Here is a 71,619-nt window from a genome sequence, read left to right as displayed (position 1 = left end):
CCATGACATAAGCAGCAGCCCCGTGCGCGATTGGGCTAGGTCTCCAGCACAATAGTTCCCTCAAAGTCTACACTGTGGTCACGTGCCTCGCAGTGCTTGGCCACTGCACTTCGCTCACTTTGGCGTCAGCTTTGTGCTGCTTCATCTTTTCCGTAAAATAAATTGTTCCCCAAAGACACTCAGAGCAGGAAAGTTTTTACACAACTCCTTCAACATTTAATTTAGAATGACGATCTTTCGGACGGATCAGGAGGCGTCCGATGGTGGTAATCGGCTTGAGTATTGTTCGCACCCCTTCATTTCCTAGCATGCAAGCCGAAGTTTTGCTGACGCCTTTTACACATGGCATGCATATGTACCTTTCCCGCTGGCACATGCTTGGGCTACGTTTAGAATTGTTTTAGTTCCGTATTTTTTTTTCTCGGTTTCAGGTGATACGTCGAATGCCTCTATAATTGTCTCCATAATCGCTTTTATAACACAGCAGAAAGCTGCGATCTGATCTCAGCTCAGTGCCGAATCCACGTCGCCAGCTTCTCCTGTCCTCGATGTGTCGTCACGACCTCTTGACCAATCACAGGCGCCGGCGCGACCGACGGTATGTTCCGCGGCGCCGGCAGCATATTTCTGCTAAGAAAGACAATTCGCGCTTGTTTTTACGTAATTTGCATTCGATATTTGAGAACGCAGCATGAAAAACTGTAGGACACTGTTGCAAGCCCGATATTCACAAAAAGTGCTTCAGCGTCCCCGTAAGGGTATGACGCGATGGCGTTAATGGGTAACTAGCAATGCGAAACTAGTCATTCTCGACTTTCACAGACCCCTGAGAGTCCCCATACCATACCATTCCTGGCGCGTGGTTAACCCTGCATGCTGTTGTAGCCCCGCACACCACTGCTACGAGTTGGCGCAACCAGCGTTGGTCGACGGGCTTGGGACAGGATTCGCGGGAAAGACACGGCCGGAAGCGTAGTAGCGAGAGCCGGAGGATGCTGAAGAGGGAAGCTGTACAAATTTAATTCACATTATTTGCCTCAGTACGTGAGATACAAGAAGGTAGCAGAACGTACATGAGATAAACAGGCCTCTTGAGCTTAAGCACGCGGCGGAATTTTTCAACATCCTCTAGAGAATTTGTCTCGCCACTGGATGAATGTCTTGAACGAAAACATCTTCGACGGAAGTCCGTCTCGTTGGATTCTTGAGATAGTGGAGAGAAAACTGACGCGAACCATTATTTTAATTTTGCCCGACGTTTCGAGAACAGCTCGGTCCCTTCTTCAGCGATGTCTAAAGTGTGCCAGCAGCAGCGGGGTGCTGCCTTCGCTCTTCCTTTGTTAGCACGTGGCGCAGTCCACTAACGTACGTGGAGAGGAGCGTTCCTGGAGTCCTATTCATCGCCGCCTTTGTGAGCGGGATGTGCCATGACTCCACATATGTCGCCTCTTCATCAAGTTTGGCTCCACGGCCAAGACGCTCACCTCTTCGAAGGCTATTCGGTGGTCGGTACGCTCGCAGTGTTCGGCAAGGGAGTTCGATTCTGAATTCATTAGTCGGATGTCATTTTTGTGTTGCCTTATTCTTTGGTGGAGGTTTTTTGTTTCGCCGCCGTATGGAGCCGGGCACCTGGAGCATGGGATTTTGTAAACGACACCCGTTTGTTTTTCTCTGTGGACGCGGTCTTTCGGTCGTGGTAAGAAGCGGCTTATTGTGGAAACCGGTTTGTGAGCAACCTAGATTCCATATTTTCCCAGAATGCGTGCAAGTGCCTCACTGGTTCCCCTAACGTATGGAAACACCACGCGCGCGTGTTTTGTTATTTCATTGTTGGCTGTTCCCCCTGTCCTCCGAGCCTGACGGCGACCTACGCGTTGATTGAAGCCACGTGTGTAGCCAGTCTTCTGTAGGTCGGCGAAAACAGTGGTCTCTTCTGCTTTTTTCTCTGCTTCGGAGGAGCAGTTTGACTTTGATCTTCTCAGATTTGAGGAGACGATCGGATTTCTTGTGGCTAGTAGGGTGGTTGGAATTAAAATTTAGGTAGCGGCCGGTGTGGGTTGGCTTCCTATAGATACCGAACTTAAGATCTCCCCCTTTTCTTCTAATGAAGATGTCCAGGAATGGCAATGTGTTGTTCACTTCTCGTCAAATTGTGAACTGAATAGACGGTTCGACTCAGTTGAGGTGTGCCAGGAAATTTTCGACCTGCGATGTCTTCAGAATGCAGAAGCAGTCGTCAATGTAACTAATGAAAACTTCTGGCTTTTCTTAAAACGACATCAGTGCCTCCTTTTCGATGGCCTCCATCGTCAGGTTGGCAGCAGTCACCGAGATCGCGGCGCCCATGGTAGTGGCGCTGGTCTGCTTGTAAAATTCTGCTTTGAAAGAAAACACTGTGCTACTTAGGTAAAACTCTAAAAGCCGGCAGAGTTCTTCTGGGTCGAGGCTCGTCCTGGTGCCTAGGTCAGCGTCCGCTTAGAAGTCTTGCTTCGCTGCAGAAGCGGCAAAGGGTGCAGGAACGCTCGTAAAGAACGAGACCACGTCGAATGAAACCATGCACTCGCCTGCTTCCTCCCCCCCTCCCCAGCCGATCCGCTGGTGAGGGCCCGTACTGCGATGGTGAAGTCGACGATGACACCGTGACGTTGCACCTCTTACAGCGGCGCTGAATCAACACAGGTTAAAGCCGGCCTAGCCAGAACCGCGCGCTGACTAGTTTCAACATGAAGCCTCCTTTCAACAATGGTCACCCCTTCTGACGAGATCGTCGGCTTCCATCTGCAGCGATCGTCGGAAAAGACGGTTTCCTGCCTTTGCTGCGCTCTTTACAGCACCGGGGAGGACAGGGGCCTTTCTTTCCTCCACCACAGTACGGATGTTCAGCAGAGTCTAGCTGTATTGTGACCGCCGCGCCGAAGTTGCTTGCAGGCGGGGTGAAGCCACATCCTTCTTTTTAGAGGCAGATGGAATACCCAGCTTCCAGCACCTGGCCATCGCGAGGAGGACGGCTTTGTTGCCAGTTCACGGGTCCCGCGTGACACAGCCGCTGAGTGATGACGCACTACGCGTGCTCTGGCTCGCGTTGCAAACGCTAGCCGCGCTTGGGCCGCCATGCTTCAGGTGCAAATAGCAGACGAACTCCTGCTGCACAGCATATTTTCTAGCGTGAATCGGAAAGTCGGTAGATAGTCGTCGGGCACGATAGCATGCAACTACATCGGATTTGAACGTAACTTTGACGGGGCATTTGCACTTGTTAGCGATGCTCCGGCCGGTTGAGAAAACAAGCGCAGCGACGAAAGTTGGTCGCTGGTTTAATTGCCCTGGATTCTAGATCGAAGGTCCGATAGTGGGCTATGACTGCAGCGTTTCCGTAAAACCGGAGAACCGCGTAGCAGATTCAGGCACTTTCACGGTAAAGAGATCGGGGATCCGACCACTTGATAGCTGCGGCGCGTCTACGGTGCTCCTTGCCTATCTGGGCAGAACTCTTGATTTCCGAGCTGTACTATGGATATGACCTTGATGTCAGCCTCAGATTTTAATCTTAGGGTCACCTGCGAACGTTTTGACGAAGTGATCACAACCAAGCCACCAAATCAGGGGCCACCAAAGTTTGTTTAAAAGTTCAAGAAAAGGATGAGATCTCGTGGTGTTTTGGACCTTTTATTCTTGGGGCATGCGTTTCATTCTGCGGTGGAGTCGTGGCCACCCAGGGGGCGTCTTTGTACATCGGGCGATGTGAAGTTGCGTTTGCGTCAGGGTTACACTGCAAGCTCGCGAGCTGGCGCGGCAACCTCGATCCCTGCTAAAAAAGCACACTGATTTTTGTGCCGTCTTGTCAGAAGCCGACACGATAAAGAGACACGATATTGGCGAAACGCGGAATCAAGTGTCAGCTACGAGGTACTCTCGTGTCGAATGTTATTAACACGGCGCAAAATGCCAAAGTGAACTAGTTAGCCAGTTTGCTGTCTGATGAGGGGCCGTTGTGACAATCTACGATCAATCATGGCGGCTGGCGGCGTTCCACCGCAGCGGATATGCGCCAGTGCATACCACATATATAAGTTGTTGAAACAGTGCGTTGGAAGGTTCTCGAAGGCGAGAAAGAACTAAAATACACGTGCGCGGCCTGTGCTTTAGTCAGCACTAGCAAATTTCATGTGCTTCGAATCGAATGACATTAAACCGAAGTTATTATTCAGCTGCTACATGAGAACATTTATTGTCATTGAATGACATTAAATTGAAGTCATTATTCAGCTCCTACACGGGAACATTTATTGTCATTAGGTGCGAATAACATTCGCCATCGAATGAGTTTGGAGAACTGAGTTACATTCGATCTCGATCCGAATGCATACTCTGACACCAGGTACGCAGTAGATACGAGCAACCCGAAAAAATAGCATGCCCAACGCTACAGTCCGAAATTTTATTTATAGAGCTTAGCTAAAAAATGTTAATTTTGGTTGAAACTATTCGCATTTTAGGTTGTCTGGTGTAGGCCTCACCAGCAGCCAACAGAAATGGCCGAGCGTGTCGGTTTGGCGTTCCGTGTGCCTTTAGCATACAAATACTTCAAGCTGTATCATTTCACGCTCCGCTCGTCTCCATAGATCACTTCATCTCCGTGCTCCACCGTTTTCGCCATTTTGCTTAAATACATTTATCAAATTCGTGGTTGACTTGGCTCGGCTAGCTAAAAAACTACAGGATGGCAAGAATCAATATTTAAAGCCCACAATTTTCCACAGAAATCTTGCCGCCCACTTTTAAATAAACACGAATTTTAAACACCTTTTATGTGCACTTACACCCCTAAGTTGTACTAAATTGTTTTTCACTCATCATCGTTGCTATAATTTTCGAATGATATTAGTTTACACTGTGTAACACCGCAAAAGCCAAATGACATTCGATGCACCGAATGACATTCAATATGCTACTGTGGCAGCGTTATTACTGAGACTACCAAAAAAATTAGGAGACTGGAGACAACGATGTGCGCCCCGCCGGATGTGAAACTAATAAGTCGATTTTCTCCATGGAGGAAGGAAAGAACTGATTTTCCGTCTGTAACACTCACTTCATAGCGCTTTCTCCTTTCTGCATTTTTCATCCCTCTATCATTCAATTCCACAGCTTAAACCTTTTTGCAGTGTCGCTGAACATTGATCAGTCAACTAACTTGCTGACTTCGCAAAACAGAAAAAAAACAAGGACTACACTGGCATCTGTGAAAGGAATTCATATATCTTCCGCCATGTTTAGGAACCTCCTTGTTCCCGTATTATGCACGCTGCGTCTTTTCACCATGGTTGTGAGCTCGATATTTCGTGGCTCAAAGCGCAGCATTAGCCACGGAGGAAAACTTTCGACGAATACAAACTTTTTCTCACCGCGGAATATCCCAGAAAATCAGTGCCAGCGAAGGAAGACGCGGTGAACACCCAACAATGAAGCTTGCATGTGGTGCACCCCCTGAATACATGGAGCGTTTTTGAGGCGATTTTCGCCCGACGGAGCAGATTTTACGCCCGGCGTCGAGAAAAACGCCCGTCGCCGCCGATCAGGACCGGCTAGATTTTGACGCGCGGCGTCCGGTAAGACCGGAAGCTGCGGCTGAGGCGAGCCAATAGCAACGCAGAAAACCCGCTCTTCCGGTCCTCTGCCTGCCGCCATGGCCGACGAGCTACGCTGTGTTTTTGGCATGGAAATGTTATTGTCGTGAAAATAAACGCTTCCTCAGACTTGAAATGCCACTTTTTTTTTTGGAGAACACGGCCGAATCTTGAACCGGAGTGCCTGCGCTCCCTCCCTGAAGCGAATGTGTCAAAGACAACCGCAGCCGCTGGCGTCCGCGGCTGAGCGGGCGCCGAAAGGAACGCGACGGCGTGCATTCGAGCACGCAAATCTTCATAGATACTTAAGCGCGCGTGCTAAAATTTGTACAATGGTGTCGAAGTGAACCTTTCCTGATTTTCACACCATCAACTATTTTGAGATGTCATATATAGATTGTTTTTCGAATAAACGGCAGTTGAAGACTAGCGTCTGTCCTGTGTATCTGTGTCCTTGTCCCGTTTGTTTACTAAGCGCTAGCAAATATGATTTCAAACGCTTTCCAACTAGCCCAAGTTTCCGCCTTATTAACTTCTTTCCTTGCCGCTTCCCCCTCCACCCCACTGGCCCCCGCGCTGACTCAGTAGTTGTGGTATGGTAGGTAAAGGATGGGCGATGTGGAAGCATGCAGCGACTTTTGTGCAAGCCGGCTGGTCTCAGCTGGTGCTGTGCACGTGGTTCCCTTAGTGTGGTGACATCCTTTGAGGTACACTTTGGCTACGCCGCTTAAGTTCAGCATTGTAAGATCCGGGGTTTTCGTGGAAACTTCTCCGTTTTGACTCACTCCCTGGAACAGTAGCCCAGTGCCTCCTTTGTGTAGGGACTCTACATTTGTTTCTACTTTTGTGTGTGTGTGTGGGGGGGGGGGGGGGTGAGGCTGGAGGAAATAGGGGCTGAACACGGCTGCCGCCAGCTTTTGACATCGCGTGCGGCTAGGAAGGGAAAAGTACCTATTTTTCGAAGAACCCTAAAGTGGCGGTCAGTGGCACTGTAGCCAAGGGAATGAAGTATGAAAGCTGTTACCCCACTCAAGTCATAGGGAGGTCAACATTGGGTACACAAAAGAAATCGGCAGTTACTCAATGCAGAAACACGTGTACAAAGTTGGGGGAAACCATTGGGTACACAAAAGAAAACGGCAATTACTCAATGCAGAAACACGTGTACAAAATTGGGGGAAACCATTGGGTACACAAAAGAAAACGGCAGTTACTCAATGCAGAAACATGTGTACCAAGTTGGGGGAAACCAATGGGGAGACAAAAGAAATCGGCAGTTACTCAATGCAGAAACACGAGTACCAAGACCATCTCCCTCCCTTCCCCCTGCTTAACTTCCACTACGCAATTACGACTTCTTGCTAATCCACGAAGGAAATTTTTGGGGTAGAAAAAGTGCTACGTTTAAAGCAGCTGGTTTCGAGTGCGTGTATGTAAAATGCGCTCTTAGTCATCAGCATGACCCATTTCATACATAGGCCTACTTCTACTAGCTACAATGTGGATGACAACAGGGAATTTCAGAATACGGTGATCCTATCCGTTAGGGGAATAGCAGGGGAGGGGGCGTGCGCAGGTGCACGACAGTAAGCAGAGGGGGGGGGGGGGGGGTATTATATTCACCGTGCACACTGGCCCCCCGTTATTTAAATGGCCCTCACCGATAGGGCCACCCTGTTAAAAAGGCCTCTGGTGTCCACGTGGCTGACCTATTTACCCCAACTTCCAGGAAGAGGTACAATATGTCATCAGGAAACAGAAGTGCTGGAAAAATTGTTTGAGGAAGGGATCCCTGAAGTGTTCGTTCCGAGGTCAGTCTTAAAATCTGCCAACAACTACAGCAACTGCCCAAGATCATTAGTTGGGAATTACAAAGGCCAATGCGGCCACCTTCAACCCCTCAAGAAGTATGTCAAAGAAGGCAACAGTTTGATCCTCCCGAGCAAACTCGTAATGAATGTGCCTTAAGAATACGAAGAATTTAAAGCTTTTACAGATGCAAATACACTCCTCAAACTCAAAACGCTATTTATCAGTACACTTAGTGCCTTGAAAAACTCACTGAACAGGTGGCGGGTATGCTGCCCAAATCATGGAGAAGACATGTACGAGCTTCTCCTTGAATAACATGTAAGAGTATGGCTCAGGATATACCTGCGTAAACAACATGTGGACTGTCAATTAAAACATGTGCTGCACTTAAGTTGATTAGTCGCCAAGTTCATTTTGTCATGTGTGGCGAAATAAAATTATTACATACAAAACTGAAAATTATCGCGTGTTTTTCATTAAAGTATCCCTCTAACACATGCTGCAGCTGATTATAAACACAACTCTCCCTCTGATGCGTTGATAATTCGCAGCCCGGCAAGGTTACGCTTGGTTGCTGAGAAGTGCCCAGCCCCAGTCAGGGGATGTTGATACTCAGGGTCGTCGGTTTGGATACCGCCGGTAGGATAGTTGTTTTGTCTTCTACTTTGTTTTAGCTACTTCCCACTTTGTAAACATGTTGCTTCATTTATTTCTCCTCATTAAAATCCTTGAGCTTTTTTTTTTACCCAATAAGCCGGAGTACGCAGCGCACATTGCATTGCGAAGGCTATGAAAGTGCAACTAGGACTTCGGTAGCTTGGCTGTTAACACAGTGGCATCAGCGACAGTAAGTTGAAGCGCTTGATGTTAAAGTTCGCACAAAGCAAATCTCTTGTCGTTGCTATACTAACAATGCACACAGCATAAAGTTGAACTTAAGAGGTCAAAAATAGTCATGTCGACCTTTTTCCAGTAATGACCTGCGCCCCGCGAATGTACAAAGCCTAAACTCCGCTGCACGTGTTCATGCACGAACAACGTATCCTCACTAAACAACGCCACGAACTGCGAGAAAGTAATTTGGTTCAGTACTAGCCTCTTTACTCACGGATTAAACAGATTGCGTACAGTGCAGAAGGCGTGCACCAGTGACTCGATCACGCCTGCTGCTCTTGCCAGGCTAGGCGAAGCCAGCGCCCACCGCATCATTGCAAGGGAATAATTTTGTGAGATATAATGTGAGGGACCTTTGGCGGCCCGACCATGTGAAAGTTCCCGGCGATAGTATTGCAGATGGGGTTTGAGGGCACATTCACAATGGCGAATCACTGACGTCGGGCGACAGATTTCGATCGATTATTTAGGGTTCCAGGGCAACAGGAAAGCGGGGACGGATCGTAACAAATCGGCTTAACATTCAAAAGGTGCATATGGAGCATTCCTTCGAACTTGGAATGGGGCGAGGGATACGAAAGGAAATGATCGGTTCAACTCGGGGTAACAAAGGGGAAAGAGGAAATTGCCGGATATGGCGCGGACAGAGGCTGCATGCCGAAACAGGAAAAAAAAACAAGCGAGGCAAGCTCATTCCCGCTTTCCCCCCATACATGCTCCCCTCCTGCTACCAATCCGACGTCCTCCCTCTTGCAATCACACCTCTTTTCCCATTTGTCCCCGACACCATGGTCTTTGTTCACGACTTTCTCCCCTACCTGGCCTTGGCCACTCTACGTTTCATACTGGTGAACAGCGCAAAAAAGGCGGGACAACCAGGGACAACCAGGGACAACCAGTTCACCAGTATGAATGCATACCAACTCGCCCAGATCTCAGCCTCACTCTACGTTTTTCGGAATGTTTCTCGGGTGACCAATGATCGCCCCGGCGGCCTCCGTGAGAGAGGGGTGCGATAGTCGACGGAGAGAAGGGTGTGCCCTTTCCCAGCCCGCCCATCTCTTTATAAGCAGCTGGTGCGCAGTGGTGGACGGTCATAGAGATCGTTCCAGTTTCTCAGAGCGTAAGCTACTGAGATCTTCTCCGACAACGGTGCGAGCTGCATTATCGAGGATTTTAAAGCCGGAAAGCATCGGCCGTTCAGAGATGGATGAGAGTAGTCATTCCTCACGGAAAGGCGATAACTGGTGCGTGCTCAAGGGCTTCGCATTCGGCCTCAACCACCGACCCATCAAGTTCACCGAGCGTATAGACAGCGTGGATCTGTGTGTGGTTTGCAAAGAGCTGCCGGCGCATTACACCCGTCTTCGATGCGGTCATAGCATGTGCGACGACTGTGTGGGAATGGCCATGAACTCGCCAGTGCTCTCCGGTGAAGACTGTGCGGATGCTTTCGGAACCTGTCCAGAGGACGGAATGAACATCATGGAGAACGCGCTCTGTACCGTCCACATCCCCTTCGACTTCGTGGCCAGCAAGCGCGCCCATTGCTTCAACGTCGAGCACGGCTGCCCGTATCAGGCCCCGCTACAGGATGTCCAGGAGCACTCGAGTTATACTGCCGCTTCCACCCCCTGAGTTGTGGCTACTGCAGGCGGCAAGACATACCCGTCAAGGACATCTTCACGCATCGCCGCATTTGTCGCGGAGGGCAAATCGAGACGACCTACGTTTCTGGTCTCGCCGGATGCCAAGAACGTGGCGTCGCGGGCGCCGTTGGCTGTGCTCCAAAGGAAAGCGTTGGTAATTCCATGGCTGCTTGTTGACTTGCCAGAATATTGCTGGAAAGCGTCGAGCGGTTTGTCAAGCGCTAAAAATGGGTACGTTTTAAGAGGCTGAACCCTATTCTTCATCACTGGAATTGGCAAACTTCCCATGGCCTCCACGAGTCCCCAGAACAGCCCCACTGGAGGCGGCTCATGCGCCTCGATGGACCCCAGCATCGTCGAGTGGATGGCTCACCAGTACCACCACGACTACCAGGTGAACTCACTCCTGAAAGACTACTAGACACTGACCCGACACAAAATGACATGACAGGCACTGGCGTCCGAAAGCACCGGTTTTTGCAAGTCGTTGTGTTTCTCCCTCACTATTCATCCCCATTGTCTTTTTAGTGTATTTATAATTTCTCCTCCTTATGCACAACTCCTCTCATAACTTGTCAGAGAATTGGTAATAAAGCCTTGTCAAAGAGCGAATTGTCTGGGACGGTCATTTATCTAGCCTGAGCGGCCGCCATGTTGGTCACAACTAAGGCACGTCGAAAGGTAGCCAAGCGTCCCTGATCTTTTTGTTATCTGCATCGCTGAGCCGGCCGGCGGAGTCTGGAACAAAATGGCATGCATGCACCTGCACAGCTACTACAGCCGCGGGAGCGTCTCTCTGTGTCATATCTACGGATTCTAGATGATTTAGTTCACAGGTTATTTTAAAGCCACTCTCACAAGATTTAGAATTCAGTTGCCTTTTATGGGGGTAAAAAATCCCTTCCTCTCAGCTTTTTCGAAAGTTAGCTTTCCCTTGTCCGCCTTGTCTTGCGGAAAGCTTATATCATCTCTTAACCAGTTGGCAGGCCCGCTGCTCTTGATTACTAAGAACCAAAGTCTAGGAATCTTTTCTATCGAACATAGTGACCCGCTTGCGTTATCTCAATGGAGTGATATGTGCCAGGAAACTTCACTCTGGTTTGAATGAGATTATCCTCTCTCGCCAAGCACAGTTGGCTGGACCATTGTGGTGGAAGTGGCATGAGTGGCACGTGGAAGCGTCTGCTCACCAGAAAATTCGGTGTCGGCGTTGTGAGCTGGTCCCTAGAGAGCAACCTAGGAGGCAGGTGGGACCCCTAGGTCACATGACCTTGCCTACCGGATAAATAGCCAAATGTATATGTATCAGCAGCGCGAACACAACACAGGAAGAAGAAACTGCCCAAAGTTAAATTAATTAGTGGTCACTCGGAAAGAGAAATCTGTTTTCCATGCAAGGCCGACGACTGGAAGCGCCTGTCATCGCAGGGCAGTCGCGCGTAGCTTAACCGCTGCAGCACTGCGCCACTTCACTACCCATTGAAGGAGCTTGGTCGGGCCATCGTGGTGAACGCAAAGTAAGTATCACTCCAAATATGATTACCCCCGTCAGTATTTCCTCCGAGTACCTCTGAAGGCACTCGCTGGAAATACTGAAGGCGCGAAATCACATTTGGCGTCTTTCAAATAAATGTCATACCCCTGTCAGAAAGCGCACGTCGGAGGTCTTTCCTGCACAGGAGCCTCTCTTCATCAAAGCAGCAAGACCTGAAATCAGCCGCGACGCTGCTACGTGTTGCAGCCCAGTGGTGAAACTGGCGTTCAACATTCTCACCGCTGTGCGTGTGGTAGCTGAAGTGAGAGTCGTGAAGCAAAGATGCAACAATTTATTCATTCGTTCAGCTTAGAATTATATTACACCTTACTTTCTCTAATATAGAACTACACACACGATTGTTTCAGGGGCCTCCAGAAGGTTTGGGGCATCGTCTAGTGAAAAGTGTGACATTGAGAAAGGCCGCCGCTTTCCTTCTTTTCCATGCATTTCAGCAATGGCTCCCTGAGCTTTACAGGTTCCGTTTTTTTTTCCCACTTTTTATTTTAAATTTTGTTGAGTCCCGCATTCTCAAAATGCGCTATTCTTTTGGGTCAGTTGTAAGGGGATTTCCAGCAAATGACTCCCAGAAAGGTTAAAACTGCGCAAAAGACCAGAACACAGGCAACGAGGAACACAGAAAACCCTACAGCCGCAGTGTTCCTCGCCTTTTGCGCAGTTTTAACCTTTCCAAAACCAAGAACAAACTAGCCCGCAAGAACGCCCTGCTACAGCAAAAGACATCATCGCTAACTTTTTGCGACTGTTTACGCTGGGCTTTTCTCGGAATCTGTGATGTTTTGAAGGTGTAGGTTGCGCAACCACGGGACGAACCACGAAGACACAGAGACACACACAAGCGCACTAACAACTGTTTACTTCTTCCTGGGAACGCTTACTTATACAACTGGCCACGCATGCTCAAATGAAAACCTTAAACCACAATAGTCATGCCAAGGGCTGTTAACGCAGACGCGAACGCAAAAAATTGATTTCGGCTACGTACAGAGCCACGGACGTGTCACTGATACAGTCTACAGCGCTTTCCTTTATGTGGAAAGCTTCCAAAGCCAGCCGCGCTTGTTCATTTTTGCTTTGTCCTAGTATCACGGTCTCGTCAAGTCGCGGTGCGCAATTGCGGCAAGAACTAAGATGGGACACAAGGTGTGTCCCTTTGTCTGTGTTGTTCCTAACTTTATTCGCATGCTCCCTGAGTCGCTCGTTTATGCACCGTCCTTTCTGTGATGTTTGGCCGCCGGGAGCAGAGCCTCAGAAATAGCCGCGTAGGGACAGTTGGAAAGCTTGAATTCCAAAGTTGTGCTTCTGTGGGCCAGGGCCAGCTGGCACCTCCCTTTTGTCCCACCAGCGCCTCCTGCCCCACCCTTTCCTGAGAAGGCGAGTTTCGGAGAAGTCGAGTGCTGTTGGCTATAATGTGGTCTTGCTTGTCTAGCTTGTTCTTTCCGTGTTCAGGCATTCATCCTCTTTCCGCGCCATATACTACTATTTCCTGTATTCCCTTTGTTGTATCGAGTTGAACACATCCTTTCCTTTTGTATGCTTCGCCCCATTCCAAAATCGAAGGAATACTTCATATGCAACTTTGGAACGTTTAGCTGATTCCTTAGGTCACTCTCGGCTTTCGCAGTGCTCTTGAACCCAAACTAATGGACCGAGTAGATCGCGTAATGTCTATGATTCACCATTGAGAATGTGGCCTTAAACAAATTATATCGCCGGGTACATACGCCCGGTCGGGTCTAAAAAAGCTCCCTCCCATTATATCTGTGAAAATTCCTTTTATAATGTCGCGATTAGCCCAGCCTGGCCAGAGCAGTGCGGGTGAGTCATCTGTAGACAAACCTTCTGCGCTGTACTTGATCTGTTTAATCCGTGACTAAATAGGCCAGCGAGCCTGACTGCCTCCCCCAGCCCCGACGGCGTAGAGAATGCTAATACTGAACTAAATTATTGGCTCGCATTTCGTGGCGTTGTTAAGTCAGGATACGCTGTTCGTGGACAAAGACGTGCAGCGAAGTCATCCCCATTTAGGAGGTTTCGTACATGCGCATGACGTTACTGGAAAAAGGTCCATCTGGCTATTTTTGGCCTCTTAACTCTAACTATATGCCGTGATTGTTTTGCTAATTATCGCTTTGTGCGATCTTCGGCATTTTATTATTTTTATCATACTTTTCTTCCTTCACAAAACTAAGGCTTGACATTCACTCGCGTTATCCATTGATAATTGAAGAAAAAAAGGTTTCTTCAGCCCAGAGTTGAAGCGCTTTGACTCACTGTCACTGGTGCCACTGTGTTAACAGCCAAGCTGGTCAATGCATGCGTCCAAACAAATAACGCTGCGAAACAACGAACTAAAAGCATCGTAGCTGCGCTGTTTACAGCCCTCGCAACGCAAAGAGGGCTGCGTACGCCAGCTTGCTGCTTTTGCGTGCTATAATTTGGGAGTTTTAGAACAGAGTGCCCGAAGCTTTGGGAGGCGTCGAATGCGCTAGAATGCGTACAGCTTGAGCACCGCGGTACGGTGCTGCTGAACGCTGTTGCTGCTCCGTCGTACGGCAACCTACACACTGCCTATTTTAATGCGTTGCTGTTGAAACCTGATTTAGTGCGAAAAAAGTACGCCGTTGAGGCGGGCCAGCTCGTTCGCTTCTCGCTCTCGGTCGCTTACGAGGAGTTTTCGTCCAGAAACGCCGCCATCTCGTCCGTCAACGACGCGAACCGAGGTCGCTCGGCTCGGTTGGCGATAACCGAGATTAGCGGCGTAACCGCGGTCTGGTCCGCCGTGTGAACAGCAGTAATCACATCTAGCGAAAACAGTGGTTTCTTTAACCGTGGTTATGCACGCCTGTGGAACAAGAGTATTAATGTATTAATACATGACGGAAGCCAGCAGTCACCGAGGAGCATAGGAGATGTCTTTTTTTTTAATTTGCGGTTCTCGTCAATGGGAGATCAATAAAAGCGGAAGAACGACACGCAGCTGGTGGGATCCGAACCCACGTCCTCTGAATTTCGCGTCCTGTGCTCTGCCCACTGAGCTACGGTGACGGCTGGCCAATCTTCTGCTTTCGGGGTTATTTATGTATACAAATGCAAATACCAAAAATCTCCAGCCGCGCTTAAAACAAGTAATGCAAGGTTTGGTTTGAACTTTGACAACCATTATCGCTCTGATCGCCGCGGCCATCAACAATTTTTCTGGCTTTAAATATGAGCATAAAATAAAACACCCCTCCAAAAAGCAATACCAAGAAAACCATTCGTATATTTTTAAGGTGTTTGTCAAACATTGTTAATGCTTAGATTTTCTTTTTCTTTGTTTTTAATTTGCAATGTCGCACTGCGATCTCAGGTTCGCGGACGGGTGCCTTCTCCTCCAAGGCCCTTAGAGGCAAAGGCGCAACATTGGAGGCGTGTGGGCGCGCTCTTTAGGCCTTTGAACATAAGAACCAGGACGACACATGCACATTTTTCGAGCGAATGAAAACTGGACTGTCGCACTCTGCCTGCAGCAGAGTCCAGGAAGGAAAAGGAGGGAGGCCGTCCTTTGTCATAGTGCTGTGGGAAGTGGGTTGTTCCTTGTTCCGGGTAGGGGTGGGGGGGGGGGGGGGGGAGAGTGAGGTAGTTGAAGCCAGGATGTTGTTCAGAAGAATTTCTTTTGCAAGTTTAGTGTGGGGTAGCTCACTGCTGCGGGCACAGGAACAAAGGCCCATTTCCTGCATAGCCTCACAGCAGCGCTACAGAAGGTTGACTGAAATCCGCTTTTCTACACTTCACCATTGCACTCTTCCGACGACTTTCTCGAGGCCATCTTGAAGTATACAGGCGACATTCCTGAATTTACTCAGAAGGGGGAACTTGACTTTCTCCGTTTCCACAACGAATGTGAAAGTGTCTTCTGGGAACGAGGCCTTTCGTTTAGAAAGCAAGCATTGCAGAGGAGCTGACTGGTAGATTTCGTAACCGGCGAGAGTGAGTTCGGGTGTTGCCTTCCTGTGCTACGCACGCGTGTGGCTGCAGGAAAAAAAAAAGAATATTTCAGCTGTGGGGTAAATTCGCAGAAGATGTTGAGCGGGAGAGCAGAAGGGAGAAATTAATGGGCGCTAGAAGCAATCCTGTATGCAGTGAGAAAAGACGCTGAAGGACCGAGAAAATCAGGCACGATGCTTAACGGCAAAATCCGCGGCTTAAAGCAAAACAGATTACGTGTCGCCTTCTTTCCCTGGGTTCGCTACCACACGCCGCTGTTAGTCACTCTATCGCTTTCTTCTCTTTTAGCCCTCAATGAGAGGGTCGCTTCTTCTCTCCCCCCCCCCCCCCCCCCCCCCCCGGCGTCCACAAGCTTTTATTGGCCCGTCTAGTTAGAGAGGTCAGATGACCTCCTCGTACTCTCCTTCACGGAAAGCGGAAATAAACTTGCAAGCCCTCAGAAGACGAGCGCTGGGCGCTGTACCAGTCTCGTTGCGATCTTACAACTGCTCGGATCCTTCATCCTGTCGCTGAGACCAGCTCGCTACGGAGACCAGCGCACTTCATCTGTACAGTGGACAGCTATGGACAGCGTGCCCAGCACAAGCAAGGCCGGACCTGGTGTCGGAGCGAGTGTGCAGAGAATCCCGTGCGTTTACGACCCGAGGGCTGCGCGCGAGGACAGCGTGCAGTTCGAGGGAAGATGGTACACCCACAGAGGCTACTGCGGCTCGCTTGACCGCCGACCCATACTGTTCAGGCAACCGCTGCGTGACTTCCGCGTCTGCATCGTATGCCAAGATGCGGTGGCGATCATTTTGATGTCATGCGGTCATAGCGTGTGCGAGTACTGCCTAGGCTTTCTCGTCAAGAACCCCGCCCAAAAGGACTCCACTGCTGTCTGTCCAGCGGATCATGTCTGCTTCATGGCGCGCGAGGTCCAGAAGCTACACTTTCGCATCGAATGTCTCTTGAAGTCTGCTGCCTAAACATGAAGTTTGGTTGCTCGTTCCGGGGCGAGCTTAGGGAGCTCATCAACCACGATCTAGTGTACTGCGGCTACCACCCGAAGAGTTGCGACCACTGTCACCGGCAAGACATCCATCCCCGCGACGTAAAGCGTCACTGGAAGGCCTGCACAGGGTACCAAGAGAGCGGGAACGATTCTTGGAACGACGCTGTCGGTGAGAATGATGCAGCTGCCAGTTCTGAGACCGACGAGCTCGTTGTGGTGAACTCTGTTCTGGAACCCATTACGCATGTCGTGAAAGAAATGCTCAATCCCGTTACGGATGTCATGAAAGAAATGCTGGACTTATTTGAGGACACGATGCAAAACTTGTGCCAAGCGCGTAGTCTTGAAGAATCGAAGATTACAGAGCTGCAGGACAGACTCAGTCGAGTGAGAAAGGTCTTCGAGGAGCTTCCTAAGGCATACCAAGCGAACCCCAACTCAGCTGCAAGCGGTGGTCGCCACGAGTGAGATTTTCTCGCGTCCCGACTTTTTTTATATAATTAAACCACTCTTTTTTTTCATTAACCAAACTTGCTTCATTTTCGAGACCTATCCCTCTCGAATCACGTGTCCATAAAGATCTCTTGAAGTCTCGGAATGAATCTGCGTCTTCTTCTTGTAGGCGATTCCCTCCCCCATGATGAGACATTATGGGTGGTTATAGCAGCCCTTATTATTCAGATACTTCCATGTTCCAAAGTTTGAGTGCAGCGTAGACTGCTAGTGCCATCCGCGAATGCACAGATGATCGGGACAGGTCACGTGTAGGGTAGCCGAGGATACTATTCCGGGGTAACTGCGCACCTGGCGGCTGGTAGCAGAGTTAACGAAATGCTCAGCGCTCGCAGTTTTCGACGTTGTTGTATGGTGCTAATTTTTTATGCCTCGGGAGCAGCTTTTGGACTAAGACAACCATCGCGCAGAGTTTCATGTCTATCCAAGGTTGTGTCAGAAACCCATTTTTTTAAACTTTCAGTCTAAAAAGGCCGAGTGCCTGACAAGAGGAAAAGCTTTTATTGTTTGGAGCCCGCAGCGCTCACATAGGATTCTCTTGTGAGTTGCGATCGCCGCTGTGCATGTGGCCATTTTGTTTTCAGGTATTATCTGTCGATGAATCGGGAATTTGCCACACTTTTGCTTCCTCCAGATGTGGAGAACGAAATCAAACTCCTGCATTGCGCTCAAAAACAGAGGGTCATAGCTTTTCGTAATTTAATGCTTGATTCAATTGCCGGTGAAAATAAAACGTGAATTACGAGGCAACCTGTCATGAATAAGGGTTCGGGAGGAACTTCATCGACCGCGCTGGGCTTTTCAAAGTGACCTGAAACGTAAATTAGAAGCGTGTTTTGGCATTTCGCTTCTCCTGATTAAGGATGCCATTGAATCCGCATATTCGAGCTCAAGCGTCAGTATCCGAACGCCGAAGTCATGGAGTCACCGCGGGGAGCCATACTATCTTGATTTGTTCTCATCATGAACGAAATACGAACGAGGCGTCGTGATCTCATTTAGACGCTGCAGTGGAATTTGTCAAGAATGCCATGCCAGGATTGTGATGGACTCTTTAGTCTTCGCCATTTGAGCTTCTTTATCTTAGTGCCAAGCAAATATCGGTGATCGTCTAATCTGGCCTCCACACTATCGCCATATGCCGCCCATGCCTCCAGATGAGGCTAGGAGCGCGTTTACAGCTTATCCATCCAGTGCTGCTTTTCCATGGCCTCGACTAGAGCGAGTCGAGTCAGGCGTCGAACTGAACAAGGCCATCGCTGCGAGTTTACGCGAAGTCTATCTTAACGGGCGTAGATCGGCAGGGTTCGGTACCAATAGCCACGACTAAAAAACAGAGCTGATGCCAGTTTGGTTTTCGCAGGCCAGAGACGAACGATAAGCATAAAGAAGGAAAGAAACAGGGCTGGATGAAACGTGCGCACACGCGCGTGCGCGATGAAACAAAAAAGGGAGGGGGGCAGTTATGGCCAAAGAGCGCCCAGAAAATGTTTCTTCCATTCAAGGTGGTATCAAAAACGCATTTCCCAAGCATTTCACCTGAAGGTAGTCGAGCACGAGGCATGGGAGAGATTGTACCCATTGTATCACCGGTGGGTACCCGGCGGCACTGGGGATCGAACCCCGTACTTCCCGCATGCGAGACGGATGTTCAAACGGCTAGACCACCGCTGTGCAAAGGCTCTTGAAAGCGGAGTTACATCTCCAGCCAGTGTGTGATGAATACTCAGATCAAGCATGCGCTTGTGAAAACGGTGGCTGCGGACGGCGTAGATCTGATTTCGGTTAAAGATATCTTGTTTTTTTTTCTGCGTGTCTGTGCATTGCGGTGCTGTTTGACACTACAAATAAGCAGCACCTTTATTTCTTTAAACATTGACTGGCGAAGCTAAGATTTTACCCGTGGTATGAGCTGTCACTGGTGATAAGCGAATTTTTGTGCATGTTGAAGGCACTGTTTATTGAGGGACATTAACTAGCGCCACCCTCTGTTCCATCGCAATGCGGAGCATTCACAGCGTCACGTGACTGTTCCCGTACGTAAAACGGGCGCAACACGGGGCGGTGCTTTGATAGGCGTTGGCGCCGCGCTCGCAAGCGTATGTGCTGAATCTCGCAGCATTGGGATCGAGAAGATGAGTTCACCACACAAGCTAGGGGTGCTTGTTAAGGAGGACGACGTCAAGAAACTTTTGACTGTCTTCGCCAACAACGTTTACGACAGCGCGACGAACGACCCTGAAAAGGTAAGAGAACGCAAAAGCAAAGTTCTCGTGCCAGGCGCTGACTTTAGTTTGCACGCTGTGGCCTTCAGCGCCAACTTCTCAGCCGCCTGACAGTGCGTGTTGCTAATGTTATCCGTAGTGTCTGTTGATACTTTCCCAACTTTCGCTCAAAGGGGCATGCATGTCGCGGCCAGTGAGGTATTCGTTGCACCGTTTTGAAGGCGAATGATTTTCGTGTGGTGGTATGGGCGACGTCTCCTCGACAAGTGAAGCGCCAAGTGAGGGAACTCGTGCTCCCTTCTTCAGCCCTGTTGTAGCGATGTTGTTGCCACGCATTCATTTGCATAATTCAGCATTCCATAGTATCAAGGGCGATTGTGTCATTGTTTGTTGGAGTAGCTTAGAGAGGGAGAGCAACCCTTTAATGAAAAAGTAGAAAATTTAGCTGGCGTGCTAAAGGGAATTTAGGCGGGGACGGGAATTTAGGAGATAAAAACGGAAGGAGAGCGGTGCGGATAAGGTAAAATAAAAGAAAGATAAGATAAATTGCGGTCATGAAATGCGTACTAACGCGCAGCAGTGAAGTAATTTAACATATAAAATGAAGCGCATAGCCCTACAAATGGGCTAACAAAGCTCGCAGCGTGAAAAATGCGTCAGGGTAACATGCGAGGTGAAATCGGAGCTTGTTAAGATATCTAATTTTCTTTAAATACGCTAACAAAAAGTTCATTGCATGCCTCTGTTGCCTAGGTGTGGCTAAGGGACCTAAAATACTGTCTATTGTTAGAGGCACTAAGGAGAGCTTCTCTATGCAATTTTCATAGTACACACGTTCGTCGGCATGCGCAGGACATTCAAGCGGGATATGCTCCACAGTTTCGATCGAGCCGCAGTTTTCACAAAGCGGACTGTCTATTTGACCGAAACAGTATCGCAAGCCGTTTGTAAATACAGTGTTCAGGCGAAGTCGGTGATAGTGTGTGTGGTTGGGTTTAGCCGGTTTTGTCATAGCCCCAAATCTAGTTATGCTTCACGAGTCGGAGGGCTGAGAGACCTGCACTACGATATTCAAATGCTTAAAGGTGGCTACCTGTGAATGCTTCGAGTACGTGCCGACGTCGACTGAGTTCAAAATGGCGCAAGGAATACCTTCATCAGCCTTTTTTTTTTTTTGTACTTGCGAAAGCACCGCCGCTCTAAAGTCTCTAATTCTGCCGGGTAATGCGTTCCGTTTTATTGTCACCAGGTAAAGTTGCTTCCTCTTGCGCCACTGGATAAATTTTCTGGTGACTGTGTGGTATCCATCTGCACAGTCATCCAATAAGCCTTGTGCGCTTGTTTCGCGCATGAATGTCTTCCGTCGATGACGTGTCTATACTCCCCTTAATTTCACATTCCCGTGAAGTGCTCGTCCCTGCCTAACACTAATACTTGCAGCAAATCGCGATATTTTCCGGTGGGCGCAAAGCACTTCATTATCATCATTTATTGAACCCTTAAAGATCCCATCTGGGACATTACATAAGGAGGGGGGAAAGACAGTGGTGTGAAACGGTCATACAAAGGCATGTAAACATAAAAAAAGCATACCAAATATAACAATAACAAGCTTGACGTGCAATTAGCGTCAGGTAATTCAAATAGTACAGAACATATATGGCAAAGCAGTATTATATAAATTAAACATCAATGTACGGAAATTAAATAAGTGGGGAAACACTTGTGTCGGGGGGGGGGTGTCGCAATGACACAAACAGTTCAAATTGCAGGCAGAGCATCGCGAGGGAAGTAGCTATAGTTGGTTCAAGTGGTCTGTTATTAGCTGCCTAAATCTGGTGGGATTAGTTTCGATGACAACGGTTTTAGGAAGATTGTTCCATTCTTCTATGGCGATGGGAAGGAAAGATTTGTTGAAAGCGGCCTGTTCTCTTTAGTGTCTGTCGGCAGTTTTTCCCGTTGGCTTGAGTGGAACCCATTCTTCCAGCTTTCGGAGGTCTTCCTGCTTTAATCTGTTGTTTGTAGTTTATTCCAGCAGCATGCATTTTACCTTGCCTCTTGCCGGTTGAGCAAGAACCATTGCCTATGAAATTAACAGACCGACATTACTTATATTGTCACTTTGGAGTGACGGCAGTCCAGCGGTCAGGAAGACACCAGAAAGACTTGCAAACGAAGGTCTTTATTGGGGCTGGCTTGCGCCCGCAAAAGACCTAAACAGCACGGCAGCGGCGTAAGCAAGAAACGTGCACATCAGACCCGCCGCTCGCTGTATCGCTCAATTTAAAGCTGGCAAGGAAACTTCAAAACAACAAGTAAAAATCAACTACAATAATCTGGAAAAATGTCGATGCAGTTCTTCATGGCAGTGATCAATCGAGATTAGTCCGGTCGCTTCTAGGGTCACGAACAAAAATAACACCCCGGCCTTGAGCGCGAACGAACAGACGCTACAATAAGTGGCAGTATTACTAGACAACAGCGTCTACTAAACGCATCACTATCAGTACCAGAACTGCTGCTATAGAGTATCGGCTTGACAAGGCTGATGCTGAGATTATTTGCATGCCGAAAAACCAGGAAGCAGCCGGTCTTCGCACGGCTGACTATTTGACAGGGTTACAAAGCTATATCTATAAGCAGAGTGACAGATTCCCCTTGTGTCCCTATTTTTGCATCACAAATCATTGAAATGAGCTGCAGCCCCGCCTTAGGTGCCGCGGTGGCTCAGTGGTAATGGTGCTCGGCGCTGACCCGAAATACGCGGGTTCGATCCCGGCCTCGGGAGTCGAATTTCGGTGGAAGCGAAATTCTGCCGAAAGGTGAGGCGACGGAGTCGGCGGCGGCGACTGCTGCGGCAGCGGCGAGGAGCGACCACCTGCGCGGTGCGTGACGTCACTCAGTTTCGCGCATGCGCATAACTCACCAGTTCGGCTCACGCGAAGCTAGGTTCTGACTCGCGCAGTGAAGCTTCTCGCTTCAAAAATGAGTAAAGCGTTCGAGAAACAGCCATGGCCAAATAACGCGACCCTTTTGGGCAGCGCTGCGCCCCAAATAAATCTGGTGGTTGTGAGGTCAGAAATTCCCCTTTTCCTCTTTTTTAGGAAGTCTTCTGTACTGTTGCAAATGCTTTTGCTACTCGCACGAGCGTTCAAATCACCCAAGGCTTTAAAGTTGTATAGTCTCCGTCGCAGTTTCAGAAATGCATTCATGGTCGATATGCATACACGCGTCCAGATCAGGTAAGCATTGCAGTTTCTTGTGCGTGGCACCGGCCGAGGGTTTCTCACTTTCTCTGGTATCCCCTCTCCCTCAGTTTATTTCTTAGTCTTCTTGCTTATTCGTATCTCGCTTATTTTATCCCCCCCCCCCCCCTCTTGATATGCCCTGGATTCTAACTGTGGTTCGCTTTCTTCTGCCCTAGATCCGAGAGTTCGCTGAAATCCAACAGAACTGCGTGCTTCTGTTCGCCAAAGACTACGACGTCAGGGTAAGTAAACAGATTTAAGTGATACGAAAGGATACATGCGGTTAGTCCTAACAGAAAAAAATCTTTTAACCTCTAGTTGAGAAAAGAAAAAGCGCTAAAATCACTGGCCACAGAAGAAAGCCACCGTTTCCTGTTTCACTGTCGGGGTCAAGTGAAGCGGGATAGCGATTCAAACGTAGTAAAGCGAGGTTTTCATTGACGTAGACTGAATAATGCCAGCGAACTTGACTTCCCTACTACAGTACAACGAATGCTCCAAAACCACGTTGGTGGAAATGTTACCAACCCTCATTTTTGTTTCTTCAGCAGCTTTTTATTTTCGTATTCTGGTATTCTCATCACTTACCCTACCTAAATTTTATTTTACACAGATAATACTCGGGCAGTAATGGGCTGCATGCTATAACGATTACCACTTGCTGATGGGCTAGGGGGTTTATAGGGGGAGTCAGCGCTCCGTATACTATCTTCTTCTTCCTGTGTTGTGTTCGCGCTGCTGATACATATGGGGTTTATAAAGCTTGCTACGAATGCGTGTAGCCTGCCTCAAACGCAAGGCTGCTTCTGCTGTCCTGCGTTTTGTCGTCTCCGGCATGATACATACATCGTGTGACTCCGCGCATATCACGCGTACGCCATGAACGCGGTTGCCCGAAGAAAGCTTGCTCAAGCTGCGGGTTTATTTTCGGTATTTGCATTCTATGTCGTTGCATGCTATATGGATATTTGCGTGCTATGTCACCAGTATATGCCCAACAAGACCACCCGGGCCCCCCATTCAATAATTTCCTGACTGATGCAATGGGTAGTAAAGGAGGCTTCTTCCTATAGCTGTTGGATCACATTACACGTAGAACTTGCGGTTAACAGGACGTTCTTACGCCCGTTACCGTGGTCGAGTGGCGCTCGTGAACACTCAAATTAGAACCCTGCATGTGACATCCCCTTCCTTTTCAGTAATCTTTCAGTTACAAAATGATTTCACAACTCATCCTGCTTTCAACATTGAATTTTTTTGCTTCACGTTTCTGTACCCTTTTCTTGTTCACTTCCCAATCACTCATGAACCAGTTCGGATCACGTGGCCAACAGGTGAGATGTTTTTAAAACACCTCGCCGTACCTCAACGATCGTTTGCGTGCGTACGAGGAGTCAACCAACAAATTATTCAAGACACCAGCCCCGATAATCACTGCACCGGTTGTTCCAAGGGAAGGGCAGTCTTGGACGCGTCTTGCATGCTCGCATAACACCCCAAACAGCTCAGGATGTCATTGACACACCAGAGCAGAGAGCTGGTATAACGTTCTTATGCCTTGGCTTTCGCTTTAAGATACACAAATTAAAATTCAATGCCTGCAATACACTTCGCCGATCCCATCCTGCTGGGGGAATTTTTTTGGCGTGTGTGCGCAACGGACGCTTTTTTCAAAATTTTGGCAAGAGATTTCGCCTCTCCCCAAGAAGCGTCATACCGTACTGCAACGAGCTGCAGAACCGCTGCAGTCCACCATTCTTTTGTACCGAAAGCTACATTGGCCACGAACTTGCGATTTCGCTGTGGCGGTGCTCCGAGGAGGCAGAGAACGACCTTGAGCCGTTGCCTAGCAACCGCCGCAGCTGGCGGATGCCGCGCGCTCGCCGCGCCATAAGATGACGTCACACCACGCGCCTCGCCGCCTCCGCCGTTTGGTATGACGTCACACTCCTTTGCTCGTCGATGCGCTCGCCTCCGCTCGCTTCGCCATCTGTGTCGCATGCCTGATAACATGTCGGAGAATTGAAAAGGAGAGCTTGCGTGCGCCGCAACCGCCGTGTCTGTTTAAAACAATGCCTCGTCTTTAATGCAACAACATAGCTAGACAACCAGACTAACCTGAACTTGCAATCAAGATTGACCAAAGCTAACCAAGCTATGCCTTACCTTTCGCTACGTATATCCTGGCATAGCCGAGCTAAGCCACTGCCAATTTTTTTCTTTATCGGCATTTTGTCAGGTTTTGGCTGCGTATTAGGCTATACGTTATCCAGGTAATTCGGCACTTGCTTGCCAATAATGTGCCTCCCAACAGGCGCGTATGGACGAATGTACCTGAGGACGAACTTTGCAGAGATGCCTTTGGAAATCGCACGTGCCGGATCACGTAGTTCCGGTCGGCGCAGAAGTCTGGCTCCGTCTGTAAAAAGAACCGGCTGTTTGCTTCCTGGCCTTAAAGTTTGCGCATTAACCTTTTTTTTTTTTGACGCAGGTAATTAACAATGAAAAAGGTTCTCTGAGTTCCACCTACCCCGGACGGATCGTGTACTTGGCGATTCCTACTCAAGGTACCGCTGAAGAAAATGCTGCCAGGCAAGTTGGTTCTCAGCCATCTCTATTACTGGTCTTCGTTTCAAAGGCTCATTACTCGTGCTTATTTTCCCCACCTTCAGCAGCCACCTCTGCATGACTCGTTTCCGGTCGTGCTCTTACTTTCGAAGGCATTAGAGAATGTTTCGCGCTTTCTTACGGCATTGAATTTTCTCTGAAGCCAAGGGAGAATATTTATCGATGGTAAGGAAATACTGGGTCACCATTACTTAATACGGAGCTACGGCGTGTTTACGTTCGAAAGGTAGGGTTTAGCTCGTACTCCTATAGCGGGCTGTTCTGCTTCATGCCGTGTCTCGGTGAGTGTGACACTTGGTAGTTTACTAGCAGATGATAATCATATGCTTAGTTACTTTGCTGCGGCGGACCATTTAAACAGACTCAGGCCGGATGCTGAATTTCCCGCCAAAGTGGCGCAGATTATGCAGGGGGGGCGGCTATTCTGCTCTTCTCTTTTCATTGTGTGGTCGATGAAACACTGACGTCACTCCGTCTAGCACGGCAAGTTTCCCAAAACTCCAACAAAGTAGTGTAGCCGCATTCCGAAGCGCCGTCGCGCTGTCTCAGTGCTTATGTTGTTTGACTGCTGACCTGAAGACGCGAGTTCGATCCCGGGTGAGGCGGCCACTTTTTAATGAAGGCGAAATGCTAGAGGCCCATGTACTGCGGGGCATGAAGGAGCTAAAATAAGCGTGATAGACACCGTAGAGGACGCCCTCCAGTAAAGCAGGGGACACATGTGCGAAAACTTGGCCGACGCGCCGCACCGATCGTCGCTTGCGAACTGCCTCCCCACAATAAGCAGGGACACGGAGCGGTAAGCTCAGCTGCGCCACTCTACCCAAGCTCCGCCCACAACCGGTGTCGCACTTCGCCGCCGTGCAGCAGTACCTGAGCGCTGCTTGGGATGGTGTACAAATATCACAAGAACAGACAAGATCGCCTTGTTATCAGGACTGCCCTCTATACTCGAGCGGCGACAAAGCATGCCTGCTTATGTTGCATACTGCCGCCGCGGTGGCTCAGCGGTTATGGTGCTCGGCTGCTGGCCCAAAAGACGCGGGTTCGATCCCGGCCGCAGCGGCTAGAATTTATTTGGAGGAGAAATTCGAGGCCCGTGTACTGTGCGATGTCAGTGCACGTTAAAGAACCCCAGGTGGTCGAAATTTCCGGAGCCCTTCACTACGGCGTCTCTCATAGCCTCAGTCGCTTTGGGTCGTTAAACCTCATAAACCAAACCAAACCAAACATCGCATACCACAGGGGCGTTTTTGTACTTCGCTCTCGATCGAAATGCGTGGCCGCCGCGGGCGGCCGGGATAGAACCCGCGACTTCGGCATCAGTAACCGAGTGTTCTTACCACTGAAGCCCCACGGTGGGTGCCACCAAACACCGGTTTGGTCCCGGTCGCGGCAGTCTAATTTCGATGGAGGCGAAGTTCTAGAGGCCCGTGTACTGTGCGATGTCAGTGCACGTTAAAGAACCCCAGGTGGTCGAAATTTCCGGAGCCCTCCACTACGGCGTCTCTCATAGCCTTAGTCGCTTTGGGACGTTAAACCCCATAAACCATAAACCTTATGTTGCGTACTTTCGGCAACGGCACCGCTCGCGGGCGCTCCGGGCGCCGAGATCTGCTGCTGCCGTGGTCGTTGCTAGGTCTATAGCTTGTTTCGCATCGAAGCCGCAGCGGCTGGCGCTTCGGAAGTCGCCTGCGCTATAATAAAACGCCTACTCTACACATCGCTTTACTGTCGCCAGCATCATCTCACAATAAAATACTAGTATGGTCAATTTCCGCGGCGCCTTCGGCAGCGGAGCTAGCGGGCGCCAGGCGAGCCGGACCCCAATGTCGGGCCAGTGACAGCTGCGAGGCGGTTGTGGCAAGAAATTTGCTCACCACATTGTTACCTTTACCAGCAGCTCAATCTTGGTCAGCGATCCTCAAAATTGACACATTTTTCACATCTCTTATCCCAGGGCTTATTATTTACGTCAACACTCTTTAGCTCGTTTTTATGACACCGGCAGACTGGATCCAGGCTGGCGTACTTCAAGTTCGCCCAAGAAAATACAAAACAGCCACGATACCAGAGAGGATGCTTCCTAGATTCGAGCAACTACAACATGCCTGTTCAAAAGTGGATCTTTCGGCAACGACACTGACTGCGGCAACGCTAGGCGACGAACTGCGCGTTGGTCTCTGGCTGCCCTAGTCGTCGCTAGACCTAGCTGGTTTCGCATCGAAGCCGCAGCTGACAGCGCTTCAGAAGTCGCTGCGTAATAAAAGGCCTACTCTTCACATCGGTTAACTGCACACTCGTCCCATAATGAAATATATGTTCAATTTCCACGACGCCTTCAGCAACGGAGCTAGCAGACGGCAGGCGAACCGCACCAAGTAGAAGCACCACCAAAGCGGATATGGGATGAAGTTTTGCTTGTATCGGAGTCATCACTTCTACCAGCAACTCTGTATTGGCCAACGATCGTCAGAAATGATGCATTCTTGACATGCATCTGTCCCAGGGCTTGCTATGGACGTGAACAAACAATACTAGCTCGTTTTTCAGCCGCCGGCGGCCGTCCCCGCGTGGCTCGATCCCGAGGAGCGCGCTCTACGTCATCATGACGCTGCCGCTCTCCGCGCTCGCATTGGCTCCCGCTTCCTGTCATTGCGTTTGCCGCGTGCGGCTCGTCGTTGACATCCAGCAGGTTGGAGGCAGGCAACAAGCTGCGATCGGATGTTGCGACGCCGTTCGCAACAGCGCGTCGCAGTGAATCGCACTCACTTTTCGCACATGTGTCCCCGCCTTAACTCCGGACTTCCGGGACGACCCCCTGGGGTTCGTCAACGTGTGCTGACAAAGCGCAGCAAATGGGCCCCGCAAGCGTAGCCCACACTGTAGACGACGCGGCAGCGTATATGCCTTTGGGATGACATACTTTATAATGGAGTTCACTGTCGGTGGGAGCAGTTCCCAGGCGCTATTTTCGATCTTATTTCCATTTATTTCTCGCAAATGCAACACAGCGCACAGGGCGCCGAACTGGAAATCGAATAACAGGCTTTCGTATTTACTTGAATAAAAAGCTGATATACGTCAGAGACGCATGTGTGGCCCTATAGCGCCCGGCGACGCTATAAAGCGCAGGCGCTGAGATCGGCGTTCCCGCGAAAGAAGAAAAAAGATCGACAGCGCGTGCTCGGAGCGCACGCCCGGCACGGGCAGTTCGGAAATAGAAGCCTGCCACGCTGGTCGTCTCTCTGGTGCTCTGCTGCGACCCCGCAAATCTTCAACAGTGGTGACCCGGTGAACCGTGCTTTCTATCCCAGCAGCGTCCTAGCATGGCGTACTGGCAGGACCAAAGTTTCGACCCGCTGCTCCCAGCGTTCCGGCCTGCAGGCGTCGGCGGGTGGTTCGCCCAACTGGAGGCTGCGATGTACCTGAACGGCATTACCATCCAGCCGTTTAAACACGCATTCCTTTGCGACATCCTCCTGCGTCGGCTCACCTACTCTGCCTTCGGCTGCCGGCCATACGATGAGCTGCGTGCGGCCGTCTTGGCTGACTTCGGCGCCTACTATGTTCCGCCACCGCTCAACGACGCAGCGGACCCGTTTTAGCCGCCGCCAGCCTCTGGCCCTGCACCGGCCTCGCTCGCGCCCACGCAGCCTTCATCAGAACCTGGCCCGCCTCAGCAGCCCCTCGCCGCCTCGCCGCCACTTCAGTCCAGCGTCTCCGGCCCGGCTTCTTCAGCACCGACCGCACCAGATGCTGCCGCATCGCTTCCGACAGCACATGCTGCTACTCCGGACACGCTAGCAGCACTGTGCGACGACTCCATGGCCCCAAGTCCGCAGAGCACTACTCGTCATCAGGAGCAGGATGGGAAGGCCAACCCGGTGACAGCAGTAACAAGCATGGCGGTTGCCTCGAACCCCACTTTGCCTGAAACAGTTCCTGACCCAGTGTCAGCGCTTGCTCTCAAGCCCGATCATGCCTACACGCGCATCAGCACTGGCCAGTCGCTCCGGACTGCCACTCCCGCTTTACCCAAACACCTGGCATTGAACCGAGCAACTTCCTCCGTCATCACCGCAGCTGTCACCGTTGTCTCGTCGGTCACACCTGTGCCAACCCTAGTGGCCGGCCCGCACTGCTCGCGCCCTACATCAGGTGCACCTGAGCCGTGTAAGCCAGCCATTTCCACCTATTTGGACGACTTGAAGCTGGCGCTACAGCAGCGACACGACACCACGATAAAGACCACATCTGTCCACGGAGCCGTTTCGGCCGCTCCCTTGCTTGCGACGGCGTGCTGTGTGCCAGCTTCCCGCCGGCATCAGCTGCAACGGTCCAACACCGATACACTTGTGTCAGCGGGCAGCACTACAGTCGGTGGCGGCCCGACCATGGCCTCCCCTGCCCCCATGTCCATTGTCAGCTCGGCACCCTGCATCATTCGCCCATTGCGCAGCAGCCAGGCTCGTCCACCTGAGCCGGCGTACTCTACCCGACGGCTCTGCCCGGCCCCTGACGTGAACTTACCGGACCTTGTAGCGACCCCGTGGGGACGCTGTTCCTCTAGCTGCCTGCTTGCCTGCCGTGGCTACTCCATCTCTGCCCCGTCGGCGCGTACATTTCGACGTTCCGTCTAGGCGGGGGGCCCTATAGCACCCGGCGACGCTATAAAGCGCAGGCGCTGAGATCGGCGTTCCCGCGATAGAAGAAAATAAAGATCGACAGCGCGTGCTCGGCGCGCACGCCCGGCAAGGGCAGTTCGGAACTAGAAGCCTGCCACGCTGGTCGTCTCTCTCTGGTGCTCCGCTGCGACCCGACAAATCCTCAAAAGCCCCTTTAACTGATGTGCAATTTCCTACAATACACGTCCACTTCTTGCTTAGTATTCGAACTTAAGATCTGCGGCACCTGACCTTCGTTGCGTGGCCAGCATTGTTTTCACATAACACGCAAGCCATTCAGTGAGGAAATCTGTTCCGGAGGATTTGTCATATGGGCAGGGCATATTTTAGGAGGGCGAGCTTTGCTCTCATCACGCACCCAGTCTGGGTGCAGCCCTGGCTGGTCTAGGGTGGAGGTCATTTTTAGCAACCTTGTCCGCACTGCTCTTCTCCGCAAATGTTGATCTACCTCTCTTCCTTACAGCGATGCTCACAAGTTGCGCACCGAGAAGCTCCGCGGCCACATGGAGAAGGCACGTGTGGCGAGGGCCCGCACGCGCTTTGCTGTTCCAGTCATCTTGTACAACGGCAAGGTACTCTCCCTTTCTTAAAAGGGAGCTTAAAGGAAGTGCGCTAGAGTACAGCCTACTCCCTTTTTACTCCTTTCTGAGTGTAGTGTCCTTTGTGCAAGTTTGGTGCACATATTTCTCCGTATGCAGAACATCTGCAGGTCGGCGACTCTTTCCGGCGGTCTGGAGATCTACGGGCGATCTATCGTCAAGTTGTTGGGTAAATATTACTTATCGTATTTACCGCACAGATGAAACTCGCGAACAACGTCGTCGATTTCGTCCAGCGGTCGTCGCTGATGTGTGCGTTGTTTGAGCGTGCTGTAGTCGCTGCTTGCCATTCTTGCGTACCTAACCATATTAAAAGCTAGGTAACAACGACGACACGTCAACGAAGACATGCTTGCGTCAGTGAGAGGAAAGTAAATGCGCTGCTGACGCGAAGTATATATTCTGTAAAGAGGAAGATGAGCAGCGGCGGCGGCCGCCGCTCCGCTAGCACGCGGCGCGAGATCGCTGGCTGGATGACCGAAGCTCGGACCGGCATTTTGGCTAGCTGTCGCTAAGTTACTTTCCCCGGAAATCCTGCTACAATTTGGTGGAGGTGCTGGGTACAGCCTTTGGCCAACGTCCTGGAGCTTCGCAGCAGAACGATCGCTCCAGCCATGTCCACCGACGCAAGCCAGTCATCTTCCCTTTCGCCTACGCCCGTCGTTTGCCCTGGCGCTCTCCGACAGCGGGACCCAGCCATTTTTACCGGGTCCGATGATCACGACGTGGAGGATTGGCTTGCCTCCTACGAGCGGATAAGCGGCCACAACCGGTGGGACGACGCCATGAAATTGAACAACGTGGTGTTTTACCTCTCGGACGTGGCCAGCCTATGGCACAGGAACCATGAAGCAGACTTTACCACCTGGTCTGCCTTCAAAAGAGCCTTTTCGGACATCTTTGGGCGCCCTGCAGTACGCAAGCTGCGCGCTGAACAGCGCCTGCGAGTGAGAGCCCAGCTGCAGGGAGAATCGTTCACGAGTTATATCGAGGATGTCATCAACCTCTGTTCAAGGGTAGACTCGTCTATGACCGAGGCGGACCGGATTAAGCATGTCCTGAAAGGCATCGAAACGGAAGCATTTCAGATGCTTATCGCCCGGAACCCTACCACCGTTGCCGAAGTATTCAACCTGTGTCAGAGCTACGATGAGCTCCGCAAGCAGCGCATTCCGGTGCTACCACCCTCCGTGCAGCCTGACTCGCTTTCCAGCCTCGCTGTGACAACCTCTCACAGCCCGCTACTTGACCAGATAAAAGACTTTGTACGTGAGGAGGTGGCTCGACAGCTGTCACTTCTTCACGGCGTGCAGGGGCCTCCCTCCAACCTGGATCCGACCCTACAAACGGTGATTCGCGAGCAAGTGACCGAAGCGCTACCACCTGTTCGTCCGCCGGTTCCCGCTGCAGCGCCGCTCACATACGCTGACGCCGTTCGAAAACCAAGAGCCGAGCCGTCTGTCTCGTATTATCCTCCGACGCCGCCGCCTGCTTTTCCAACCCGACCACCTCCTGCTCGTGTCAACCCTTGGCGCACCCGTGACAACCGTCCTATTTGCTATGCATGTGGTGTCCCTGGCCACGTTGCGCGCCTGTGCCGACGCCGTGTGCCACCACCCGTGGATGACCCCAGGACCTACGTCTACGCGGCACCACAGCCCCCGCCACGTCCGTCGGCTGCCGAACAGCTTGATGCCTCCGATCGCCGCCCGTATTCTCGCCGCCGTTCGCCATCCCCGCGGCGCCGTTCTGTTTCGCCACTGCGTCCTCATTCCCCTATGCGCCAGGAAAACTAGTTGCCGCAGTTCCCGAGGTAAGAACTGCGTATTCGGCGACAAGTTCAAGGCCTCGTTTGTCCCCAGCGAATGCGCTCGACGTTTCTGTGGAGGGCCACACCGCCTTGGCGCTTGTTGATACTGGCGCTGCTGTTTCTGTGATGAATGAGAAACTGTGCCGCAAACTTCGCAAAGTGACGACGCCGTTATCCGGATTTTCGCTTCATACAGCTAATGCGCAGCGAATCTCGCCTTTAGCCGCCTGCACAGCCAGGGTCATCATTCACGGTTCCTTATATACTGTTGAATTCGTCTTTCTCTCATCGTGCTCGCATGACATTATTTTAGGTTGGGACTTTCTTTCCCAACATGAGGCCCTCATCCACTGCGCTCGTGCCGAGCTCGAACTTCTTCCGTGCAGTGCTCCCTCGCCTGATACGTCATCTTCGTGGGGCAAACTGTCTGTGTCTGACGACATCGAGATTCCTCCGTGCTCATCTGTTCCTGTCCCTGTCTCCTGCCTCACCGCATCTGAGGCGCCGTCGTCTTTAAACCTTCCGACGTCTTCATCTCTCGACACGGTCTGCCTCTGCCATTCGCTGTGCTCACTGTTCAAGACGGCTGCACCCTCATCCCGGTCTCGAACCCTTTTTTGAGCCCCTGCATATTTGTCCGTGGCGAATGCCTTGGCCTCATTCAGCCCGTCGACTCTTTGCTCGATCCCGAACGATGCGCCGAGTCATGTTCTCTTGCTACTAATTCTCTTACTTTGGCCGCATCTCCCGTTGTGGCCACAGACGATGCCTTTGCCGATTCCGTCGACGCCAGTCTTGCCACACCGCAACGCGCCCGACTACTTCACCTACTGAACCAGTTTCGCTCTTCTTTCGACGTGGCTCAAAACCGACTCGGCCGCACGTCTACCGTGACCCATGAGATCGACACCGGAGCCCACTTGCCGCTTCGTCAACGCCCGTACCGAGTTTCGGCTGCCGAACGCCAGATTATCAACACTCAGGTGGACGACATGCTTCAGCGAGGCGTCATTCAACCATCCAGTAGTCTATGGGCCTCTCCTGTGGTTCTGGTGAAGAAAAAAGATGGCACAATACGATTTTGCGTCGATTATCGGCGGCTTAACAAGATCACCCGCAAAGACGTTTACCCGCTGCCGCGAATCGATGACGCCCTTGACTACCTCCAAGGCGCGGAGTTCTTTTCTTCTTTAGACCTGCGTTCGGGGTATTGGCAGGTCCCTGTGGCGGAGGCTGACCGTGCCAAGACGGCTTTTGTTACACCAGATGGCCTGTACGAATTTACCGTCATGCCTTTCGGCCTTTGTAATGCCCCAGCGACTTTCGAGCGAATGATGGACTCCATTTTACGCGGCCTGAAGTGGACCACGTGCCTGTGCTACTTAGACGACATTGTCGTCTTCGCGCCTGATTTTGAGACGCACCTTCACCGCTTGGAGCACGTGTTGACATGTTTAACTGCCGCGGGGCTCCAACTTAATCTCAAAAAGTATCGCTTTGGCGCCCGCCAACTGACAATATTAGGTCACGTCGTCTCTAAGGATGGCGTGCTTCCTGACCCAGCCAAACTTCGTGCCGTCGCTGAGTTCCCCAAGCCGTCGACTCAGAAGGAACTTCGCAGCTTTCTCGGCCTGTGTTCTTATTTCCGACGGTTCGTCCGAAATTTCGCCTCTATCATCGCACCACTTACGAACCTTCTTCGGGGCGCCAACAACCTGTCTGATTGATCACCTGACTGCGACGACGCCTTCATCACCTTACGTCGGCTGCTCACAGCGCCTTCTATTTTACGCCACTTCGACCCCACTGCTCCCACTGAAATTCACACCGATGCCAGTGGCGTTGGCCTTGGCGCTGTCCTTACGCAACGTAAACCCGGATTTCCCGAGTATGTCGTTGCCTACGCGAGCCGTGCACTGACAAAACCGGAATCCAACTACTCAGTAACCGAGAAGGAATGCTTGGCGATTGTTTGGGCGATCGGAAAGTTTCGCCCTTACGTTTATGGCCGCCCTTTCGATATCGTCACGGACCATCATTCCCTGTGCTGGCTGGCCTCCTTGAAAGACCCTACAGGCCGCCTCGCTCGCTGGGCCCTACGCCTACAGGAGTATGATATTCGTGTCATCTATCGCTCCGGCCGAAAACATAACGACGCCGACGCATTGTCCCGCTCTCCACTGCCGCCAGACGTTGACTGCCACTCGCCAACCGGTTGCGCTTCGCTGTCGTTTTCAACAGATACCATGGGCAGCGAGCAAAATAAGGACCCCTGGATATCTTCGCTTGTAAGTTTTCTCTCAAATTCCTCGGCGGCACCCGTGCCTCGTGCCCTACGCCGCCAGGCTGCTCACTTCGCCATTCGTGATGGTCTATTGTACCGCCGCAACTACGTCCCTACCGGCAGGAAGTGGTTGCTTGTCGTCCCTACCCATCTGCGGTCGACATTCTGCGCCCTGTTTCACAACGACCCGCAGTCTGCTCATGCCGGCGCCTTTAAAACATACACGCGACTCCGTCTCCGCTATTATTGGCGCGGTATGTCCACCTACGTCCGCAAATACGTCCGCTCGTGCACTGACTGTCAACGTCGCAAGCCGGCTCCTCACCACTCAGTCGGCCAGATGCAGCCTCTCCCTTGCCCTTCCCGTCCTTTTGACAGAGTTTGGATTGACCTCTACGGCCCCCTTCCTTACACTGCTGCTGGCGACCACTGGGTTATTGTAGCAGTCGACCACCTCACGCGTTACGCCGAAACCGCGGCACTTCCTGCTGCTACGGCACCACACGTTGCCTCTTTCATCTTGCATCACTTCATTCTTCGCCATGGAGCGCCCCGGGAACTGCTGAGCGACCGTGGGCGCGTCTTTCTGTCCGAGGTCGTGGAATCTCTTCTCAAACAGTGTGAAATCACTCACCATACCGCCACGGCCTACCATCCTCAGACTAACGGTTTGACGGAACGGTTTAACCGCACCTTGGGCGATATGCTGTCGATGTACGTGTCTTCCGACCACTCCGACTGGGACCGGATCCTGCCGTTCATCACCTACGCCTACAACACCGCCACGCAGACCACCACCCGCTTCTCGCCGTTTTTTCTCCTCTACGGGCGAGAACCTTCCTCACCACTCGACACAGTACTTCCTTACCGGCCCGACGTGTCTGAGTGCACAATTATTTCGGAGGCGTCCAAGCATGCCGAGGAGTGCCGTCAGCTCGCTCGGTCGTTAACATCCGGAGAGCAGGGGCGTCAAAAATTCCGTTTCGACACAAGCCACCCTGATGAGTTTTCTACCCGGCTCTCCCGTCTGGCTTCACGTGCCGTCTACCTCCCCTGGCCTTTCCTCCAAACTTCTCCCCAAGTACCATGGACCTTACCGCATCGTAGAGCGCACTTCCCCGGTCAACTACATTGTCGACCCGGTGACACCCTCCACAGATCAACGCCGACGCAGCCGCGAGACTGTTCATGTGTCACGCCTGAAGCCGTACTACGACCCGTGTGTGTTGTAGTCTCCCTGACTCGCCAGGATGGCTTCGCCTTCAGCCCGGGGGTAATTGTAAAGAGGAAGATGAGCAGTGGCGGCAGCCGCTCCGCTAGCACGCGGCGCGAGATCGCTGGCTGGATGACCGAAGCTCGGACCGGCATTTTGGCTAGCTGTCGCTAAGTTACTTTCCCCGGAAATCCTGCTACAATTCAGGCATTTCGCAATATAAACGACTAATGATCGTGAAAATGGTGTCAGTGCCAGCTGGTTTATCCGGTACTGGGTAAGGGGGCGATTGTCAGCTCCGTTCGCGAGCTGAGTTATACCAAAGCGCAACCAATTGCAGTATCGCGCACTTGATGTGGGAACTTGCGCACAATTTCACTGCCCGGGCTCTTCCTTCTGCATAGCAAAATTCATTGGAATACGCGGTATGTTAGGCGGTAATAAAGGACTTGCACTTTCCTGTACTATTTATTCAAGGACGAGCGCTGGAGTATTCCTTGCGGTAATGCATTTGCCACGCTTATCCCTCCACGCTTATCCGCGTTAGCCACACTAATTCCTCACACTAATTCACAACTAATTCCGCTTGCACAGGTGACTCCAGCGGATACTGCGTCCACCTGTGCCGTTCCTTGGTAGCTGGTAAGAAGACTCTGCATTCACTACCCTTTCCATTGGCTACCTTTGATTAGTTTTGGTCTTTTGGTCAGGCTTTCCTTTCTATTGAATGCGTAATACAATCACGGCTAAGATTTCTGAGCAACTCTACGAGCTGTGTGTGTACGCTGCTTGAATTTACACGCGCACGGTTAACGAATGCAGACCATTGCGGTTAGGCGCGCTATTCACTTAACCATTCTTATTCTGCATTTATCTAAGAAGCATCTATCGCTCCGTGCTATGCTCTTGCTTGGATTATGGATCCGCAGGGTACGAGCCAGCGAGGCCATCCCTTAAAGGGGCCCAGAAACACAATCTTAGTTAACTGTTTTGCCTGTTGATTGCATACAGTGAGTTATAATGGTGCTATTAGCGTCTGTAATACCGCGTACATGCCGTTTTTTAATATTTTAATGTCCTCCCAAAAACAACTTCATGGCTCTGATTGTGTCGCCACACAGTGGCGGGTTTTTAGCAGCGGATATGACATCACCTGGCGCGAGCTTGATGACCGGACAAACAGTAAATATACTGCAAATTGTGTGAATAAATAGAGACACATTTTGTCCCCTGTCTGCGTTTTATATTAGATCAACAAAAACAATTTATTTGTCTTAGATAAAAGCCCTGCAAAGCAAGTAAAATAAAAATACACCACCAGGGGCGCTCTGGCATAGAAACAACGCTGCCAGTCTCACAGAGAGCAGGCAACCATGAAGTACAAACTTCCGCGACGTGCTCTGGCTGGCTGTTCTGATTGGTTGCGCCAGGTGCCGTCATTGGGAGAGCGAAATAGGAGTGGGAAGCCCCGCCAAAATCGAGTTGAGGGCAGCGTTTTGTTTGCTTGTATTTTGAAATTTCTTCACTGAATAACTCCCGTTCCTGTGCATCGATTCCTGCAATTCTTTTTAAGTCAGCATCTGTATGACATAAAGAACCCACATGAAGTATAGCCGGTATTCCCCCAGGCAGTGTTTCGCAGCCCCTTTAAAGGGAAACTGCATAGGTTTTAGAAATCAACGAGATTAAGAGGGTCGAATGTATGAAACTTGCACGTAAAGCATGCAAAGTGCTTTTGAGCTAGCACTTGAAATAGTGAAGTAATCGCGTATTAAAATCCGGACGCCCTTCAAGCTTCTCCGCAGCGCACAACGCTAAGTAGGGGGCGGATGATGACGTCATCGAAGGTATTGGTACATTTCCAACGCACAAACGCCTGCTTTGAAGAAAAAAAAAACAACGCCACCGAAGGCGAACACCGCCGAGAGTTGTTTGGCAGCTTCTAACGCGTCAGGGCATGGTGCGGATGACGACAGCGAAATTGGAAATCATACCTTCCTTGACGTCACGCTGTTTCCCTGCACTCCTGCAGTGCATATAGGAGAAGCGCAAAATTCAATCGTCGATTACGTCACTATTTTAAATAACAGTGCAAAAACACTTGGCATGCTTTAGCTACAGCCTACATATATTTCAATCCTTCAATGTCGCGAAATTCTGAAAAAAGTGCTGCAGTTGCCCTTTAATGAAATTAGGTTCAGTACTAAGTATTCTTGCGTCTTTCGGCAGGCGCGCACATCAGTCGTATATAGTTTTTACGTGTAAACACATGACACGCCCCTCGCCGACAGAACAGTACCTGCATGCGCATGCATACTTGAAATAAGGTGCCCACATGAACATAGTTATACTGTGCACGTCCAGAACACAGCTGAACAATAGTCTCCTATTGGTCAGGCCTCTGCTACACTATCCCCGCGTTGAGGGTAAATGCGAAGATGGAAAAAAAATCCAGATACGATTCACTCCTCTTGCCGCGGTACAGCTTTCCCACTGAATGCGACTTAGAACTTTCATACAATGCGCGCAGAGCATGAATCCAAATTACAATGCCTTGCAATAAAACAGTGTCAACTGCAAACTTTTATACAGCCAGTTAAAAAGTCGCCAAGTTACACTGCAAGTGCTGTAGCCCTACCGAAATATAAGGCTGTCGATGTGTAATTTTTCCGTAGTACCATGTGATCTGTGTAGCTTTATTTAAATTTAATCGAAATATCGACCTCAGCTTCGCGCGTGCACTGGAACTTTAATACACCTTTTGCCAGTGGGCCCGTATGTAAGGACGGAAGTGCCCAGGATGCGCCGACGCAGGCTCAAATAGATCTGTGTGTAACTAGTCACATAAGTCCAACAATCACTCCATTTCTGCGTGCCAAGAGGCGCTCGTCTTGAATCACCCGCTCTGCCTCCACTGCTCGAGGCAACCCACACGAGTCGACAAGCTGACGCACTTTGATAAGGCGCCGGCAAGCTCACACTTCTTGTTGGATTTTGCCATCAGCTCGCTGTTGCGAGCTGCCGGAGCATTACTTTTAGCGAGCGCTCGCACGTCCTGTGCACTTCTATCCCCATTGGCACATCTGTTATGTAAGAGTGTGGTCTCAACTGCTGGGTGTCCTGTTCGACACAAATTTGAGCACCCACAGCAGTAAGTGAACGAACCTCTAAGTACTATCATCATCATCATCATCATCATCAGCCTGACTACACCCACTGCAGGGCAAAGGCCTCTCCCATGTCTCTCCAATTAACCCTGTCCTTTGTCAGTTGCCGCCACTGTATCCCTGCAAACTTCTTAATCTCATCCGCCCACCTAAATTTCTGCCGTCCCCTGCTACGCTTGCTTTCTCTTGTAATCCACTCCGTTACCCTTAAGGACCAGCGGTTATCTAAGTACTATACTGGCGGCGTTTACGTGACAGGGTTGAGTTGAGTTGAAAACCGATTACTGGGTTAATGGAAACACTGCCCCGTCGGGTCCGGCAGTCCAGTGAGCGAGTCCAGTCGACTCCGCTGCACAGGGTGGGTTGACTCGCTCGACCCCAACGGCAAGGCCTGTTTACATGAACTCGATAGAGTCGAGTCGAGTTTGCTTGTTGGTTAAAAACCAGTTGTCGGGTCGAGTAAAATAAGCGGAAGAGCGAGTCTAGCAAACTCACCTGCAGGAGGCAGGTTTACTCGCTTGACCCGCCTTTCTAAAAGCATGATGGTTGGGTTAGCGGGAGGGGAGCAGATAAATGCTAACCTTTTTTGTCGTGGCGTAATCTGCCCTTTCCTGCTGCGCTGTCTGACGCTTGGTGTCGCTACAGTCGAACCGGCTCGACTCGCTAAATCGATTTCATGTAAGCACGCAGTGGTCGAGTTAGGCTGACCTTGCTCAACTCGATCCCGTGGCTCGACCCGCCGCTGTCTGGTTCATGAAAATGAGGCTCCAGTTGACGCCGAAACAACTTTTGTCCGATCATTATGCAGTCGGAGTCTGTTTTCTCTCCAATTTCTTGCATATATTATGTATTCGCCCCTCCTGCTTGGGCCTACTGTAGGCCTGCAGTATGTTCTAAATAAATAAAATAAATATATTCACCCCCAGACCAGCAAGATTTCTGCATGGTAGTATGGTGTGAAACCTCAGCGTCACTATGTTCAGTGGTTTAAAAAGTTTATGAACTTGCACACTTTGTCCGGAAGATACCAGTCGCCATGGCCTGTTCATTTTATGCAAGGCGGATTTTTTTTCTCTATGCTTCGAAAATGTGCTTGCTTGGACACTGTTTCGACTGGGCGGTGTTCATCTTCAGACATCATATACCACCTAGGTATTCCAGAAATGCGAATCGCTATGCTTGTTTGTTTTCAGGTATCTGGGAAAGGCAAGAGTCAAATCCCGAGGGGTCCGAACAGGAGGGGTCTTCGGGTAAGCACATTTCTGTTGTGGAATGGCAATGACGAACAGTGATCAACAGTTCGATAAAGTTTGTTATGAATGGACTCATTTGTAGCACAGACACGTAACTCGACCTTTGTACCCACTCTTCCTGCTTATCCTGTGCCCTCCCTCAGAAATTTTAAACCTTTATCAGTCAGTGACTGACTGCGCTCATGCAGTCGGGGCCAAGGTGAGGACTGCTGTTTCTGCACTCTCGCTTAAGTGAGTTGTTTCGATACAGAAATCTGAATGTTCCGCCGGCCATCAGCACCTGCGGCTCAGCATATGACGTTTGCGTATAGCTTCACCCATTCTGGAGTCGCCGTGGTGGCTCAGTGGTTATGGCGCTCTGCTGCTGGCCCGAAAAACGCCGGTTTGGTCCCGGTCGCGGCAGTCCAATTTCGATGGAGGCGAAGTTCTAGAGGCCCGTGTACTGTGCGATGTCAGTGCACGCTGGAGATCCCCAAGTGGCCGAAATTTCCGGAGCCCTTCACTACGGCGTCCCCCATAGCACGAGTCGCTTTGGGACGTTATACCAGCGTAAGCCATAATCCATTCGTTCTGGTTGCAGAGTTCAATTTCCCACTTGTCGTAGCGCCGCTACGAGCTGTGCTGTCTGCGCTATACGCGTACAAGCGACCAGCCACGTGACGTTTTCCGCTATCGCTGCAGAAAGACATGAATTTTCATTCACTTCCGCAGCGCTTGTTAGCTTACCCAGCTTGGCTTCATTATATGCGGCCTCAGTTTTATGACGTCACCCACCATGTGCAGAAACTGCGGCCAGTTCCGATGCTGCTGCCACCAGCGGTGTACGGGCAAAGGATGCAGAAGCCGTTCCGGAGAAATATGACTCTGCACCAGACGAGGCGTAAGCAAATGGTCCGCAGCGTTGCTCTTATTTGCGCGTCCGCCAAGCGGAAAGGCATAAACATGGCACCATTTTTCCAACAATGTTGCGTATGAAGAGCGCTGATGGATGCGAAATTGTTTTCTTTGGTGATGGTTTGCCATGAAGCATGTAATTGTATGGCGTTTTCATCTACAATGTTTTGATCGTAATGCATTCCTGCCGAACAGGGTGCTACATTCTGTTCAGGTGTCGGTGCAAAAGCTGTGTTGTGCCGATGTCATCCCAACTGTCGCTCGGCATGTCGGCTCGTCACTCTCTTAATCGGATGTTTTTCATTCGCACTCTTGCTCAATCTGCATTTCAGTGGTGCCTCGCTGCATGGAGAACTGCGAAAGGAAGATATTCTGCTGCTCCAGGAAATGTCAGTTGGCCAAATCTGCGACCTTATGGTCGAAGGAAAGAAGGCGAAGTACAGCATGAAGTGAGTGAGACGTTTCGTTCCATCAATTCGTATAGTGGATAATATCAAGTTGCCATGACTTCCGAGAGCTTCGAAATAAAGAAGCAGTTCGGCGCGACGTCGATCTCCGTCACAGGGCCATTCGTTTCGTATTTCTCTGAATTTCTTTTGGGGCACTCGAATCGCAGTGCGTCTTGTGGACGTCTTGTCTTATTGTAAAATTTCGTTTATGTCTGCAAACTGTACGAAAGTAAAGGGCAGCGAGCCGCCGTAATGTTGACGTAATAGCCACAGTCTCAAAATGCGTTTAAAAGCTAGATCCATTTCTTGTTCCGCTCAAGTATGCCTACTTGAATTAAGAGCTACTACTGGGGCTAGTTGGAAATACATACTTGAAGGAATTGGTGAGCGCTATAAAAACACGGAAAAGGGACGAACACACAGGACGAAGCGCTTAAAAGTATGCCTAGTGGCCGCTAACGATTGTTTTTATTGATGCAGTGTGACGTCTTCCGAGAAGGTTGACAAGTGGAACAGGTACCAGGACTTCACAATCTTCAAGCTCCCATACCCAGGTATGATGGCCAACACAACCAAATGCAGACTGTTCAGTGCACACAATAAGCCGTCGATTAATATGCGAGCGCAAGCATTGCACTGTGAATCGCTGAAGAGCAAATGAAACTCTGTCGGTGCATTCCGCGAGTGCTGGTTTGTCCTTTGTCTGATCACTGCGTCTGCTTATATCTGGGTGCCTGCCCTCCCTGCTTCTGTCTACGGCAGGCATAAGAGCGCGTGGCCCTCGCGCTCTCCGTACCTGCGAATTAGTTCTGCATTCGCTACTTATACACCTTGCGTACACCTTGCTTGTGTACACCTCTCTCTCGCTTTTTTTTCATACATGAAACAAGTGGAGTTCTGTAGGAAGGTAATCGCATAATTTGCGCCCTGTGTTCAAAATCGGAGATTGACTGGTCATTTTGTCATAATGGTTCGTTTCATGCAACTGCTGATATGAATTCATTGTACTCCGTGCGACATTCCTTTCACAATTCTCTCATAGCTGCGGATTGAAGCTATGTTACCTACCTTAAAGCAAAACTCAGTCCTAAAATCAGCATATCTGGGCTAAATGTGGTTAAATTTGAAGCACGGATAATGAAGTAATGAAAAAGGAACCCGATCAACTTCGACACCATGAAGTGAAGCTGCTTTGGGAGTTCATTTCGTTTCAGTAAACGGATTCGTGTTCGGTTCTTGCATTCATTGGTTAGCGCGCGTAATATCTCCCGGGCGACATTTCGGCCCTTTACAAATGGAATGCCTAAGTTACATTAGCATCGTGCGCTGTTTTTTCTCCCAACACTTGAGGACTGTCTGTTTTGTAAACCTCGATCCAGGCTGCGAGTTCTTCGAGCAGTACAAGAGCGAGGAATACAACGCGGAAGGTTTGGTCTTCGACTGGGACCAGGTATTTTTAGTGTTTACGCTGGAACCCCGTGGTTGTGTGATCAGCATGTGTGGCTGCCGTTTCTTGGGAACTAGACACGAGGTATGCAAGTGAGACGGGACTTGCGTCCTGACATCGGAAATTTATTTCAGTTCATTACTGGTGCTTCGGCGTCATGATCTGAGCAAAAGTCTTCAGTTTGGTACCGCAGCCTTTTTCCCTAACTTCGGAAACAATGTCACGCCATGATCGCGGTACAACTGCAAAACAATCCTGGGCTCTTTGAGGGCTACTGGCATATATTCCACGCGAGTGAGCTTGAGTTGAGGGTAGTCTAAGTCCGTTTTCCCGCGCTTCGGCAAAAGGACTTGCCAGCGTGTCGGAAGCACTGACCAGAAGACTGAGGCTTCTTGTCAAACCTAGCATCTGAGTATACCTTCTCCCAACGTGGTTCTGCCCAGGTGGGCGTCTTCAGTTCCTGGTCAGCTATGCACTCTTGCATTGATGCGTACTCTCCATATGCAGGCATCAAAAGCCCACGAATTCGACACTCGTCGTGTTAAGTCCACTGGCGGACTTACTCGTTCCTCATTAGTATCGTACAAACTTCATTCATATCGTTCCAAAACTTCCTGACAAGACTTTCCTTGCATGTCATTTCTATTGGCACTTTGTTCCTACTAACCGGACATTTTCCAGACATGGGCTAACTCCCTGCTGCAGTCGTACGCCGAGAATTGCCTCTAATAATAGCTGTAAACTATTCGCCGAATCAATAACCCCTTCAATAACCTCTTCGAATCAATAGCGGGTAGCACTCTTTCTCCCTCGAAAACTGTAGTGCTCACCTCTGCATATTCGACCCTCAAATGACAGTGTGTAGCTGAATATAACTGACAAAGCGCGAAAAGAAATGTACGAGACACGTGCAGACTATTGGTTAACTAGACTATGGTTATTGCTCAACGTTACACGGAAAGTTGACTAAACCTCGTGAAAAAAAACCTCATGATGTCACCATGGACTAAGGAGTTATGGAGAATCGGGAAGAGGGCGCGGCATATGAAATGCCGCAATGAGCGAACCGAGGCTCTGGTGAACCGAGCTGTGGTCTGGTGAAGTGACAGCGGTAGATTTGAGGGATGCTTTTGTAGTCGCAGCACTAACAGCCTTCGCTTCTCTGGCTGATCTCGCCACCTCCACTGCGTGTCTACTCATATTTCTCTTCAAATGTTTGGTCTGCTAATGTTTGAGTTAATGGCGAAAAACCACACCCATTTAGCGACATCATTTCCTTGCCCGTCCTTGCCATGTATGCCGCCATACAGTCCAATACAAACAGTCAACACCCGCAGTCCTAATTATATCGCGACTCGCTTCTGTGCACACTCCGCTTTGTGGAGGCTGTATGCCCTACGTAAAGTAACAGCCTGTCCCCTGTGGAATTGACTGCATACTTCGGTCAGTGCCCGATTGCGCTTTTTCGCCTTCACTGCTTCTTACCTGTCTTTTTTTACATATAAAACGGATCAAATTTTGCAAAATAAGGAAAATGAAGGGCTGGTTTATATCGTACATAAGGAATAAGCAAGAGCAAACGAAAACCGGTGGTATGTTTTTGTGTGGCTCTAAATATCGAGAAATCTGTGGCACAACTTTTATCTGAGCTATAATGGAGTACAAAGTCGAAAAACTACCTGCCGCCGTACAAATTCATCACATCCGTATGTCGCGTATACTGTGCAGCGGCTGTCCAGGCTACTACTTTCAAGTGTATTTATGTCGCGCCCACTCTCGTCCATAACTGCGGATGCCGAACGTCCTGTCAAACGGAAAGCGCCTCGTAACACACCACCGAACGGTGCAGGTAGCGGCTTAGCGAGAACCCTCATATGCCATGACGACTTTCAGAACTGGGGCCCTTGTTAAGCTATTGATCAGACAAGGGTAGGAAGAATAGGGGCTCGTTTTGACATTCGTCTGAATGTCTTACTTTGGTTTCGTTGGCTGTCTTCATATGCACCTCTTATGCAGTTTGCTGAGGAAAGTCATGAAGTCCGTAGAGGTTTTCGTCAATTATAACGTTGTAGTTGAACAGTGAATCAGTAGTGTCAATGCTCGGCACGTAGCAACCACTTTCTGTACGCAGCACTTCATAGACGTCGAACTGAATGTCCCCGAAGACATCGCCTCGGACCTCGGAATTGATTGGACCACGTACAAGGTAAGTTGGCGTCGTTAATACCGTGGTCAGTGACACTCATTTGCGTTGCGTAATACATTCAGTATTCGCATGGTCGCGACACCACATTGCGACTTGCACATAGAAGCCGATAAAATGTCTTTTTGTGAACAATTAGCCGACCTAAGACATAATTACTTTGCACAACGACAAGCCTGTATCTTGTAAAAGAAAGTTTATGCAGTGCGCAGTTTATGTACCGCGATCCCATTTTCCTTTACTTATATTGTATCCTTGGATGATTCGACTTTTTTTTCAGAAGTGGGACTTGGTGCAGCTGACCAAAAATTATTTGCGGTACCTGCTGAAAGTAGTTTTCCAAAGTGAGTGCCGTTCTTTTCTCCCTCATGAATTCACGCTATACGTAGGGCTTACACTGCGACAGCTGCAGGTTTCGTCGGCTGCATGTTCATTTTCTTCTGCTCACGGCGATAGCTAAGCTTTTCTTTGATCTAGCTGTTACTCGGAAGAAAGAAAAACCCAAATAAACAGCTGTTGTTGCTAACCTGGGAAATAATACCTGCTTTTAATCGAGTCTCTTCAAACTGTCACAGCCGCATTTCGGTTGTATGGGGCAGTGCTAAATTCAGCGGCGTTAGGTATTCCCATGTTCCTAGCCTGCGTCATAAACGTAGAAGCCACAATTTTTTTTTTTCGGGGCAATGCCTTCGTCACTGCTTTTGCATAACCACTCTCCCCTTAAACTAGCTACGAAGAGGAGTGCTGTTCCTCAGAAGAAACTCCCTGAAAGTGTCAAATACGCTAAGCCTGCGCCATTACAAAACCCGGAAAGTAGTATGGTATCGTCGCACTCTGCACCTGCTCGCTTCGTACGTATCATACGCTTGTGCCGGCTTGCCTGTTTTTGTTCCCCGTTAGCTTTCAACTTTTTCTTTCGTTTCTTGTGCCTACTTCTGGGAAGAAAATAACTCGGGACATCGTTGAAGACAGAGATTAGTCTCTCTGACTTAGACTTAAATCACTCTAGACACATGGTGGTTAACTGCCGTCAGATATCGCATGTACTAGCATGTTTTTCTTTTCTCTCCTCATTGAGTTTCTCTCTCATTTACTGGACAGTTCAATTCGGCCTTTCCATTTGCTGACAACGCAGCGTACTGTGATTCGCTGTTTAAAGTTTTGTTAAACTGTGCTTCGGAGCCACCTGTTGTGACTCATTCACCCGAGCTTCATTATTGCACTTTTAATGCATGCAGGTAATTATGTCTCACATGGCGAGCTCCACAAAGCATGTTTTCGTTCATAAAGGTCAAGCATTAGCAGGTAGACACAAGTTGCACGGGTTATAAAACTCGCGGGATTGTTTGCTATTCATCCGTTGTCAAAATGCACTCGTAAAGGCACATGTAACCGCTTCTCACTTCTCCAAGGAATTCGAATTTTGGCCCAATAATGACTATTATACGTAAACGGCACTTTGTTTCACGGGGAATGTAAGTATTGCTCGGGCTATGTCACACCGTGGGCAGTTCTAGGCAAGGCGACAGGTTCTATCGCTGTCTACACTGTTTCAACCCCAGGACCACTGCGCAAAGCAGCCAGGAGTTAGCGACGATTAGTCACGCCGGCCAGAGCCTTTGATTAGCAGTCGACAGTATGACAGCTCTGGTGCAATACGAACGTGCTTTAGATCCTTTGCAGGAAAGTCTCGTCGTGGATGTCGTAGAGCCCAAACTTCTTCCTCGACCGTTGACAGCAACATCGTGCTCAGATTCGTTCACTATTATTCGACCCTTCTGAGCATAATATTCTCTCGTGTGCAGGCAACTCTGGCCTCCTGGTCCACTGCATCTCTGGCTGGGACCGCACCCCGCTGTTCATCACGCTCCTGCGCCTGTCCCTCTGGGCTGACGGAGAGATCCACGAAAACCTGTCACCTGCCGAAATGGCTTATCTCACCGTTGCATACGACTGGTTTCTCTTTTGGCAAGTGTTGCACCGTAATGACATAATTTCGGTTCAATTTTCAATAGCGCTATCTGGGCGGTCGTAGAATTTGATATTTAACGTTTCTTTCGGTTTTTTTTCTTCCCAACCAGCCATAATTTACCCAATCGCATCAACAAGAGTGAGGAGGTAAGTGAAGCTCTCCTTTCAAGACTGCGCTCTCCAAAGTTTTACTATGAGCCGCAAGCTGTGTGCGCCTATTGAACAGCCTTTGTGCATTCATCACCCAATCATTTCCTTAGCCAGGCGCATATAGCCGGTGCATATAGCAGTATAGTCCTGTTTTCTCATCGCACATCTCTATTTTCCTACTTTGCTGCATAGAATTACAATCGGTTCTTATGACATCTAACCCAAAATCTCTACCACGAATCCAAGCCAAAACACTGAACTCGTTCTGTTGGGGGTGCGAGTCCTTTCTGAGGCAGCGACGCATATTTTTTGTTACAGATTTTCTTCTTCTGCTTCAACATGCTCAAGTACATTGATACTGAAGACTTCTCTGTCCTCAGCCTGTAAGTTTCGCCGCGAGGTGGCCTGTTCTGCTGTTCTAGATTTAATCCAACCACTTCTGTATTGCGCATGCGCTACCCCGCGCAGGAAACCGAGCAAAAGTATGGACATGGACACATCGGAAACCAATGGATCCTCTTTAGGTCTGTACAACAAATACTCAGTTTCCCTCACTCTCTGAATTCGCACCCGCATTCGTTTTCATGACATGGCTCCAGGAAATGAATTCTTTCTATCCTAAGATCGCTTCTCTCATTTCCTGAGGACAGAATCGGTGCCAATGCGCAGGACAACGCAATATCGAGCTAAATTTTGCCATACTCGAGTGAACTATGACGAACTCATTCGCCGAACTACTAATCCCCCACGGACTAATGGAACTACTAATGCTCATCGATATGCAGGACAAAAGAATGCATGGTTGTGAGTGATGTGCCTTTTCTCCCTGTACAGCCGAAGCCAGTGGAGCGGATGCCGATGAGATGCAGGCCAACCCCAGCCCCAGTCCTAGATGCAGCAGCTCATTGAGCAATTTTGGCCCCGACGGACAGCAAAAGTATTTTCCACCCCCTGTCTCCTCGGATGAAGAGTTTCCACGATCTAGGCAAGTGAAAAGTCTCAATTTCATGCCACCTTCGAGTTTCCTGTCCTTTCCCACGTCGTAAACTTTCAAGGCCTTAGTGCTGGCTATAGAGTATCATTCTGAGCGGTGGCCACCCATTCTGTTATTTGGCGGGAAGAAATAGTTTCACGGTTGCTCGTTATAGCGTTCACGCAATAATCATCCGCTTTCGTTTTCCTGTCGTTCGATGCCATGCCTAGCGGATATTAAACCCACGGTTACTTCTAAGCGAATACGATTATCTCGGAATTCTAGGTCTATGTTCTAAGGGATCAAAGAGCGCAAACTAGGCGCTTAGACACGACTCACTAGTCGGCTACAAACTGTAACCAGTCGCATGCTGCTGGCAGCTACTGGCACGGCCGACAAATGAGCTCCCGCTTTGGGGTTATCTTGCTGGTGTCCGGGTTCCGGTTTCCGGTGTCGACTTGTTTTATAACCCTCACTGGTTATGAAGCTCGGCGGCTGGCCCGAAAGATGCGGGTCCGATCCCGACGTCGGTCGCCTTTCGATGGAAGCGAAATGCTAGAGGCCCGTGTACTGTGCGATGTCGGTGCATGTTCAAAACAACCTAGGTGATTCGGAGTCCTCTACTTCGGCGTCTCTCATAACCAGAGATGCTTTGGGACATTAAACCCCATAAACCACACTTTTTCTCTATAACAAGGCTTTGGGTAAACCTGCAAGAATGCGACCATGGCAAGTTTCCTTGCCATCTAGTGTGGCACTTTTAGTAGCTGTCTGCGCAGCTAGCCGACGCCGGTTTGAAACTGAGTCGCGGCAGCAGATTTTATTTCATGGGCTGTCACTATCCTTGGTTTGGCCAAGGTCAACTTCAAGGCCACCCTACCATTGCCTACAGCTGGCGCTACGGTCCTCAGTAAACAGAGCTTACCAGAGTTACCAGAACTTACGAGAGAACTTCTTTATTATACGCTGCTGGAAATCGCCTTTAAGGCAATAAATCGCTAGCACTTTCAATAGAGCTTCAATCTCATGGCGAAGCGCCGATCAGGAAACAACATAATGAATACCGTGTACTCGGATATGGAGCTTCCTCTGATCTTCAGGTGTACTATTGGCAATTACATTCCTTATTAATCTATTTTTACTTTAGCTTTATCCGTCTGAAATGTCCTCTGCTGTGAGCTCGAATCCAGTTCTAGGGGTCAATGGCCTGCGTCTGGCGGCACCAAGCCATATGTCCGCTGGGACGTCACATAATCCGTGTGCATGACTATCTTCCATTGGAGGATATAGCCCTGTAAACTGATGTCTCCAACTGTTGTCGCAACAAACCTCGTTTTTCTTCTATCAGGTCTCCTATCCTGCCTCTTCAACTCAGTCATGAAGTGTCCCCGAAAAAAAGCGGCGGCGCAGAAATGCAAGGCGTTATACTTCACCCGCCCGCTGCTGAAATTTCCGCAGAGCACAAGAGTCCCCTTTCTCTGCCAACGATGCAACGCCATTCGCCGGGCAGCTCTTCTGTCAGCGCAGGAAGGTAAGCCATTTCCTACAAGTTTTTCTTGATTCGAGAAGACAGTTTACAGAGCAGTTTACAGGGGTGCGGAGGGGTGAAAGGGTCCATAGCATAAGAGTAGCGCAAAACCAGGACGACGGACAAAAGGGGAGAGAACACATCCACAACGCAGGCGGTCCGTCGTCCTGGTTTTTCGCTGCTCTTATGTTATGGATCAGTACCGACTTGCCCAAATTTCCACCCGGGTGAAAGGGGGGGGGGGGGGGGGGGGGGGGAGATAGAGCCGAGCAATGAACATGGCACGAGGAGACAAAGGCGGTCTCATTCCCTTACCTGCCTAGATAGACTCTATTCCATCAAGTGCGCAACTCTAGTCACATGTACTGCCGCTCAATACATCCTTTCAGAAATTTTTATTGATTACGCTGAGCTTGTTGATGGCATGCCTCATGCTTGTGCCGGCGTCTTCTGCTGACCATGTGATATTCTTCTGAAAACATTCTTGCATTCGCGTCCTTCTGCGGCCACAACTTAAACTTGGTTTCGTTCAGCCCTTATTCTTGTAATCTATTCCCTTCTATAGATATTTCTTTATTAATAGTCTATACTCGATAGGCAAGCCTACTACAAGTGTACAGCCCTAAATCTATGGATTGTCTGTAGACTGTCTACACCATTTGTAGTACCTATAGACTGCTCTCTAGCATTTGTCTACAGCGAGTCTATACTGTGTAAAAAAATGGCTGAGGCTTAACTTGGTTAAGCCTGGAGAATGCGAAGCATCATCGTGTCGCGTAATTTGGAGGCGCACGACCACAGCAACGGCGCGAGGTGGGCCCCCGTTTCTCCACTGTCGTGACGTCATCGTGTCACGTGGTGTGACGTCATGTATCACGTGATTTGGAGGCGCACAACCACAGCGACGGCGCGAAGTGGGCCCCCGTTTCTCTACTGTCGTGACGTCATCGTGTCACGTGGTGTGACGTCATGTATCACGTGATTTGGAGGCGCATAACCACGGTGAAGGGCTGAAGTGGTAGTTAAAGTAGTATGCTTCGCATAAAATTTTTGCAAGGGCGGCCTTCAATAGCCTTTCGCAAGGCTTCCATATGTCCTGTGGAGGCATTGTTTCTCGCATAGAACAAGTACCTTCCCTTCCATTCTCTTCTGCTTCCACACTATTGCGTTTTATGGGGAACGTAAACAACGCCACCTTCACTGAAGCTTCACTCTTTGCATCTCTGTGCTTGGCTTCAACGCATCATTTCGCCATGCTTTTCTTCTTGCAGCAGTAGTTGGCACATCGTGACCGACACTGGATCCGTGTACTCGGAACATGACCTAAGCCCGAAGAAACAAAAAATCCGGTAAAATTTCCACTCGCATGTCATCCTCTGCATCATACACGATGCTTCCTTTCTGGTGTTGCTCCTTCTGCCGCTTTGTTCTGCTCAGTAGCACGCGTTTCTTTCCCAACATCTCTGGTATTTCTTTTGCGTCTCTTCATTCCCCTTTAATTCATGCTTGTCTTCAGCACAGCACGAAGCGCCACCTATGCGCTACGAACTGCGCTCCTCGAAGCTTCATTACGTCACCCTCCATTCAAGTTCACAGGCAGTTTTCAATATGCCTGCTCTCGCAGAAACTACCATTCCGTAGTCTCCTGCTAAGATACCTAGAGACTGTACAGTGCACCGTGCTACCGTTACCGGCATACGGGGAGCCCGCCCACCACCAGTGCGCACGCGCTGATTGGTCCCGATACGGCAGGAGTGCGCGCAGCTGCCGGGCGCCTGGCGCCATCTATCGCTTTCAGGGCGATCGGCGCATGCGCGCTGGTGGTGCACGTGCTCCCGGTAACGTTAACATGGTTCTGCGAAAGGTGCTCCTGCGGCGTGGTCGGCTTCGCACGCGTCTCCAATACGCGCAGAAAACTCACTGCTGCTTATTGCACACTTCGTTTCAGTAGTGGCGACACGGACGATTCTACCAGCACTACGGACGGGACGATGCCAAGGACGGAGTTGGTGCAGCGTCGTCGCGAGCGGCTGAGAGAAGTTCGTCGCTTAGTGAGCCGCGCCTACCAGGGCATTATGGCTGACAAGATCAACGAAGCGAACCGCGGCAGCTATTGGGCGAGCAGCTTGTTCTCGGTGGCCAGCTCGCTTCTCTGGCAAGGCGGCGCACCTGGTCCTAGCAACTGAAGGGGTTTTTTACGCATTCTTAACTCTGCATGCAGAAAAAATGGTCTTTTTACGGTGTTTCGCCGGACGGACCTCTCGTCTTTTATACCCTGCGTTCTGACTGTAACCTATCTCGTTCCTTGAGCTACGTTGGGTTTTGTAATAAATTTCCAGTTGCTTACATAGGACCATGTACGCTTCGACTCTTTCATGGTGTGGAGTTCGAGAGGCTGAAAAAAGCCCGCCGATTCCAAAAACTCTTCAAAGTGCTTCATTCCACTTTCCGTGGCTTTCGGTAGAAAACATGAACGTGCTACACTGTAAACAGCAAAACTCCTGAATAGGAATAAATGGCGCAGCGCACTCCCGGAAAGGTATACGGGCACTCCTCAGAAAAGGGAGTACCTGGTCTACTCCCTTCCTGGATCCATATGAGGGTCTGCAGTATTGTGAAAATAAAGTAATAATAAAATACTGCTCTGCATGAAGAGGTAGTCAATGAGAAAGCCTATATGATATGCAGCACTCCTATGGAAGCCTCATTTTAGAGCAGTGTGTTCCAGAATCAATGTGTAAATGAAATTGCGGTGATTGATTTCATATATTTTCATTCGGTACAGAGTATTCCAGCGAAGTGTCCGGCAGCTTGCTTCATATGTTTTGAGATAAACAGTGCTTTGACTCCTGTAGAAAACTGAGGATTGTCTTGACCCGCGCCGTCTTTACGGTATTAAAAGTGAAATTCCTAAATGAATGAAAATGCTAACAAGGAGGGCACCTTGAAAAGCTTTGCTGTCAACATAAAGGCACGTCTTGCTATCGCTGGTTACAAGGCACGACGTCAAAGGAGGCTCCTTCTGAAAGATAATTAAAAAAAAACTGAGCGCATGAAAGCGATCGCACCTCTAAGCTTGAGTATATCTGGTGCCTGTAGTGTAGTTTGCGTCATGATTGCATTACAATGGAGGCGAGATGCTGTGCGTTGTCAGTGCACGTTCAAGAGGTGGGGGAAGGGGGGGGGGGAGGAGGTCAATCATCCGGAGCTCTCCGCTACGGCGTCCCTCATAGCCTGATTCGCTTTGAGATGTTAGACCCCGTAAACAAGCAAGTACTATAGCGCTGAACCACAGGCGCAAAGAAAGACAACACAAACCCTAGAGATCAGCTTACTATATTCCCAGAAAACCCGCAATTAGACAGGCAACAAATTCTTAAAAACTTCGAATTATTGTCCTATGCGGCCGATTTCCGCATTTAAATCGTATTAAACGTCCCGGATCCCGTCTTTTTTTTTTTTGAACTCGCCGCTTACGGTAGGAGGAGTAAACATACGCGTGGAATGCCTTTCACGCAGTCGCGTGGTGGCATCGCTTTCGATTTTATTTTGTTTTTTAGGTTTTCGTGAATAGATTCAGAGCTTACATAGCTGCAAATTAGGCCTACGGAAATAAAAATACGAGTGGGCTCTGCTTTCGCCGATCGCTACACATCACTTCGCCGATGGCAGAGCGGCAAGCCGCCACGGGACTGGTTGAAAGGTTGGTTGACCCCTACCGTCAGCGGTGAGTTCCAAAAAAAGGCGGGAGCGGGGTCGTTTAATCAGATTTAAATCGGGGAATTCGACCTCACAGGACAATAATTACCCACATAGCACCGAAACATTGAGATAATGTTACATTTTTGTTACGCTTACATGTTATTTCAGTGTACTTAATATCCTTTTCTTCTAACGTTTTTTTAATGATACATATTGTTATTTCAATGTACTTAAAGTCCTTTTCCTCTAACTTTTTTTTAATGATACATATTGTTGCGGGAAAGAATATATTTACAGATATTTACAAATAGACAAGAACAGCTGCGAGCGGCACCGAGAACACAGTCCGAACTTCGTTGTCCTCTTCTACTCTTCCCACTCGTGCCATAGCTCTTTGTCGTCGTCGTCTACCCGCATCAGGACCCCCGGCTGCTGAAACGCCGTCTCGGCGTTAGGGCGGCGACGTATGGGCGTCGTGATAAGGTTTAAGGCGACAGACGTGGACGATGTCGGTGGTGGCGCCAGAGGACGATGGCGAGGTTGCAAGGGGAGCAATTTCATAGTTCACGTCGGTAACACGGCGCACGACACGGTAAGGGCCACGGTAGTGCGAAAGGAGCTTCTCGGAGAGAAGCTACCCGCATCAATATAAATGTTCGAATAGCCTTCCCCGAACATTCATGAAACATGTAAACAACATAGATGGAACTTTCTCGAAAATGGTGAAGCAGCCCCGCACAAGCATGCAGGCCCGCCAGTGGTGACGGCACACAACTTACAACGCTTTGCAAGAACCAACAAGAGCGACACCTTCTCTACTATACTACAGCACAACAAGCAACTCGTATTCACTCACCTCCGAACGGATGTCATGCCGTCGAGCTTTATGCTCCCTACTGCAGGAAGTCCCATGAGTGATATAGTGGCGAATGGGTAATAACTAAAGTTCTGTGAGAAAATAATGGACCTGTTCATGCAATTTATTACGAGTACTATCTAAGAGATGTGGTTACAAGGTACTGTTAGTTGAAAAGCATCTCTACGAGCAGTGAGAAAAAGCCTGGAAAGCCGTGCTCGAAATATATTTGCAATGTTTTATAGTTGCGACTCTATCATTATAATAAAATTTAGAAGAATATATTATAACACTTTGTTTAGAACGTGAATGTTAAAATCTAAAGTTACAATGCAACATGTAACATTATTGCAATTTACATAACATTTATACTGTTACGCTGCCGCGGTGGCTAAGTGGTTATGGTGTTCGGCTGCTGAACAGAAAGGCTCGGGTTCGATCCCGGCCGCGGCGGTTGAATTTCTTTGGAGGAGAAATTCTAGAGGTTCGTGTACTGTGCGATGTCAGTGCACGTTAAAGAACCCCAGGTTGTCGAAATTTCCGGAGCCCTCCATTACGGCGTCTCTCATAGCCTTAGTCGCTCTTGGGACGTTATACCCAATAAACCAAACCAAACCTTTATACTGTTACATTATTGTAAAGTTTGATGCTACCTTTCCAAGAATGCTCGGAACGTGCAGATCGAGTTCCCGCGGTAAAAAGACGAGTTCAGATTCCTCTTTAGTGCACCTTTAAGCCCGCCAAAAAAAAAAAGCCAGCCAAGGAGAAAAAAAGAACAGGCAGTGCTGCTGTGGTTAATAAGCTTCGGGTGCTGAGCACCAATTCAAAAAATTCAAGCAGGCACTTAAGATAGCTTACGCGCTGTAATGCGAAAGCATTTGTGCTTGCATTATGGAGCCATCTGCTGAGCCCGCGTCGTACATTACGACAGCGGTTTTCAGTGAGTGCCGCATGATAGCACTACGACACGCCAAGCAAGAAGTCAATTTACCGGAAACTTACTTTTGTACCATGTAAATTGCGGCATCTGTCATTTATATGCCCATAATTACTCATGTACGCTTGCAAGACAACTCTGCATTCACTAGACGCGCCTTTATTCAGCTGCAAATGTCGAAGCCTGCTACGGTGGGTGTACTTCCATGCAATAAAGAAAAAAAATGGCTGAGGCTTAACTTGGTTAAGCCTGGAGAATGCGAAGCATCATCGTGTCGCGTAATTTGGAGGCGCACAACCACAGCGACGGCGCGAGGTGGGCCCCCGTTTCTCCACTGTCGTGACGTCATCGTGTCACGTGGTGTGACGTCTTGTATCACGTGATTTGGAGGCGCACAACCACAGTGACGGCGCGAGGTGGGCCCCCGTTTCTCCACTGTCGCGACGTCATCGTGTCACGTGGTGTGACGTCATGTATCACGTGATTTGGAGGCGCACAACCACAGCGACGGCGCGAGGTGGGCCCCCGTTTCTCTACTGTCGTGACGTCATCGTGTCACGTGGTGTGACGTCATGTATCACGTGATTTGGAGGCGCATAACCACGGTGAAGGGCTGAAGTGGTAGCTAAAGTAGTATGCTTCGCATAAAAAAAAAAAATATGTGCCTCCCCCGTAACCGAGAGTACGGTAAGCATGAAATGCAGAACGATGCAGAAGCGTACGCGGACATGACGAGACGCAGGCCTGACAAGAATGTATATGCAGCGCGTTGGAAACTGTCTAAAGTGCGTAGAGGCGAAAGCGTTTTCCGCACCACTTTGCCTATGTGACACTGGTGATGTCACCACTGGATTACGTCACACATAATTGATGACGAAGTAATGACAAATTACTAATTGGTGACTAATTTCTTATTGATGACAAAATACTAATTAACTGCTAATTAATGACGCTTAAGCTTCGCCTTTAGTAGTGGAACGCGACAGCGTGTTGTAGCGCTGCCAGGCAGTCCACGGAACGCCACCACCCGTTAGGCGCGATGCCCATCGAACGCGACGCTTTTGAGGAAAGGAAATGGCGCAGTAATTCTCTGTCATCTCGGTGGACACCCGAACCGCACCGTAAAGGAAGGGAGGAACGCCACCACCCGTTCGGCGCGGTGGTGGTGGTGAAAAACATTTGTAATGCAATAAATATTTACAGAGAGGTGATTGGGGTAGGCCCTATTGGCCCTTTCCCCTAACAATACTAGGTGGAGCCCCTATTCCGGGGCCCCATTGGCAAGCAACGCCGCCCGCGTCCGGTGAACAAAGGCCTTTTGGGTCTTTAGGTCCTGACAGCCGAGCAGGGCCGCCTCCCAGTCCTCTCTGGTGGGGTTGGGGTTGGGGGGGATAGATGGGTTTGACTGACACGCCCAAACCATGTGGAAGGTGTCAGCCACCTCCCCACAGAACTGGCACGCGCCATCAAAGGATGTATTGAAATGTTTAAGCACCGCCGGGCACAGTACAGTGTTAGTAAGAATTTTGATGAGGAGGCGCTCGTCAGTGCGATCCAGACCCTTACAAGGGGCCGGGTAGCGCCGGTGCTCCTCCTTGTAGTAATGGGTGATTTGTTTGAATGTAATGGCCAGATTGTCTGATTGGGAGTACCCTTCCAAGGACAGGGAGATAGCTCGGGGAGAGAGTGCGCGGGCGGCCTGATCGGCCTGTTCGTTTCCCTGGAGTCCCTGGTGACCGGGGGCCCAAATCAGGTTGCGTGGAGTTGGATCTTCAGATCGACAGCTATATTCCAGTATGCGCCAGGCAAGCGGGGGAGCCCAACCCAACTCGTAGTTCCGACAGGCCCCTCGCGAGTCGGTGATGATGTGTTTCGACTTGGGAGTAGTGAGAGCAAGAGCAATGGCAATCTCCTCCGCGTGTGTTGCGCTGTAGGCTTTGAAAGTGAGCCCGTTGACTGTGTTTGTGTTGTGTACGACTGCGGCCGTGTACCACACCCCGTGGTGTGGGCCGGCAACGTCCACGTAATACACATGTTGTTGGTTACCATAGTATCGCGCCAACGCTTCCGCGCGCGCCTGGCGACGACCGCTATGGTCTTCTCTGGACATGTTGCGGGGAAGGGGTCGGACCCGGAGGGCGCGTCTCCAGGGTGCTGGCACTCTCTCCCTTTCCTCAATATGGTAGTCATGTTTGATGTGTAGCCGGTCCAAGAGGCGGCGACCGGACGTGGTCTGTGCAAGACGCGTGTATTGGTTGACTAAGTGGGCCTCTCGAAGCTCCCGAAATGTGTTCACCACGCCCAAGGCCAGAAGTCGCTGGTTGGACGTGGTGACGAAGCTACCGGCGCTTGTATGCCGGTCCTGTAGGAGGCTTAGAGTGTCTCGTTAAATCTCGTTAAATCTCGTACGGTGCCCGGATGTTCTCGTTTCAGTGCCCGGATGAGTGGAATTCAGTGCCCGGATGAGTGGAGTTCAGTGCCCGGATGAGTGGAATTCAGTGCCCGGATGTTGGCTCTCGGTCTCGGCGTGACGTCACCCCACTGCCGACAACGGGAGCCAAAAGCATTTCATGCTTAAAAAGTAACCATCGTGGCGCAGTGCAACCAACCCAGCCTAGCATGCCACAGGTCCGGATTCGATTCCCGCCTATAGACCAAAATGGTCCGATTTTTCTTCATTGACTGTTCGTGCCTTTTTGGTTTATGGATTGTATGGTGAATTATGGTATGGCTTGTTGAATTATGGATTAGAATATGGATTCGCTTGTTGGATGGCTATGAATTAGTGATAGCGTGACACATCCTGTCCACGCCACTCGTGAGCCATAAAAGGATAAGCCTTTACAGCAACCGAAGTGGAAATAAAGGCGGTGCTTTACGGTTCGTACTTCATTTATGCTTATCCTTCACAACCTGAACGTCGAATTGCAGTGAAAAAAAAGCTTACGTTCGAGCCATATGGGCGAATAAAAAACTTCTCACTAACAAAATCACTCTTTAACGCGTTTTACACTGATGGTTCTGCACGAGTAAAGTCAGCCCTCTCTTTCAGCACGCCAAACGTTGGATAACGTCCCAGGCTTCAGCGTGGCGGCTGCTAGCGCAACATGGAGCAATGTTCTCGCGATACGCTGCTCGCGCAAAATGTCGCCACACTGCATTTATGCATCGGTATAGGATTCAGCGGAGCGATTCCTTGCTGTCTCCTTTTTGTGTGTGTGTGTGTGTGGTTTTCGAATTGGTGGTGCACTTTATTCGGCTTCCTGGAGGTCGGATGTCGAAGCTGACACATTGTCCGAAGGGGACGGCTCAGTGTCAACGCCGTTTTCTTGCACGCTGAGGGGAAAGGGGGTCTCATCTGCTCCTGAGGGGAAAGAGAGAAAACAAATAGGGATAGACACGCGCAACTTTTGGGCGAAACAACCGGTACCATCAGCTTGGCCAGCGCTGGCTTCGTCCTACTGCAAGCTGCACAGAGGGCGGCAACCACTGGTAAAGAATGAGAGCAAATTTTGCCCTTCTGTTATAATCGGGTACAAGTGAAGAAGGAAACGGCGGCGCATGTCCCCCAGGGGAACCGTTCCAGCCAGTGACGCTGACCGATTCTCCCGCGGTGGCTCAGTGGTTATGGTGCTCGACTGCTGGCCCGAAAGACGCGGGTTCGATCCCGGACGCGGCGGTTGAATTTCTTTGGAGGAGAAATTCTGGAGGCCCGTGTACTGTGCAATGTCAGTGCACGTTAAAGAACCCCAGGTGGTCGAAATTTCAGGAGCCCTCCACTACGGCGTCTCTCATAGCCCGAGTCACTTTGGGACGTTAAACCACATAAACAAACAAACCTTCCTCTCCCTTGACCAATCCTGTTGTACCTGCTAGCGCGAAATCGCAGGTCTAGACGGATTAATTGGGGATAACCACGCCTTAATCGGATTAACCGTAGCATCATGAAAGTCGGTCGACGCCATTGCCCGGAAAGCCTCCTTTGAGGGCCACCTGCCACTTCGCTCTCGGGTTGTACTCGACTGTTGCATGTTTGAACGATCCAGCGTTTAGCAGAACAGGCGCGTTTCTATGCAGCCAAATGGCGCAAACATCGAATACGGTACTGGCGAAGGAAGTAGAAGGGCACGTGAACAATCCCGTAGGTCAGTTAACAAAGACGTGCAGAGGTAGCGGGTTCGCATCTCACCGGCGGCACAGTTTTTTTTTTCCTTGTACTTTCCGTGAAATTACTTTCCGGCTAAACGATTAAAACACGAACTTCGCACCTTATTCAACAGTGTACCCCGCACAGTTTTTCGAATCCACCCTTCTGGGAGCAGCCACAGTTGCCACTGGGCTGTGTCAGCAGCGATCCAATTGGCGAATTTTACACAGACAAACAAACAAACTGTACATTTCCCTATGCTCTCTAAATAGTTTCAGTGGCTGTTGAGTTTTATCGACGTCCTATGGAGCCCCTAAACTGCATACAAGGGCTAAAAGACCACTTTGTATCACTCTGTGGTTAATGATAAGCCAATGACCGACCATGGCGATCAAAAGCGATCCTACTCGATTCCATCACGATGTACTTAAAAATGACTTTCCATATCTCCCGAGCTCGAGCAAGGTTTGCGGTCAGGGTCATCGAGGTCAACCAAGAACATACACGAGAACGAAAGTTAAGAAAATAGACGTCGGAGCACCAGGCTACCATGGAAATGAACATATGATGCTCCATATCGCAAATGCATGTCCTCGGCATAATGCAATGGTATACTTTTAGTCGAAGATTGAGTCATCGTGCGTAGCAGTCCGCAGTGTTTCATTGTGATCGGAATGAAAAAAAGCGTTTCTTGAGAATGCATTCCTTTCTGCACTGCAACTGCGGCATTGTAGCAAATGTTATACACGGTGTTTTTTTTTTTAGCTCCACCAAATTTTAATGAAAAGATGGCTCACAACAAAACACATTTTTTTTTCTGTTTTGCAGTTGCGGGACATGTGAGCTATACTTGAAACGTGGATGCTTGTTATTCTGAGGCAGCTAATTAACAAATGTGCTTTAATTGTTTAAATATTGACTGTGCAGCGCCTGTCGCGTAAGCGAAATTGAATTGCAGTCGGCATGTGCACCAGCACCGCGGTGAAATGAGAGAATAAAAAAAAATTTGCGACGAAACTTTTGCAACTGAAGTGTTGAGAGGCGAAATCTGAGGACACTATGCCGTGACGACTTCCGGTGGATGTGACGTCACACCGGTCCCGTGGTTATACCGACGCCCGCGCTATTGCGACGCAATTTCGACATGGATGCCTATAATTAATTAACTAATTAATCTGCAGTCATCACACTTAGCTTCTAGGTTCATTTTTTCCTCCTCTATCTGAAGCAACCATTGGTTTTCTTCTTTGTCAGTTCCCGAGATAAACACGCTTTGTTAACGGACGACAGTATGAGCAATTAAAGGCTTTCGCCTTAAAATCATTGCGGTTTATACAGGCGGCATTGTTTCACCTCCGCACACCTCCTCAAACCGAATCTGGCCGGCCATTTGAACTGTAGCCTTCCTTTAAAACGCAACCTTTAAGACAGAGACTAGTGCAGTTCTAATCATTTGACTGACATCCCTTGGAACGACGCCTGAGATCAAAATATCTAGCAACTTTGAACACTCTATAAAAATATTTTTTTCTCAGCAATATTTAGTAGTTACAAGCTGTTATTATTTTTTTTTGTTATCACTTTTTCGTCTTATGACTGACATGCTTTTGCACAGCAGTTTCAATTCCTAGTTTATTACTGTGATGCCATGCGCGCGTGACTATGAGCCCAAACTATAGCTCCGGCTATGGGCCCATCAAATTTTGATGTATGATTTATGCAGTCTATAAAGCAAAAATCAGTCAGTCGAAGAGCAACGGTAACTTCGGGGTCTACTCTGTTCACTTAGTCATGCATGCATCGTAACCAACTAGTCAGCCAAAACGTCGTAACCCAATTAGATTTAGTTTTCTCGTTTGTGTGGTATATCAGTCAACACGCATTGCATTCGTGTTACGGTGCCCGTATGAGTTTCTCACGGCTTTTACATTGCTTAAACGGTCTGAAGAAAGGGTACACGAAGAGACACTTGCCTGTTACCGGCAGTTCACGGTAGAAAGCGCTGATGGCGCTTGACGGTTCGTCCTCCGCATCTGCAAGTCAACACGCATTACATTCTTGTTACGGTGCCCGTACGAGTTTCTCACGGCTTTTCCATTGCCGAAGGCAGTTCTTGGTCGAAAGCGGCGATGGTGCTTAGCCGTTCGTCCTCCGCCTCTGCAAGAGAATAGAGGGGGGGGGGGGGGGGGGCGATGCCGTTTTTCTCTGCTGTGCCAGAATGCCGTAAAGGGGTAGAAAAACCGCAACTTTCGTGCCGTATTTGGTTTTCGAATGGTGCGTAAAGCCTTAGCAAAATCAATTAACACGTGAAATTAACCTACGCTCAGTACCAAACTGGAAAACCGAATTCATTCTTTATAAGCCATTAGAAAATTGCACTAAAAAACACGACGCTTAACAGGATTGCGCTCGTCCTGTTCCATGTGTCGTTCCATTGAGTGTCGTGTTTTTCAGTACCATTTTCCCGTGGTTTCTACAGACGATCACCAACTAGCCCAACTTGAACTCTTGTTATGACTTCATTCTTCCGTGACATTTCAGTTTCAGCAGTTGAAAGTCAGTTACGACGTCACAAGTAAGCACCAGATGGCGTGAGGCGTATGGAAACTGCATATTATAGCTCTTCGCTCGCTTGCTTTTATTACAGCTTCTGACACTGCCTTGCTAAGTAACTGAAGAGACTAACTGCAAATTATGATCAATAAGTCAGACAGGCAAAGCAGAATGGCGGGTCTCAAAATTAACACGCAGAAAACCAAACTAATGTTCAGTTGTCTCGGAAGGGAGCAGCACTTTACGATTAGTAGCGAGGCGCTGGAAATGGTGAAGGAATGTATCAACTTGGGGCAGGTCGTGACCGCAGATTCGTATTACGAGAGTGAAATAACTCTAAGAAAAATAATTGGGTGGCGCGCATTTGGCAGGTGCTATCATATCATGAATGGCAGTTTACGAGTACTACTCAAAAGAAAAATATATAACAGCCGTATTTTACCGATACTCACCTATGGAGTAGAAACGTGGAGGCTATCGAAATGGGTTGAACTTAAACTGTGGACAACGCAACGAGTTAAGGGACGGAAAATTATAGGTGTAACATCAAGATGAAGGAAGAGAGAAGAGTGGGTCAGGGAACAAACCGGAAAGAAATGGGTGTGGGCTGGGCATTTAATGCAAAGGAAAGATAACCGGTGGTCATTAAAGGCAGCGAAGTAGATTCCGAAATAATGTAAACGTATCAGGTGGCGGCAGAAAATCAGATGGGTGCATGAGATTAGGAAGTATGCGGGTTGCCCTGCACTGGACGTAGATAGGCTGATGATAAGGGCGATGTGATGATGATAATGATGACGACGAATAAGTGTTTCTATCTTATTCAATTTAAAAACGGAGGCACTACATTCGTTGCGAATGTTCCCGATTAAATGATTTGTCATGCGAAGGGAACTTTTGCTCATGCGATAAAGATGAATTCACAGCCAGGTGCTAAAACTCCGCTTCCTTCGACGTGGCTCAATTCGATCCTGCCGCAAATATTCCGAATAGGACTGCATAGGTACTAAGCGATGTATTTCATTTATGCTTGTTTAATTCGAATGCACATCAGGTATGTTTGCAGCTGTTTTTGACTGAGAGCCAAGATCCAGGCAGGGACACTGACTTTATCTTTGGCTTCCCACTTGTTTTGAAAGGAATAAACATTAAAACAAAAATCGAAAAAAACCATGCAACTGTGTTGAAGTGTTTGCAAGATCCCTCATCTCAGCTACTGTGTTGCGCACATGGAGGGGGCAAACCTTAGCTGTCACTTTCAAATAGAAGCCAAAAAAGAACAAACAAACAGAAATGCTGCAGTTCAAGCAAAGCGAGTTAGCGAGGTAGCGAGAGAAACCGCTACCTGGTTGTCGCACGTATGGATCAAATTTGAAATAAAAGCTGACAGCTTGTATTCGAACTGCCCTAGAGTTTGAATTTCGCGGGACTGTATATTTACCAGGAATGGTAAATATGGGGCCAAAAGAGGGCACGCGCTCATGTGATATGTGGATCGCGTAAATGTGGTGTGGCAAAAGCTACCTCGGCGTCTCCGAGGGACTTTGAAGGCGTCACCGTGCGTTTTATTGATATCTACGTCATCAGAGTGGGCATGCCACTAGGGAAGTCGTTACGTGGGGTGCATTAAAGGTGGACGCTGCGTTCTCAGCTTATATCCACGCACAAACACGTAATTCGCTACTTTGCGGTGGCGTTCGCTCTCTTTCGTCGACAGCGCACTGGCTCCACGGCGTGGCTACAGAAGATCCACAGTACCACTTCAAATCCGGAGTTAGGTTATGACGTTATGGCTGATCTGAATCACTCTGTCCTGGTGCCCCTATGTTTTCGTGCTGAACGTGTACAGTCTACTGTCGAAATATTTATGTGGCACTTGCTTTCTGAGCCAGCGGTTTCAGGTTTCATTTTCTTTTCCATGCGCAGTGCAATCATATCCGACTTAGATATAAAGGAGCATAAAAGATATAAAGGAGTAAAGGAGATATAAGAAGAGTAAAGGAGATATAAGGAGCAAATATATGCGAGCATAAAAGGAATGATCACTCTTTTGCTGTGCATGCGAGACAGCTATCGTGCGGATAACAAAGGGCATGAGAGAACATGTCGCACAGGGGAAAAGGAAGCCGAAGCCGCTGGCCGCAGTGGCGACAGTTCGGGATCGCGTTTTAAGGCTACGCGTGGAGTAAAACGCGAATCCAGGAGTCGCACCAGGAACCGAGATCTTCATCGTCGGACTGGGCGAGCACAGTATGGGCCCCAGTACCGCGGAGGAGAGGCCAGGTGGTACCGAAGGCACTCCCGCACGAATGCTTGGCACGTACACGCCTTTCTCTCGGACAACATCGTATGAAAAAATGAAGCGGGCCTGAAATGAAAAGAACATCGACTTACGTACAGCGTGGCACGAATGAAGCGACTGGCGATGATAGTTAATTGTCGTATTGGTGCGTGGCGATGGTGGTGTTAGCATCAGGAGGGAAATGAAACGCACCCATTGTGGGGGATGCTGACAACGGTCTGGTGGTAACGACAAAGTGCCCATAACGGCGAGCTTATAAAACACAAAATAGGTTTAATTACGGTAGGGATAGAGGTAACTGAGTAAGGTTAGTTCAGTTGTGAAATCTGTACGCCGGTTTGTTCGTATTTCACTCCCGAGTTATTTCGTATGTGCATCGGGAAGCATTATCAAACTACACAACCGCCACATATGAAATTTTGAAGTCTCTTTTTTTCTTCATTCGCCGTATTGCCTTTGCTGGTTTTGTTTTCTTTTGACTGCGTTTGTTGTTCTTCCGCTATTTTTGTACAAAAGTTGAAAAATTCATTTAATTTCTTATTTTCTTATTTAAATTCTTATTTTTGGTATTTAACCATAAACTTGGAATTAATTCTTCGCCGTATCTTAATCTACAGAACACCAGGCAAACCCGACACTCCCACCCCCTTTCTCTGACCCCGTACTTTGCAAAGACTAACTTATTTCAGCACTCTCTCTTTCCACAAATTATAAGTGACTGGAACAGCTTACCAGCTTCGTGTGTACGGTCTCTTGACCTGACAAGTGACCATTGTTAGTTTGTTTTTGTTTGTTTTGTTAGTTTCTTTTTCTCTTCCATGTCATTTCGCGCTGCTCGTTTTCTGTTTGCACTTTGCTATTATTGCTCAATTTGTGGTCTGTTCTGTATCCACTCCTGCTTGGGCCTCACGGCCTGTAGTATGCCATAAATAAATAAAAAAATCATCGGAGGTCCTGGTAGAGCCTTGAGCTTCAGGACCTCCTTCTGTATGCTTTATGTAATAACTGTCTTTTATGAATCAACATTCGTCTTCCTCTAAGGTGTGCTTATTAGTTTGGTTTAGGTTTGGTTTATATCAGTTTAACGCCTGAAAGTGACCTGGCCATGAGGGACGCCGTAGTGAATGGCTTCGGAAATTTCGACCGCCTGGGGCTCTTTAAGGGACCATGACATGGTCGTTCTTCAAGTTGCAGTTTTGTATTTCAGCAATTAATACAACAGCCTCTGGTTCAATTTCACAGATTTCGGATTCCCAGGACGGGCTTTATATTTGAAAAAATGAAATCCAAATTGAGACCGCAAAACTCATCCCACCGGCAGCGACCGCCATATTGAATGCCCTGGTGACGTCAGTAGGGCATACACGGAGCAACGTCGTCTGCTATCGTTGCTGCAACGCTTGCAGCGAGGTCTCTTATCCCCTTTACTTTCGCAGGCGATCGAAGTAGCAGCCGTCCCTTATATATGAGTGACTAGTGCCGCAAAAGTGTTAACAGTATTTCGGTAGGGTCCGGTCACACTAGACTTTTACTTCCCCTTTCGTTACTGCCTTCACATCTGAGCCCAAAACTACCGCGTAAAAGTTTATCAAGGAACGGAATGCACACGCAACTGAACATTAGTCAATATAGTGCCGAATACCAAGAAGTGCAAACATTATTCTAAATGTACTCGCCGTCAAGTCATAGACTGCGACTTTGACAATCAAAGCAGCACTTCTAGGAAAACACGCTACCACTTCTTCTCGGAATCGGAAGAACGGCTAATTCTAGAATCACTAGCAAGCAAACTCGTGACCCGCAACAGCAAAACGTGCTGCTCTCGGACACATTTATGGGCGCACAGTTATTGCGACGGGGCCGTCTTTAAATTTAAAGCACGCGTTCACTTGACTTTCGCTGCCGGTATATAGGTTTTGGGGCACAACCGAATATAGCGCCCAAATAGTATTAACACAATTATGTGTGCTTTAGTGTCATCGCTACCACTGAAATCCGAAGATCAAGTCTGCCGCATGAACAGATTTTAAAATGGCGGTTCTTGAGGCGTCGTCAAAAACCTTACGTTACGCATTCGTATACTTAACAACGTTTGCAATAAATGTAAATGAGCGCAGCGCAAAAAGGAAGCTTGACATTAAGCAAGAAAGGAAGGTAAATAGATTACTTTTTGTTAGAAAAGATAAAATTTGTCAAAATAACTCCATAGCAGAAAAAAAAAGAATACGAAAGCAGGTAGAACTTTGGCCCGAAATAAAAGAGTCAGTCAAAAAAAGGGCACTTGTTGGGCGGATTCATAGTGGCATTGTCGCGGCATCCAAAGGCCTTTGCGAACGGCTGAAAGTTGGCGACGGCCTTGTTACAGCTGACGCGTTGAGCTATCTGTTGCTCGTCGTGGAGGCCGCACATAATGAAGCAGGCAGCCAAGAAGAACAGCTGGTCCTCGTTGAAGCCGCTGACCACAACTTGCGAGCGCTCGTGCTCGGCCAGGGTGGCCTCGAACGGCGCATGCGCAGCTTCTATGGCGGGAACCTCGGGAAAGTAGTCGTTGTAATCTCTCCCCGATCCAAGGCAGGAACCTCTCTTGCCCGTCGCTTCCTTGGTTCCAGCAGGTAGCCAAGAGTCGGACACCCTTCCCTTGGGATCGATTTGAAGTCCAGTGGCGTCGAAACTTCGTACCAGCTGCAGCGCGTAGTAGAACCCGAGGCTCCCGTATGTCATAGCCTTAGTTCCGTTCGCGTAGTGCCAGGGTGGCTGCAGGGTCACCAGGGCCATTTGAACGGTGTTGAGGAAGTAGTCGTACTCAATAAACGGGGTCAGAAAGTTGCGAGGGTGCTCCGAGAGGTTGGCGGGGACGTTTAGACGCCGCCAGTTCCTCGCTGCGGTGATCCAGTGTTGGGTGAAGGAGCTGGTGTTTGAGAACCAGCCCGCATATAAATCCGAAAGCCCCTCGGTTGTCAGAAGGCTCCCGGTAGGCCACAGGGCCACGGAGACGTTAAGAACCTTGTCGCTGAGCGCGCGTCTCAAGCCGGTCTCGGCCCATGAAAGGTTGTCGAGTTTAGAGACGACGGCTTGCGTGACTTCGTTCAGCGGGGCGTCTATCGCGTCCCGTCTATAGGGAGGGAAGTCGGTGAGGACACGCAGCGACACTATGAGCCAACGATACGCCGCCTCTACCTCGGTGGCGCAGAATGAGCGCCTCTGCTCGAGGGCCAATGAACGGGTGCCTAGTGTGTGCGTCAGAAAATTTCGATCGGCGATCGGCGAGAAGACTTGGGCGAACGTCCAGGACAGGTCGCGCTTCATCGCAGTGTTGTTGTGGCGCGAGAAGATGTTGTTCATAGCATCCAGGACGGCCTTGTCAGCGAAGGTGACGGCGTCCGCGAGTTGAAACGGGTAGCCCGTAGTGGTATGCAACGCCTGCATCCAGCGAGCCGCGGAGACGTTGGGCATGTGCGTTGGAAGCTCCCTAAGGGAAAGGCGCAACGGTGCTGTCGGCTTTGCTCTGACGGCTCGACTCAATACTTCGTAGATATCACTGTGTGCCTGCACGATGAGCTCGATTTCGTACTCAGGCCGCGGTAGCTGGTTCGGTGCAAGAGCTTGGTACAGACCGTCCCAGAGGGCGCGGTGTGCTCCCGATGCAGCAACTTCTCGTTCGATTGGAAACCATATTCTGTATAGACGGGCTGGTCGCAGTATAACATTAGCCGCTCCATCCGCGAATCCTAGCGGGGTGACGTCGAACCAAGGTCCAATACGCCAGTTTACCGAAAGGTCAATGGCGACTTCCAGAGGGTCCACACCTTCAGGTGTATCATGGGGCCAAGGAACTCTGAGCTCATCCATGAACGCCTTCAAGAGCTCAATGTCTGCGGATGATTTTTCTGGCGAAGCATCGGCCATGCAAGAGGTAAACACGCCGAGCACTTGAGTAGCGATCGGATGGTACGGCACCGCTCTCATCAGGTTCTTCTCGAAGTTTTCTACCCAAAATTGAAAGCCGAAGTCCATGAGGGAGCGCTTGTCGTCCCACCCGTTCGCATACTGATTGTTCCATTTCGAGCAGACGTAGCCGTTGAAGTCGTCGCAAGGATCGATCTTACTGTTCAACCAAGTGTTCAGTATGTGTGCCTGCATCTGGCATTCCTGTGTGCGACAGAGAAGTTCATTTTTTGCGTCAAACACATGCCGCGGCTTGGGCAGGAACACGTAGACGAGTCCGCAGAAGACGGCAGTCGTGGCGAGGGCAATCAAGGCCGGGGCTGCTACGGGCCGGTAAGATCGGCTGGCAGTTTGCGAAGGAAGCGTTGATTCCTGCGGAGAAGAAAAATTGCAAGCATTCACCTAACGCCTGAACAGAACGCGGCTTTCGCGTGTTCTTGTGAAAGGAGAAGTGCACAGTGCATTACAGAGAACGCAGGTTGAGCGCCTTATTCGTCTGATTTTTGCCTCCTTGAAAAGCCGATTCCGGCCAAGCTTGCTCGTTTATCACGGATAAGAAAGACATGCTTCTCCTGACCATACCATGTCCACCTCTCAAGCGCGGGCACGAGCACTCAGCAGGTCATGACGATGATGATGATTTTTATGGCACAAGGGCATCTGTGGACAAAGAGTGTCACGGCACATAGTGTTTTTGTCTACTCAATGTGGGGTCAAAGATTAATCTAGCAAGCATTTTACCCTTAAAAAGCCGAGCAACAGGCTATGGTAAAGCCTGTACCCAATGCATCCCCGTTGTTATCCGGCGGTACTGAGAATCGAATCCCTCACGCCCTGCATGTGAGGCGGATGCTCAAACTACTAAAACCGCCGCTGAGGTCACTCAGCAATTCAGCTTCGAATGACTGGCGACCAGCACTAGCTGGACATGCAATATGAGAAAACAACCCTGGGTACATTGACTGACGGTGTCAGGTTGTCTTGTGCAGTACATTAGTACTGCATCGCGCAGTCGTAGGTTTACCGCCCAAATACGACGAAGCATCAGCCCCACGCGGAGAGATAGTGTAAACAAAGGAAACAATAATCAAGGTAATGGTGGTCCACTCTCTCATCGTGTCGGTCGCAGTCTTGATTGCATTGTGAATCAGACCGCGAAGCAGCAACGGTGATAATAAAAGAGAGCCGTATATCAACGAATACTTATCCCCAAAAAATGTCACCGAAGAGTAGCAAAATATAACGTAGTCTCTCCCTTTGTCAATACCGTGTGGAAACATGAAATGCAATGCTGGGAAGGCACAGTTATTCTAGGGCGGCTCGTATGTGGGCAGCCGCACTACAGCATGGGCAAGTTTTATCCGCTCCTGAACGAGCACCATATTTCCCCACTCTTAAAGCTGTCAAACTAGGCAGCGCGCATGGTTTCCCCGGCTGTTTTTGCAGCTTGAGAACCTCCGCAATCAGCCGCTGTTCTTAGCTGGTTAGAGCGCGTTGACCTGCCTTTGCTGCAGTTTTGAAGCCCCAGGCATAAATCAATCTAGGGGCTGCGTAAATCCCCAAAGCCTCGAATTAAAGGGGCTGCGAAACACTGCTTGGAGGGATACCGGCTATACTTCAGGTGGATTCTTTATGTCACACAGATGCTGACTTAAAAAGAATTACAGGAATCGATGCACAGGAACGGGAGTTATTCAATGAAGAAATTTCAAAATACAAGCGAACGAAACGCTGCCCTCAACTCAATTTTGACGGGGCTTCCCACTCCTATTTTGCTCTCCCGATGACGGCACCTGGCGCAACCAATCAAAACAGCCTGCCAGAGCACGTCGCGGAAGTTTGCACTCCACGGTTGCCTGCTCTCCGTAACTCGTTCTTGCTGAGACTGGCAGCGTCATTTCCATGCCAGAGCCCCCGGTGGTGTATTTTTATTTTACTTCCATTGTAGGCCTTTTATCTAAGACAAACAAGTTGTTTTTGTTCATCTAATATATAACGGAGACAGGTGACAAAACGTTTCTCTATTTATTCACACAATTTGCAGTATATTTACTGTTTGTACAATCATCAAGCTCGCGCCAGGTGATGTCATATCCGCTGCTGAAACCCGCTACTGTGTGGGGACAACATCAGAGCCATGAATTTGTTTTTGGGAGGACATTAAAATATTAAAAAAAGGAATATATGGGGTATTACCGACGCTAATAGCACCATTGTAACTTACTGTACGCGATCAACAGGCAAAATAGTTAACTAAGATAGTGTTTCTGGGCCCCTTTAAGGTTCAGCTTTTTCGTTAGCTTCCATGTCTACTCCCCATAACTGAGTTGTGTCTAGCTAAAACTCCTGCATACTTTCCTATTTATGGAAACTGGTAAGGTGCTGGTCATGCCCTGAAATAGCCCACCAGTAGACGATATGCGAAATTGCTTGGTGGTTTGGCAACCCCGCGCCCACAACTTCCGGTTTCCATCTTGGTTCGGTCGAGCTCGTCGAGCTGGTGCATCGTTTGCTATGCGTACTTTCTTCTTGCGAGTGGAATTTCAGCTTCAGCTGCTGCGTTGTTTTCACTGCTGATCTTTGACCAAATGTAGGTGCTTTCAATAAGCGCCAGCTTACTCCTACCGCGTCTTCAGCTTCGCTTGAAGTCTGGTGCTGATGATCGCAATAATCGGCACTCGAAAGTGAGTTGGAAAGTCGAACTGTGACCGTGTGCTGTTGTCGTTTTAATGCTCACATTAAAGCACCAGTCCAAGTATCACCCATTATCATGGCTATTTTATTCCCAGGTGGATGCGAATTCATCTGGTAGGGTAGCGAGCGGTTATTTTGCGCTGAGTGCGCACGTCTGTTGACAAACTTCTGTGACAGTGCGAACTTTCGTTCGCGCCGACGCCAGGAGCTTCGTGCATTGCAGTCTAATCACACAAGGCCCTCGACCAGCTGCGTAATTCGATTCCTTTACTGTAATGTGCAATGCGCATCCGCGGTTTACAACGTCACCGTTTCAGAGCCCGGCGTCGGTTGATTTTCGCCACAATTCGTTGAAACCGCGTCCTGCTTAAGACGCAGTCAGTCAGTCGACATTAACAAGAGGAAAGTAGGCATGCACATATAATTCAAAATATTGTAAGAAAAGACGCAGCGTTTTTTTTTCAGATAAGCACTGAGCCACCGCGGCAGTTTGATTAGAGAAAGATGCTACAGCTGTAGGTGCATGCACGGACTCGATACGCTGGTAAGCTGTGTGTGCAGGGGCGAAATTAGCATGTTCGGTTGCTTCCGAAACTTAATTAGCTTACTGTTGTGGCAAGCTGTTGGAGCTTGCCACAACGATAATAAAATCTGATGGCCTGAAGCGTTTTCAGAACACTGTTACACGTACTTTCTAGCTTAGAAATGCGTCCCTCCTT

The 71,619-nt window shown here is 49.5% G+C and overlaps 2 protein-coding genes across 2 annotated transcripts in view; one reads left to right on the top strand and one right to left on the bottom strand.

The window, feature by feature from the left end:
* The first annotated feature begins 19,169 nt into the window (after positions 1 to 19,169).
* LOC149334798 (phosphatidylinositol-3,5-bisphosphate 3-phosphatase MTMR14-like) lies at positions 19,170 to 47,650 on the top strand. The gene is made up of 15 exons (XM_089553669.1): positions 19,170 to 19,280; positions 22,684 to 22,749; positions 24,999 to 25,099; positions 30,287 to 30,395; positions 30,522 to 30,591; positions 40,090 to 40,146; positions 40,933 to 41,029; positions 41,376 to 41,492; positions 41,973 to 42,046; positions 42,872 to 42,942; positions 45,071 to 45,145; positions 45,423 to 45,486; positions 46,948 to 47,110; positions 47,224 to 47,260; positions 47,582 to 47,650. Exons 1-15 carry the CDS (start codon positions 19,170 to 19,172, stop codon positions 47,648 to 47,650), a joined length of 1,281 nt encoding a protein of 426 aa, XP_089409795.1.
* Positions 47,651 to 66,523: 18,873 nt separating this feature from the next.
* Positions 66,524 to 71,619, bottom strand: part of LOC149334797 (endothelin-converting enzyme 1-like) — a 23,839-nt gene continuing 18,743 nt past the window's right edge. The window contains exon 6 of the mRNA XM_089553667.1: positions 66,524 to 68,578. Within this exon, the coding sequence (XP_089409793.1) occupies positions 66,524 to 68,578 (2,055 nt within the window). The remainder of the gene's footprint in view (positions 68,579 to 71,619) is intronic.

Source organism: Amblyomma mixtum, chromosome 7 (genome assembly GCF_055824585.1).
Source record: "Amblyomma mixtum isolate Tamu chromosome 7, ASM5582458v1, whole genome shotgun sequence".
NCBI lineage: Eukaryota > Metazoa > Arthropoda > Arachnida > Ixodida > Ixodidae > Amblyomma > Amblyomma mixtum.
This window is presented reverse-complemented; position numbering and strand designations above follow the sequence as displayed.

Bases quoted from the DNA above. Each gene is read 5' to 3' on its own strand.
- LOC149334798 (XM_089553669.1), top strand. From the start codon at position 19,170: ATGAGTTCACCACACAAGCTAGGGGTGCTTGTTAAGGAGGACGACGTC. The intron at 25,100-30,286 runs GCAAGTTGGTTC...TCTTCCTTACAG, and splicing joins GCTGAAGAAAATGCTGCCAG to CGATGCTCACAAGTTGCGCA. The intron at 41,493-41,972 runs GTGAGTGAGACG...TTATTGATGCAG, and splicing joins AAGGCGAAGTACAGCATGAA to TGTGACGTCTTCCGAGAAGG.